The 72089-nt window shown below is 42.7% G+C and overlaps 1 protein-coding gene and 1 pseudogene across 1 annotated transcript; both read left to right on the top strand.

Moving 5' to 3' along the window:
• Positions 1–3917: 3917 nt before the first annotated feature.
• On the top strand, positions 3918–4074 carry LOC148516820 (U2 spliceosomal RNA; annotated as a pseudogene).
• A 21332-nt stretch (positions 4075–25406) lies between these two features.
• ALLC (allantoicase) lies at positions 25407–69014 on the top strand. Its single transcript, XM_088479522.1, has 12 exons — positions 25407–25425; positions 35209–35325; positions 44292–44342; positions 49117–49204; positions 50756–50878; positions 51887–51963; positions 54574–54706; positions 59879–60034; positions 61223–61296; positions 63017–63125; positions 63639–63766; positions 68765–69014. Exons 2-12 carry the CDS (start codon positions 35236–35238, stop codon positions 68912–68914), a joined length of 1179 nt encoding a protein of 392 aa, XP_088335648.1. The 5' UTR covers positions 25407–25425; positions 35209–35235; the 3' UTR covers positions 68915–69014.
• The last annotated feature ends 3075 nt before the right edge of the window (positions 69015–72089 follow it).

Here is a 72089-nt window from a genome sequence, read left to right as displayed (position 1 = left end):
TGAATTTCTCACTCGCTCCGGGGCTCGCGCACGCGCGGGGTGCACTGCCCAGCCATCGACCCACTTGCGAGCGCTATGGGCTTTTTCGAGTGGGTCTGAATCAGTCCCTTTGACCGTTTAACCATCTCACAGTACATCTCACAGTACATCCCAGGTGACTCGCGTTCAACATAATAACATAATAGGTGGTTACCTCATACTTGCCTACCGTCCCAATTCGGACGGCAGCCTCCCAAAAATCGGGTGCCACTCCAGGCCCCCCGGCCCCTTGTGCCCCACCCACAATTACAAAAGAAACCCCAGCAGCAAGGGCGCCGGTGATGCGATTCGCGCTGAATTGCGTAATTGTGGTCCCACTCCCTGCTTCACAACGCTGAATATATCGGCATTGCGAAGAGGGGCGGGGCCATGATGACCCATGCACTGCCCCAATGATGAGTCATTGCCACGGCACGCCTCCTTTTGCCACGGCATGCCCCCCCCGCCATGAAAGCCCGACAGTTCCCTCCCAGAATGAGGGAGCTAAAAGTCGATACGTATGGGTTACCTTATAAAGATATATGTGTAGCTCAGTATACGTAACTGGCTGGGTAGATACCACGGTCACAAGGTTTTTATCCACATTGCACTCCAGTTTTCCTTTCAGATACGGGAAACTCGACTGCGCAAACACGGTGGTGTTTTTTTCTACAAGTGGATTTATAACATCCATTCTCCCAGCAATAGGGTTTTTTGCCTTCTCCCACACATTAGCATATGTCTGGACTGTAGCTTACTGTACGTCTGGGCTATATATACAACTATATATATATAAATGATCCCAAACGGCGAGGCACTCCATATGAGCAGACAAAAGGCAGTGTCTTGCATCAACGTTTCAGTATTACAGTATGTAAACTGTCTTCAAGATGTAATAAAACAGAACAAAACTTACCAAGATATAGCCCATCACCAACACCACGTGCAAATCACCGACACCCAGGGGCGGGCTGGGCCGGGGGGCAGGGTGCCATGTGCCCCCCAGGCTGGCACAATTTAAGTGATTCAGGGCCGCTCTTTGCTATTATGTGTAAAGTGAAGCTGCAGTGGCTAACCAAAAATGGCTTCCCCTACAGCAGGCTTCAAAAACATGGCCTCCGCCAACCAATAGAGAGCTAGGTTTTCTTTCCCAGGAACCCAAAGGACTGGAGAGTCAAAAAAGGGGGCTGGGGTTGTCGATGGAGTTTATCAGGACTCCTGCTGCTCATACCTTCCCCAGATTAACCATTGCTGCTGCTGCTGCTGCCTGTAAAGGGAGAGGAATGTTCATCATGCTGGGTCCACACTGACAGCAGGTAAGTTTCAGCACTGGGCACACCATAGTACAGGGCAGCATTGGCAGTGGACACACCGCACACCATAGTACTGGGCAGCAGTGTGCACACCATAGTACTGGGCAGCACTGGCGCACCATAGTACTGGGCAGCACTGGTGCACCATAGTACTAGGCAGTACTGGCACACCACAGTACTGGGCAAGTGGGCAGCACTGGGCACACCATAGTACTGGGCAGCACTGGGAACACCATAGTACTGGGAAGCACTGGCACACCATAGTAATGTGCAGCACTGAGCACACCATAATACTGGGCAGCACTGGCACACCATAGTAATGTGCAGCATGGGCACACCATAGTACTGGGCACACCATAGTACTAGGCAGCACTGGGCATACCATAGTACTGGGCAGCACTGGGCACACCATAGTAATGTGCAGCACTGGGCACACCATACTACTGGGCAGCACTGGCACACCATAGTACTGGGCAGCACTGGCACACCATAGTACTGGGCAGCACTGGGCACACCATAGTACTGGGCAGCACTGGCACACCATAGTAATGTGCAGCCCTGGGCACACCAGAGTATTGGGCAGCACTGGGCACATCATAGTACTGCGCAGACCTGAGCACATCACCATACCCTGGCTTTGGTAGGCTGTGACTCCTAGCAACAGTGTACTAAGTTACAGACATATCCCTATGGACCATTATCTAGGCTACTTTTCCAAATGCCACAATCACAGCAACTTATGTCGGGTACACACTACGCCAACGGCCCAATTAAGTGACAAACCCACAGACCGAGTGGTCAATTTTGGTAAGCATCCACACTTACCAATGGGATGCTCAGTCTGTCTGGCAGACATCACAACTGGGTGTGCATTTAAATTTACACGCCCAGTTGTGATGTCAGTGTCAGCGTTTCCTGCCGGCCAGTGTATGAGTCGGTCGGTGGGTCATCCGTCCATACCAGCAGATGTGTACAATGTATCTGCAAGATAAAGTGCATCTGTCATGCTGCACAGCAGACACGATATATCTTGTGTGTACACTCGAGAAAACAAACATAATATATAGTTTGTCAGCTGTACTATCAATACCGTATATTGCATAGTGTGTACCCAGCATTACTGTGGTTCTGCCTTTGTGCACTGAGAGTAATCGGGGACGGGGCAGTATGTGATGATGTGAGATGGACCTTGGAAGGGTTGTCAGGTACGTATATTGCTTCCTATATTTGATATCGATCACTAGAATAGTCTGGTAATCAGGGCTGGTAGGTGATGTATTTGACTATAACTCTTAAGGCACACATCCACTAGACCAGAGGCTCCCAAAGTCTGCTGTTACAGTCCAGGTCTTAAGGATATCCATGCTTGAGTCCAGATGGTTATATCAAATTGACTGAGGTACTAATTAAGTCACCTGTGCTAAAGCATGGATATCCTTAAAATGTGGACTGTAATGGCAGCTTTGGGAACCTCTGCACTAGACGATTTATCTGAATGATTGAACGATAATGATATCGTTCAATCGTTTGCAAATCGTTTGCAAAAATGTCCCGCTGGTTGTTTAGACATCTATCATCAGGCAAAAAAGCTGAACAACCTGACAATATTGTCAGATTCAGCATGCTTGCAGACGATTGAAGGCACATCACAGACTGACAAACGACTGCATGATTACAATGTCGTAATCATGCAGTCGTTTTCATATCTTTAAGTGGATGTGTGCCTTTAGACAAAATGATTTTTCATATATTTCATTACACATTTAAATCACTTCCCCACAACTATTTTGCAATTGCAGTGCGCTGGTAGAAAAGCCGGGGCACCTGGATTGCATTTGCCCCCCAGGCTAAAAGTTTCCAGCCAGCCCCTGCCGACGCCCATGTCGGGGGGCTTTTAGATGATGTCATCATTCCTCGTCCCGGCAATCAGGATCTACCAGCGTCATAGAGTGGTGCACTCCACGTGACAAAACAAAAAACATCACCAGGCAACCACTCTAGTACAAAGCGAGGACATCAATATATAAAGAGAAGAGCAACTTTGACTCCCTTTCACAAAATCAAACAGTGCGGCTAGCCAAAAGCAAGCTTGATTGGAAGTAGAAACATTGAGATGTACTAAAACGGTACAAAATAATAATACACTATAACAGTAAAAATAATGATGCAATTATTGCTGTATAAAATCTCATGTGACAGCAAGGAACACTTCTAGATCTTAGCCTTCTAGTCCCAATCCAGGTCCCAATATCATGTATCCATCTACAGAATGCATGATTAATAAAAATAATAATCAGCGTATATAGAAAAGTTCAATGAATGACATTAAGCCAGTACTGGATCAGCTAATGCATAAGTCCCACCTATAAAGCACCTCCATCAAGGTCCAATAAGTCCCACCTATAAAGCACTTCCATCAAGGTCCCATATATATTTATATATTTTACTTCAGCTCTGCTTTTAGTGCTGATGCTGTACACTCTTATGTTGCACTGTACTGCTGGGCCTCTCTCAAAACATGAGGCTGTAGACTGCCTTGTGTATCTGGCTCAGGTTCTCTATTCTTTTTTATACATAGGTATGATGATCGCTTCTCGGCTCCAATCATGTGTAGTATCTGTTCTTATCAGTTTAATATCTGATTCGCCCCAATCTGGGGACCATATACTAAACTAATTTTACAACAGGGTGATGGAACATGAGCTTGCTCTGTCCACTCCATGCATTAATTAGAGTATATCTTCGTCTCTGTCCCTCATTCGGGGAGGGTCTCCATTATCCAGTGTGGAATATGTGTTTATATACATCCCAATACTATGCTGTAAGGTCTGGTCTCTCCCCTGAACCAATTCCTTTAGGCTAGGAGTTCTTATTCGCCTCCCATGTGAGCACATGAAGAATTCTAGTTTCTTCTTCACACTTCCATAGGGGACAAATGCTTAGACCATGGGTATAGGGTGAGCATCCAGCAGCCCCAGCTCCTCCCCCCTATACCCCACCCCCAGCCCCAGACAGGCCAGTTCAGTTTGGTGCCCTGCAGGAGCAAGGCACACGAGGAGACTGCTCTGCAGTCTAATTTTTTTAAATTTAATTTGTATTTATTTTATATAGTTTTTTCTAAAGCGGGCAGCGCTAGCCATCCTATAGGATGCCCACACTGCTGCTCCACCAACCCCTGGGGCCTGCAGCACTGGTCAGCGGGTCAGTCACCTCGGCTGGTCCCACAGCACACGCCGAGGATCCGCAGTCGCAGCGGACGCCATCGAAGAGAGCACGGACAGTGCTCTAAGGTAAGATACGGCTCTCTGTACAGATCGCAGGGTACGCTGCAGCGGCTGTTACCGTCGGTGGGGAATACCCCCAGCAGTGCTAATAGCAGTCGCCCAGGCCACCTGGCTTCTTTGCTGGACCACCTGGGCACAGGCAATGGGGTGCTTCATTAGAAGCAGCCATTGCCCTGGGGGATCTAGTATCGACAAGGGTAAGGTTGGCTGTCCCCATTCAGCCCCTCCCCTGCTCCCTTGGTGGCCATTTTACCCTGTGCCTGCTTCAGTGAGCGTGTGGAAAGAGTAAGGGCTCCTGACTCCTTATATACTTATCCATCTGTGGTCAGGTTATACATTAAGCTCCTTCCTACCGACTGTGGTATGGTTTGTTGAGCATTAACTGCTCATTGATATACAACATTGAATGTTTCTGTGTGCAGGTATTTGTGTTCAGGAGTCCATTTTTTATTTCTAAATTTCCTTCTGACACTTTATTAAACCCCTCGCCTGTAAAGTCCTGCTTATTGTAGGGTGAGGTCACCTTCATTGCACTCCCCAGTCTTTTGTGCAGAGTGTGAACCTTCTGCGGAGGGCTCACCCTAATAGGCACATCCAGAGTTCTAAGCTTCTTGCCCCCTTCAATTCAATTGCTGCAGACCGGGCATAATGAGCCTCCTACTCAGGGAATGCTCACTTGGCCCGCCTAGTCAAGAACACTCCCCTTCCAAGTCCAAATACAGTGTCCCTTGGGATCCGTCAGACAGGACAATAGAACTTCCTCATCTTGTATTCTGCAGATGCTTTTGCGCACATATATTTTCATCACTTGGATGTATTCCACCTGGACTCCGTCGCAGGAGATGTACTATATGAAGGATTCACAAGGTTTTTAGTCATCAATGAGTGTCAATACACTCTTTCATTTAAATCCTTGGATCATTTGTCTTCAGGACAGAGTATGCCCAGTTTCTCTCCCTGCCTCTTCAGATGAAAGATGGGCCCTGTGGAACAGTTCCCACCAATAGCTCACACCTTCCTGGGAGGTTAGGCTCTTCCTCAGGTGGTCCAGGCATCCCACTTACACTGAGGCCGCCCCCTTTGGGATTCCTCATCACCACTGATGTCAACAACCTTCCAGGATCAGTGAACACCCTTCATGAGCCGGGAGCCAATCAACTTTGAGGATCTCTGAACAATCCTGGCTTAGCTGCTCTTACAGCCTGGTCCGATCTAGGTTCAATCCGATTACGTGACTGACATCACCTACATAAGCCAGTGGAATTCGCAGTCTTGGCACATTGAAGAAGGTGAGTCTAATTTACATCTGGACGGTGTGCCAACTTCTGACTCTGTCTGTAGTTTTCCTCCCCAGAGTCTGGGTTTGAGAAGAGAGCCTCCTCTGTCACTTGGACACTTGCCCAAGTGAATGGGGACTTTGCCCATATGCCTTTTGGATCCTAGTTCTTTGCTGGACATGGGCAGACATCGCCTTGGTGCCATCTTGGCATGAACACAGGCTATTGAGGTACCGCTACGTATGCTGTGGCTCCAAGGGCTAAGCCACAGCATATAGTATACCAAGTACCTGGGTCCGAATCGGGTTGAGATAATTTATCCTACCCGTATCTGGGTTCCAGGAGCCCTTTGGGTGGATGTCTTGCCGGTCCTGCAGGAGTTCCTTCTCTCCTATGCCTTCCCTCTGATTTTTTTGCTACATGAGTCCTCCGCAAGCTGCAGTGGGAGGGAGGCATGGCAATCCTGGTTGTCTCCTATGGGTCTTGGTAAGCTTGGCACACACATCTGCTATCAACGCTCTGCTGTATCTTCCTGGTGGCCCATCTTCTGTCTCAGGGCCCATGCTTCTATCACAAATCTGGCCTGTCTCGTTGCTCTTGACTCTGTCTTAAGCACTTCTGGATTCTCCAGGTTGGTCATTCGTACTATGCTCTATGCCCGTAAATTCTGCTCTGCAGGACTTTGTCACTGCTATGGCGGATTCACTTTGCTTTGGGTTCTGCCTGGAATTTTACTTCCAGCGGGTTTCCTTCTCTTGGGTCATCTCCCTTCCACTGGTGGGTCTGGATTTGTCCCTCAGCCTCTCTTCTTGGAAGTTGCAGGTTCCTATACTTTCTGTCCTCTTCAGAAGCAGTTTCCTCAAAGGCCTGACATACGATCTTATTTCCTCAGACGGTGTTGTTCCTCTGCTCCTTGGACTTCATCTTTGATGCTTTGAGCTCTTCAGTTGTTGCCTTTGAGCCCTTGGGCTCTGCTGACATTTCTTGGCTCTGCTGACTGCTTTCCTGCTCCTGGAGAGTTTCTCTGGGGCACATTGTCCTGTCCCTCCCCAAGGGCTTGTTTCACTGGGACTGGGCTGTCCTTTGAATTTGCTTAGGCTGCCTTCCTTTGGTGGTCCCTTGGTTGCTCATCACCAGTACTGTTTGGTTCCTGTGCTCAGGCACCTATTTTTCTATGAAGGAGGCCTCTTTGGATTGTTCTGGTTCTTTGGGGTTCAGACTCGAGTTCCCAGCGGTACGGCCCCACTTTAGTCCCATACAAATTTTGTAGATGGGACTGGTTGGATTCCACAAGGAACTTAGCCAGTTGGCTATGTTGGATGTTCCATTATGCTTTTGCTATGGCAGTGCTTTCTTTCCCATCTTAACTGTCAGATTTTTTCACCTGATTGTGCTTCTTGGGTATCAGGACCTGATTCAGAGCCGGACGCTATTTGCAGACAGTCGTTCCAAAAAAGGGTCCGGCTATTTAAATTGAGCGCTCGCTCATTGCGGTTTGTTGACGCCTCTATGTCTGAGCGAGCGAACGAAAAATGCGCTCGCTATTTTGTAAAGACGCCCCTTTGCCGTTCGCATCACACGTCATCTCCGGTATTTTTTAGATTAATCAGGTACATCGAAAGGCATCTGAACTGCTCGCAGTGCTTGTGGTAGCTTTTTCTTACCGCTATCACTGTGAGCAGTTCAGGCTAAAAGACAACCAAGTGACGTGGTCGATGACGCTCCTTTACTAATTATGCACTCCCATTAAACGCCCTTTTGACCGTTAGGCACGCCTGCGTTCGGATCTCCACTTCCCCGTTTTCAAGCACCTTCCCCTGTTACCACCCACAAACGGTACATTCTGTCAATCAAATTAGCAGCCCCTTGCTGTTTTGCGAGCGCACGATTTCCGACCACAATGACTGGTTTGCGCATGTGCATTATGACCCATATGCATGCGCAGTTGTGCGAACAATGCTTAGAGCGAATGAGCGGCCGCTTACGAGCGGCTCTGAATCAGGCCCACAGGCTGCCCACCCTGATACACCAGGCTGCAGGGGTTTTTACTCTGCTTCCAGTCCTCCTTTGGCATTTCTGGGTGTTTGGACCTCGCTCCTGCCTTGGGCTTGATAACTATACCTGGGAGTGGGGTATAGGGGGGGAAGGAGATGGGCCCCCCTATTCCTGGGAGTGGGGTATAGGGGGGTAAGGAGATGGGTTGCTGGGAGAATAAGAAGTTTAACTATTTGGTGCCTGGACTCCTCCTGCTCACCCTATACCCATGGTCTTTGACAGGATCAAACTCAGGGGGGGAATCAAGGTACCTGGATGTGGAGAGAACACTATTTTAGTCTTCCTCATCAGCTAGATCTGGATGTTGGCGAGACCTGACCAAAGGCGCGGAGTCTAACTTACAGGGAGGTCTTCACCAGGGACCCCTCCAATTGGTATATGGGCTTCTGCTGCACCCAGTAAGCAGGTCGCAGCCCCTTGGTCAGGTACCTGGAATTAGCAAGAAGACTGAAGTATCCAGACACAGGGTAAGTACTGTAGTGTAGTACTGGAGACTGGCAAATGGACTATGTGCTGAGGTATAGCTGAAGTATCCAGACGTAAGTACTGGAGTGTAGTCTTAGAGATCAGCTCATGGACTAAGCACTGAGGACTAGCTGGAGTATACACTGATGAACTAGATGCAGGATAGTATCGGAGTAGAACACTAGGAATCAACACGTGGAGGATGTACTAAAGTATACACTGAAGAGTCAGGTGCAGGATAGCGCCAGAATAACAATAGGGAAACTACTAGGAAATGACATGAGAGTAAACACTAGTGAATATCACTGGGAACAGTCACTGGTAGATACAGCATTGAGCCTGGAATGATGCCATAGCAAACCATCACTGGAAGTGGCAAAGTTGTTCAGGTAACTTACTGTTCCTGGAGTCAGGCTATATACCTTTATGGAGCTGTCCATTGGAGGAGCGAGTTAGCTGAGCTGCCAAGGCTACCATTGGATGAGAGATTCTCAGGTGTTTCAAATAAACATGGCTGTGACCATGACCACCGCCACAGGAACTCCAATAAGGAGGATTGCGTGTAAGTCATCTGGGCCCCAGAGACTCAGTGTGTCACCCGCCGCCACACCAGGTGTCAAGTCGTGCTGCTCTGGTGAGTAACAGCCGATCCCTGGCTGAACCCTGACAGTCTAAGCCTGTGTCCCCTATGGAGTTTGAAGAAAAGGATTTAACAGATAAGACATAAGTCTCCTTTTTACGCTGTTATCATTCTTTGAGTCATAGACTGCGGTATCTTAGTGTGACCACTAATGTCTCCACTAACAACTCTCCTAATTTTTAACACAGGGTGAGGCTTTTACTGATGCTACTCCAGTCTACAGACCAGGTTGTAAAGCATACAGTCTTAGTCAACCTACAGAACCTATTGGTACTCTACCTGCACGAGGATATTGGCAACGTTGAACACAGGTCAGTTAAGTCCACAAAGTGACCAGGTGGTCCCTGGTCACTTGCAGGTAAGGGTTTGCTCCACCTTTCTAAGCAGGTGCTCTTGTCTCAGATCCATTTAGAAGAGTAACAGTCTCACTGTGCAACAGCACTCTCTTGACATAACACAGCTATACTGGGAGACATCTGTCCCAGTAGGAGACCTCCTTTCTTATCAGTTTGGCTCTTAACCCTAGAAGCTTTGTTCTATATTCAATACTTCCTTCTATATGAAAGATGAGCCAGAACGAGAGCATTAACTTTTCTTTGCACTGACCTAATGTACATAACCTACTACATTCGTTATTTTATGTTAGTTTATTTTTTGGTTCCTGCTGGTTCTCTACCCTTCTATTGGCCATATTCAATTTCCTGGTGAATTCAGTACTTTTCGACCACTTCACTGGTTTTCAACGTGGAAAAGTATTGCGCGTGGGCACTTTCCACCGTATTCAATAAGAGATTGGTGAAAATGGAAGCTGACAAAGCTATAATATGTGAAAAGTACTGTCAGATTTGGGGAAACGAGCCTGACACTCCCCCAAAAGATGGTCTGACATTGGGGATCATTGTAGATACCCCCAAATAGCCCTGCTGAAGGTATTTGGGGTACTTATATGCTCTCAATAGCTTCTATTTCGCGTCTTTGCAGAAGTGGTGAAGAATAGCATTTACAAGGTTTTTTGTTCAAAATAAGTAGTCCCAGCAAAATTAGGGTACAAGAAAATGGGTGCTAGCATATTTTTAAATTGCTAAAGTGAACTTTTAAAAATCATAAAAAATCCACCTGCCATAAGCAATACTTTTTTTTTTTTACACAGATTACCTTTGGGGTGCAGGGTGGTTCCCGCAGCTTTGCACCCCAAAACTCCAATTCTGCACTTTTTTCCAACTGCTATTCATAGGCGAATCTTTTTTGCAGGTTACAATGCATTGACTTTCCGCACTGGCGAAAAGCCTTTGGAATTGCATGCGGGGATACGTTTTTGCTGGCGAAATTATGTCATCTGCGATATTTTTCAGCGGATTCGGACTTATCGCAGCTAATTGAATACGGCCCTATGTCGGATAGACCTGGTCTGCCAATCCTTTAGTGTGCTTATATCTCCTTCTGGAATTTTATCCTTCTGAGGTACATAGGTGTTCATAGTTTTCACTTTGCCTCCTTGCTAGAGTGATATGCTAGCATGCTCTAGGTGTTTAATGATTGTTCTGGACAATCACTTCCAAGGTCAATGGTCACTTCACATGGCGTTGCTCCAGATCAATGTGCTGGAAATCTGTGTAATCTTCAGGCTCTTCTGGAAGCTACCTCCCTCTTCGAAGGTTGGCTTGTTCAGATCCTGTCAGACAACGCCACGCCATGGCCATAGACTTCTCATCCTTCCTAGAAGGACATGCCATCACAGGACCACATTCTACAGTGGACAGAACACCATGTTTTAACGATCTCAAGGGTGTTCTTCCAGTAAGTGGAAAACTGGAAGGCCGAAATTCTCAGTGGTCAGGACTCTCATCCTGAAGAATGGGACCTTCAGCCGGGGGATTTTCGCAGCTGCTAGTCAGTAGGTGGGGCAGGCCAGACATCTCATGGCCTCCAGGCACAGTCAGCTGGTGCCTCGGTACTGCTCCAGTACTTGGGAATACAGAGGTGGTAGGCACTCTGATGGTGTTTGGAGGTACAATCTTGTGTACCCCTTTCTTCCGCTAGTCCTCAAGCATGTCAAGCAAGAGGTGGACACGGTTTTTCTTCCAACTCCGACCTGGCTGTTGGGCCTGGTTCTCAAATCTCCGAATGCTCCTCGTCAAGGATCCCTGGCTACTACCGTTTTGCTCGGACCTCCTGCCTCTAGGTCAGTTCGTATTCCCTGACTTACATCTCCTGCATGTCATGGTGTGGCTTTTGAGGCCAATATTTAGAAGTAGTGAGGTTCTTAACTCTGTGGTCCCACTGTGTTCAGGACACGCAAGTCGGTTACGTCTGCTCATTTTCATCATATCTGAAGTTCTTATGTGATCTGGTGTAAAGAGCCTGGTTTTTCCCATCACTGCTTTCTGTTGTCTCGTCCTCTTCCTTTCTTCATGGGGACCTGGAGGTTGGGTTAGACCTTGGTTCTCTGAAGAGTTCAGGTATCAGCATTGTCGATATTTCAGCACCACCTGTTTTTTTTTCCCTTTGATTCAATATTTTCTCCAGGGGGTTCTCCTAGGACAGCATCTGTTGTCCCGTCTACACCTTTACATGGTTCTGCTGTTCCTCCAGTCTGTTCGAGACTTGGTGGATGTGGAACTGAAACTTCGTTCTTGGACGATCTTCCTCCTATGGGCCTTGGCTTCAGACAGGTGGTCTCAGAGTTGGGAGCTCTCTCTTGTCAGCTTATCTTACTTACGGAACTCTTTTCCAAACCGTCTTACTATTTCAGGTGCTTTTGGCCTTCCACAACAACCAAACATTTGTGGTTCCACTGTCTTGTGGCTCTCAGTCTTCCCTCACCGTGGATTTGTGTGGGTTCTTTGGATGTAAATTACCCATATTGCAGCATTGTGGCAGTTGGATTCCTTTTCTGTCTTTATTGTGCTGCTAATAGTGCTTGGCCTGCTTCTATGTAGCTGTTAGCCACATGGATCCATTTGGCCATCCGACAGGCATATGTTGCTAGTGCCCGGCTTTCGTGGGTTTTCTATTCTGCGCATTTCACTTGTGTGGTGGGTTCTTCATGGCACCTCAGCAACTTGGGTCTTCCGTGTGGGCCCGTGGTCAAGGATTCTCAGTTTTGTTTGTTACTCAGGGCTCTCCCACCTGGGGAGGAAAACTTTGGGACATCCCCAGTGTCTTGATCTCCAGTGTCCCCTGGTGGATGAAGCAAAAAATAGGATTTTGGTACTTACCAGTAAAATCCCTTTCTCCGATTCCACAGAGTACACTGGACACCCTCCCAGATCCTGCCATTGTGTTCTGTTTTTGTACATGTTATAATATATTCTGTGGTTATGTATGTTTCTATCGGCTTTTGCCGTCCTTGTTGTTGGATTCCTTCTCCTCAGTTATGTCTTCTGATTCTGTTCCTTCTTCCAATTCTCTAACTGGGGCTTCTGGGGGATAGAGGGGGAGGAGTCACTCACACTTAAAGATTTAAAGTACCAGCTCCACTCATCAACCCGTCTATACCCCAGTGTATTGATCTTCAGTGTCCCCTGTGGAATCGGAGAAAGGGATTTTAATGGTAAGTACCAAAATCCTAATTTCTCCTTGAATACCATAAATCCTTATGGATTGAATGAGACCAACCATTTAGGTTGTTTTTTTTTATAATAGTGTGTTTGTTTACCAGAATATAGATCTGTTCTTGGATTTATTTATAGCATATGATTATGGCTGACAATTGCATGCTATATTGTGCAATATTCATTATAGCACCTTTCTTTCTATATTATCTATAAGAAAATGTTTTCTATGCTATCTTAATATATTTATTATCTGTGGTGCTTACTATATAAATCTCTACATATAATAACTTTTAGGACCATTCCTTGTTATTTAAATGCTTGGTAACTGACCTGTAATGTATGCCTATGTTGTTCCATGTCTATTGCCATCTTGTGGCTGTGGTACTAAACTGCACTAGGTGTTTCCTCCATCATTATGCATAGGTAACGCCTGGGGGCATGTGTACTCAACGATGGTAGCCGCAGAATAAATCTTAGTAACCCTGCAGTTCCCATCTTTGAGTTCAATAGAGGGAGCCGTTCATTTGCTGAGAGGTGGGGGCTGACCTCTCTCAGCCAATGAACGCTCAGACACGGATCTTCAAAGGAGGAAGCCACGTCTGAGCGCTTCTTTTGGGAAGTAATAACCATCCTGGTTATTACTTAGTTTGTGGTTCGCGTAGATCATATTTTTATTTTAAGAAGACCATGGATGACTACTTTGGACCGAAGAGGACCGAACCACGCATAGGAGACGGTGAGTATGTTTTTTTTCCACAGGTACCCTATGGAATTTCTACTGGAGAAGGGGACCGATGCTACAGGGACACATAGGTGAGTATGTGTACATGTGTGTGTACATGTGTGAGTGCATGTATGTTTATAAAAATTATACTGTGTATGGTGTGTGTGTCTTATGTTTTTTTCAACATTTCTTTACAGGTGATCTGCAGGTACCAGTGGGCCCTTAATGCCCCGCATGCTGGTACTTGTGGTTCTCCAAGTACCAGCATGCAGGGGAGGCTTGCTGGGACCTGCAGTTCTACTGTAAAGACAATGTTTTTATTCTATTTTTACACTACATTTACACAATCAACCCACCACCCACCGCCCAAGGGTGGCGGGGATAGCCCTGGGCTATCAACCTAGGCTAGGGGTGCCCTGGAGAGGGGGTCCCCTTTATTGGGGGTTCCCCATCTCCCCTGGGATCCCTGGCCTGGGCTGACTAGCGGTCAGGGCTGATGATGTGGCTGTGGTGCCCGGTGAAAGAGCTCCCCTAGCTGTGGCATCAGCCCACAATATAAAATTAAAATTAAACACAGAACCAAAATTTAATATGTGAAACAAAAAATACAAGACAATAAATAATATAATAATTATTAATAATTAATAGACCTAAGACAATAAATAATGAATGTAAAAAATGGACAATGCTTGTTATAGATTTAAATGTATAAAATCTGCACTGAGCAGGAAAACGGATCTGTAGGATAACATATGAGTAATGTAGCAATACACACAAGGTACATATGCTAACATATACACAGTAACAAATATCCTTAGATTATATCATTAGTGAGTGACTCTTGAATGGTCCATAAAGCGTAAATGTAAATCAATCACTCTCACACACCTCAGCCTATGGAAGAGTGTTAATTAGAACACCAATATTAAGCATAGTTCAACCTATATGGCACAGTGTGAATATGGAAAAGGACTAGCAATGTCCAGTAGTATTCTAAAAAAAGTTAAAATATATAATGTAGATTTAGCCCTTAACGTTGGGCTTAATTAATAGTTCAGCTTGGAGCATGTGGCTGTTCCTTATTTATATATACAGAGCCGCTCCTATTCCATGTAGACCACACAGCCGCAAATACTCTATTTGAGGTATCGGGGAGTGAAGATGAAAAAATTTTTTTTTTTTTAAAATGTGCACATTTGCGATCGCTGTGGAATTAGGCTCTTGGTCACTACATCGTTGGTAGAGGAATAAACAACTAACTGGCCATGACCAGGGGCTTGCTGATTATACAGTAGTTCTATTAATAAACTCTCTGGCAGGACCAAGAACTTCAGAGCAGCACAGTGATCTACATCTGCAATGGTTGCTGGTTGCTTCCCTGGCTTAGAAGTGGCCTGAGAGACCTGGGGGGATAGAACAATTATTTATTAGAATGCACTTCAGAGTGAAGCTTAATAAAATTGACTACAATATAATAACCACTTGACTTTGAAACAAAATATTTAGACTAGGCTTCACTTAGGTAAATATAACAAATTTAATACATAATCAAAATTAGCAATTTTGACACCCTTGAGATATAACAAATCTACCACATAAAAAAACATACATGTATAAAATAGTGTCCCTTGGACTTAAATCGGTCCTTGTATAAAACGATGTTCAATATGAAACCAGGTAACTTGTTGAGCATACATCCTCACTAATGAAATGCAATTAGTCACAGTCTCCTGTATAGTTTAGTTGTGTACATATACAGACCCTCCAACATGACCCATTCCATTAGGTACTAAATGCTCTGCTCCTGGACTTTCCTCTTGATTTATGATTGCAGACACCTGTGCTGAAACACCTGTCTTATCAATTACCTAGTTCAACACAGGTGACTGCAATCATACATTATGTGGGAAGTCCAGGAGCAGAGTGTTGTGTACCTCATGGAACGGGCATGTTGGCGGGTAGGCATATAGTGTGCAATGCTCACCGGTAGGTTGGAAAGCACAAACTGGTATTCCTTTAGCTTAAATGTACGGGATCCAGAGGAAATGCTTTCACTCAATATTAGTGTCTGCCTCCCCGTAAAACTCAGGATCCGGTAGAAGTGGGAGGGGTGAGAGTGGGAAACTCAATGTCAATGTACCCTAGAAGGATGCAAGAGGAAAAAAGGTAGCCGGAGGGTGTGTTCATCCAGACTCTGGCATACAGTAGAAGATGTGTTCCTTCCTTCCTTTCCTATGTTGAGAGCAGCAGGGGTTTGATCCTGTTTATGCACAAATACAGAGTTCCTGTTTTATTATACTTTCTGCTGCTCCTATATACTGTAGTGCATCTGCTAATAAACACCTGGATGCGAGTTTAAAGGGTCTATTTACTAAGCAGTGTTAGGAGACAAAGTGAAATGAGATAAGTTACCAGCCAATCAGCTCCTAATTGCCATGTCACTGGCTGTGTTTGAAAAATAACAGTTGGGCACTGATTGGCAGGTACCTTATCTCCTTTCACTTTGTCTCCTAACACTGCTTAGTAAAGAGACCCCTAAATCTTGAGAGTTTTTTGAGTTTGTAAAACATGCAAGTTTGCATGTTCTGTGACTTTATTACATTGGCTGAGTTTAAAAATGTGAGAGTTTTCACACCCTATTACATTTGGCCCGATGTGCCTATTGTTGTCATGTAACCACAGCATCCAAATTGATGACAGCGGAAAATAAATGTTGCTGCAGTCAAAACATCCGAATTAGAAGTGCTGGAGCTTCAAATTGTCTATTGTCTATTGTTGTAAAGAAACCATACCGACTTGATAACGTCTCATTGGAATCAAAACATCCAGTAAGCAGGTACTGGATCTTCCATGTAATTTTTCCCATGCAGGAAACACCATTTTTAGTACTGGCATGGTATTCACAATATAGTATGATGCCATCTTATCAAAGGGTATAAAAAAATCATCAATACAACTTACAAACAATCATTTAACCTCAAACTAACTATTGAGTCCAGTAGTTATTAAAGTTTTTAATTGGTAAATAAGTTTTATTTCTGTTTTTGCTAAAAGTTTTGTAGTGTTTTTACATTCCAGTTGCCTTTCACCAATTTAAGAGCTTCAAAACTGTTTATAGGTTCTCCCCAAATAAAATATATGGCAATACATATATAATATACAATATTTTTGGAGACGCATGTATTTAATTATTTGATTGCAAGATTAGCTGCATTTATACCGACATTTGGTTACTCTTCACAGTTCTGCAACTGGTACATGTTTCACATCGGTGGAAACCTGTTGTTAGTACTCTAGTGATGTTTTGGAACAGATTAAGTGCACTTGGTTCTGATTAATTTTTATGTTTATTATTTCTAGTGCCTATGTAGGGAATATGTTTTCATTTTCTTTCATATTAAACATTGGGCCTCATTTACTAATGAGTTTTATCACCAAAACGAGTGATACATTTCACTGTGTGATAAATGGTACTCCAGCCAATCAGCTCCCAACTGTCAACTGTTAGAAAAATTACAGTTAGGAGCTGATTGGCTGGAACATGATTTATCATACAGTGAAATGATTCACTCATTTTGGTGATAAAACTCATTAGTAAATGGGGGCCATTGTGTGGTGTTAAGTGACACGTAGGGTATCCCATTTGTTGCATAGTATAAGTTTTATACTGTCCCATATCTATTTCATATTTAACCAGGGGCATGGCGATGGAGACCAGGTTCGCCCCAAGTTTTGCCAACCTCTATATGGGTCTCCTGGAAGAGAGACTCATTTGGAGTAGCGAATTTGGGGCGAACCTGGTCCTATACGGTTGTTTCATTGATGACCTCTTCTTTGTGTAGGACAGAGATGAAGAGTCGACAAACAATTTTGTTTAGTATTTGAATCAAAATTATTTTCAATTAATGTTCACTAGTAAATACAGCAGGACATCCATAGATTTTTTGGACATCACAGTTTCGATCCAAAATGGCCATATCTCAAAAAGAAACAGATAGCTATAACTTTATCCCATTCAATAGCAACCAGTATAAAAAGTGGTTGCAGAACATACCACCAGGACAATTACGTAGAATCCATAGAAACTGTTCTGACATTAAGGAATTTAAAGATCATTTAAAGTTATTGGATGCTTTCCAGAACAGACAATATCCGGAATCATTATTACAAGATTCCTTCAATAAAATAGCCAGAATGGAAAGAGAAACATATTTTACTATGAAAGCATCAAAAATAGGTACACAACACTCAAATTTTACTGGAGCCTCAAAATTTATAACCAAATACAACTCCGAAGCCGAGAGTATTAGAAAAATCATTAATACCAACCAAAAAATATTATATACGGACCCGATATTGTGAAATGGGGGTTGAGACGAGATTTATTTTTAAGAGAGCCCAAAACTTGGGAAATTTACTAGCACCAACACTATTTAAATCTTTAAGTGAGACAAACCATCAACGTAATAGCAAACATAATTGGTTACCCACAGATATGATGGGTTGTTATAGATGTGGCTCCACAAAGTGTATAACATGTGACTATATACAACATAAAACTGTGTCCTTTACATCCTACAAAATTAAAGAACAATTTCACATTAAATCATATACAACTGTAATTCTACTTATATTATATATCCTGTTAATTGCTCATGTGGGATCCAGTACGTGAGTCGTACCACACGTCGACTTAAAGATAGATTCCTTGAACACCATAGGAACATCCTCAAGAAATCATTAGATTCTCTTTCAAAACACTGTATGGAAGAACATCAAGGAAACCCTAAGTGTATTAAAATGACAGGGATAGAAATCATCATCCCCACCATTGGGGGAGGGGGGGGGGGCTGATAGATATTCTGGACTGTGCCTACATGAAACATATTGTATCCACAAATTGAGCACTCTGCAACCTGTTGGCCTGAATGGGATAACAGATACAGACTTCGACATATAGTCTATTTAGCACTAGAAATCCCTCGGGCCTTAATTGTACTATTGTGTTATACAGTCCGTAACCTTATTACAGCTATAATTAGATATGAGACTGATAGAAACCATAAGGGGAATCCCTTAATCGGTACTATTATAGTTTGGTGCACATCTAGATATGTGTGTGTGTGTTTAGATGCTTTTGTATGTATACACATGTGTATATGTATATATTTATATATGTGTGACACTAATGTTGCGCATAATATGCTTAATATGTCAATACTACTATCTTGTGATGTTTAGGGAGTACATATGACCAGCCCACATACTTTGTTTACAGATAGAGGGGAATTAATTTCTCTTATATACTGTATATAGAATAACTTGTTGCGTGAGCATAGTCCTAGGGTCTCTAATAAATTGATACTGAATCTATTGAAAATATATACTGGTGTACAGGTCTATGAGTCAGCTCTATAAACTGGAAAGAACATTAAGATCTAGGATAAAAGGAAACGATATGCATATATATGTACTATTTTTTGTACATTTTATTCATAACACATTGGGCACTTCACTGTGTGATTCATCCATATTTCTCTCCACAGAATCCGAGTTTATTTATATAATGATGCTTTAACTCTATATTACAATTTCTGTCTTTTCTATATCTCTTGGGCATATGTGTGAATAGTAGCGGTTTAAGTACTCACAAATATGCACGTTAAGAGCTATAAATGTAAACTCAATATGCTAGTGTTTACTGAGCCTCACACACATGCCAGATTCATGATTATTCATGTCATTTAATTCAAGAGCTATTGTGAAACATATAGAATGTTATATACAGGTGAGATTGTTCTAACATGTCTCACATTTAGTTTGCCAATCCCTATTTGTATGTATACACAGCAGGAAGACACACCTGTTTACTGTTGTTTTTAACTAGTGAACTATCACAAATGCTGACAATTAAACACACCTGTGGATTGCTAAATGCTTTAAAAGGCTCCCGCAATAGAAGTCATTTCATACTCCAGACGAAGGTGCTTATGAGCACGGAAGCGCGTCGAGTTCTTTTAATCCGTTGGAATATAATATTCACCACCCCAATGCTGGATATACTCCTAAAACCTACACTAGGCTGCGGCTGCTGAACAGGATTGTGTGCCAGCGCCACCACACCTGACATCTCAGCATATGTTGGAGTTTACATTACCATCTTTTACAGTGTACCAGTTTTTAACATGGCTCCCCACAAACTCCAGCAGGAGAGCCTTGCTATTACATCACCTGGTATCCAGAATACCAAGGCTGCCACATCCTGACTATAGTACACCGTACGGAGTATACCGGAGACAGAGTACCAGTTCCCAGCATGGCTCTCCGCAAACTCTAGCAGCCGATTCCTGTTATTATATCACTCGGTACCGACATACCACGGCTGCTACATTCTGACTGAGTATACCGGAGACAAGTGGGACGCAAGCAAAAGGGACACTGAAAACGGATACTTGCCTTACTGTGTGGCCTGCTTACATTGCGGATACTCTTTGAAGTACTTTCTCAATTGGAAGATAAGGTTGTGTATAAAAAATTGAGAAGAGATCCAACCCTGTACTTTCAACATGAGCTGGAGATGATTCTTATTAGGGCCAGAGACTCTCATTTAATCCATCAAAAACTGTTTGATGCCCTATATATCAAACTTCCTAGGGTGCCAGTGTTATATACACTCCCTAAACTTCATAAACATCCAATTAAGCCCCCGGATGCCCTATTGTATCGGCTAGAGACTCTTTTCTGCAGTCTGTCTCCCAATTACTAGATTGCATCTTACAACCTCTGAATCAGAGTAAACATACTTTTCTCAAAGATACTACTAGTTTCTTGCAGAAATTAGCCACTTTTCGGGATATTCCAGAAGGTACCCTTATGGTGTGCTTGGACGTGTGCAGTCTGTACATGTCCATACCACACCAAGAGGGTTTACAAGCCATGAAGGAGTTTCTAGATATTAATTTGTTAAGTACAGTGTTTGATCATGATCTGTTCCTTCAACTTTTGGAATTAACGTTGTGTAGAAATTATTTTCTTTTTGATGGGGAATTCTTCTTGCAGCTAAGGGGGTGTGCTATGGGTTCGCCCGTAGCCCCCTCGTACGCTAATGTGCACATGTTTAAAAGAGAGGATGACATGTTCTTCAGTAATGAGGAGGTGGGCAGACACATTTTGTGGTACTCCCGGTACATAGACAACATTTTTCTTCTGTGGACCGGGAGTGCCACATGTCTGCAGCAATTAGTTGATGGCATCAATGAGTCAACTTCACCCATTAAATTTACATGTAACTTTAGTTCTTCAGAAATTAATTTTCTGGATGTTAGAGTTAAGTTGGTTGATCATTGCTTTAAAACAGAGGTGTTTAGGAAAGATACAGATAGAAACACTTTTTTGGCAGCATCTAGCCATCACCCTAAGCCACTAATAAGGGGGCTTCCCCTGTCGCAGATGATGCGGGTTGCACGCATTACTAGCGACCAGGAGAAAATACCTGAGGAGTTAGATCTTCTTATTAATAAGTTTCTCGCTAGAGGATATGAGTATAGTGTTCTTCAGGAACAAAAATCTAAAGTTCTGGAAATCCCTAGAGTCCAGCTTTTGGCTCCATCTGTGCGGGATTCTAAAAATTTGATTCCTTGGATCAATGACTTCACTATGTCCAGCCCCATCATTAGACGAGCCACGCAAGCTCTTTGGCCTATTGTATCGTCAGATAGGGATCTCCCCTTTGCCAGAAGTAGAACCGATAGCTGCATTTAAACGTGGTAGAAACCTTAGAGATAGGTTGGTTAGGGTTGACATTACCTGTATTGACAAGAAAGTTGCCCCCAATGTTTATGTTAAACCACCAGGATGCTATAGGTGCAATGGTTGTACCACATGTACCTGTCTTAGAGTCTGTAAGAACTTTAAGCATCCCCACGTGAACAAGATATATGATATAAGATCTGTTCTTACTTGTTCAACTGATCATGTGATGTACGTGATCGTGTATCCTTGCGGTTTACACTATGTGGGCCAAACCATTCGGAAGTTTTCCGAAAGAATGGCGGCCCACCGTTCAACAATTAAACTCGCATTAAGTGGGAGGCCTATTGACCAACCGGTCACCAAGCATTTCACGGCGGCTGGTCATAGTTTGGCATCCTTGTGTTATTTCATGATCAATAACGTTCCACTGACTTTGAGACGTGGTGATCGTGCTAAACTATTATTGATTATAGAATCCAGATGGATCATGAGATTAAATACTATTTCTCCTTTTGGTCTGAATGAAAAATTAAACTGGAACAGTTTAGTCTAAATTCATCTCTTATATATGAGTTTAGTGTTTATATAATGTGTTTTTTGTCATTTATGTAATGTATATTATTATGTATTGCTCTTGTGTTTTTCACGATATGTACTCATGGAACGCATGCTTATGCGTTACCATGGAGACGCGTCCTGTGGCACCCGGAAATTGGGCGGAGAGCGGCCGCGCGGCGAGGAGGGTGGACCAAATGCTGCACTTATGGTATTTAGAAGAGGTAAGTTTTATGTTTTGTCTTGTACATATGTTGCCCTATGTGATGATGCGGTCCTGATGACGGGGCTTCGGCCTTGAAACGTAGACCAATACACGCTGTTATTGCATAATACCTCTGAGTGCCAGTTCTTCTTTGGATACTATATATATATTTATATATATATATATATATATATATATATATATAATATATATATATAATTTTAACCTGTACCTTGGCTCTGCCCCAAGCTCTAATCCAAGGCTAACCAAAGTCTGGCTTTCATTCTAATATCTTCAAAAGGTCTCTGCTCTTTCTTCCCAAATGCTAAAAATGTAAATACCCCTCACACAGACTCATTTGTGCTACTGGAAATATTTATGTCTGTGAGAATACTTGCTACATCCTACTTTGGGGTTACAGGGCCTGATTCAGTGATGGACGTAATTACACAGTGGCACAGAAGCGGCTGTACAGTTCCGTCCATCTGAAATGCTAATGCTCCTGGAGGCATCTGGAGAGAAGACACGCCTCCTGTAAGCATCTGCGATCACAACGATGTGACCGAGGATCACCACTGAGATGCAGATCCTGGGCGCAGCACTCCTAGAAAACAGGGCTCTACATCCCTGTTTCTGAGAATGCAGGCCATCCCCGCACCAGCCCCCAAACGCTTCTGTCTGCCAATCAGGCAGAGGCTTGGGGGACCTCCATGCAATCTCACAGGCAGAGGCGTAGCAATGAGCCATGGTGCCCGGAGCATGCCTATGCTAGCACCCCCCACCCCGCCCCCTTTCCCCTGAGCACGTAATTTTGGTAAAGTCGACATGGTCAACATGAGTCTTATTTAAAATTGAAAAAACCTAAATGATCTACAGATAGTCTTTTCCTAAATGCACCCTGTGCCACTAACATCTCGCCCCTATCCTCTCTGAGTCACACTCCTCACTGTGACTTTCTTTACCTCGCCCCTTTCCACCCAGGGCACACTGCTGTGAGTCACTCGTGGCCCGATTCCACTCACTTATTTCTGTCCAGGGGAGAGGGCACAATGACCGACGTCAGTAGCTACCCTGCACGAGTGGGCTACTGCATACTGTGACGAGCTGTGCTGGTAAGCCCCGCCTCCAGCAGTTACCCACAGTACTCAGGCCCTCATTCAGAGGCAGTCGGAGGATGCAAGCGGTCGCTCAGAAACTGGGCGGCCGCTTGCATCCTGACCGGCCGCCTCTGTTTCCTTCGTTAGGCTGTGGGTTACACCCACAGCTCTAACGACCGCTAGGGTGATGGTCGTCATAGCCCATCGCGACCATCGGGGCTTACAACGAGACTCTAGGGTAGGGTCTCACTTGTCGTAAGCCCCGGAGAGCTTCTGGCTCTGTCAGAGCTGGAAGCTCTCCACTGACATCACTAGTGAGGCCCCACTGACATCACTAGTGATGTCAGTGGGGCCTCCCCCAAACGGCAGGCGTTCCCATGGGAACGCCTCCGTTTGGGCCGCCACCCCCCCCCGGCCCGCCTTCCAAACGGGGCGAGCTGTCAATCAACATCGACAGCTCGCCCCCTTTGGAAAGAGACCCACTACGACCGGCGCTGTCGGTCGTAGCGGGTCTCACGCATGCGTACGATGGAGCCGGCTCCCTCGTGCGCATGCACACTGGACAAACAGCGAGGCGGCCGTGTGGTCGTAGACCGTACGGCCGCCTCTGAATGAAGCCCTCAGTCTCTGCCATCTAGTCTGTCTCATTGTCACACACACAGAGCCCATTTGATCCGCCCCTGCATTGTCAGTATAGCCCAGCCTCTGAGTCCAGGCCCGCATGCCTCTACACCATTTTTTATTTATAACAAAAAGGTCAAGTGACTTTTGTACAAAATAAATTAATTTATTGTGTTACCTAAATCAACCAATTGCATATTTCCTTCTCTGTACTCTATCTTGTGTCTATCTCTGCTTCTATCTGTACCTCCTTCTGCCTCTCTGTGCCTCTATATATACATCCTACTGATTCTATACCCCATATGTATCTCTGTGCCTCCTTCTGCCCCTCTGTTCCTCTATCTGTACCCCCTATTCTTACTGTGCCCCTAACTGGACCCTCTTCAGCCTGCCTGTACCCCTATTCCTCTCTGTGCCTTCATCTGTACCTCTTTCCCTTTGCTAAATTCCCCGCTGCCTTTTGAATGCAACTTCCTCTGCTTACTTGCACCAGTAGTGCAGCAACAGCAGCTGGTCGGTCACTGATTTGCAGTTGCCCCTGCCCCTCTGCACCGCTCAGGTAAGCATGCATCTCAGACACCACACCATTGGCATCCGGCAGCCAGCTCCCATCCCACCCCCTGACACATGCTATTGGCCAATGAACTACAAATCCACCCACACACACTTACACTAGCCCTGCTCCAAGAATAGCGTGCCGCCTGCGCTCAACTTCCCCTATTCCCCACTGTCATCCCGGCACAGTCTACTTAGCTCTGCTAGACTGCGCCCTCCACTCGGTGCGTCCCTGTGCAGTCTTCACTTATCTGACGTCATATGCAAGTGACGTCACATACACAACTCGGGAGTGCTGGGTAGGGCTCAGCTGAAGTTGTCACTGATTAGACAGCTGCGAGCTGTGGGCAGCAAGGCGGTAGGTGTCTGAGTTGGGCTGCGGCGCACCCTCTAACCATTTCGGCGCCTGGAGCTTGTGCTCCCCCGGAGCTACCCTCCCTACACCCCTGCTCACAGGACCCGTACAGCACATGCGAAGGCCACTAAACATCGGAGATGTGCGCTAACCAACGAGATACTGGGGGTCATTCAGAACCGCTCGCGAGCACAGGACGCTCGCAAGCGGGTCAATGTTACCCCAATGCGCATGCGCACGACGGAGGGAGTTCCGTCGTGCACATGCGCGAGACCCGGACAGGTCCCGCACCAAAGGGGGCGTGCTGTCGATGGTGACTGACAGCATGCCCCCTTTGGTGGGCGTGCTGGGGGCGTGGCTGCCAGACGGAGGCGTTCCCATGGGAACGCCTACCGTCTGGGTCCGGCCCCACTGACATCACTAGTGATGTCAGTGGGAGTGATTTTGGCTCTGATAGAGCCAAAATCACTACAGGGATTGCGGTCACCGAGACCCTACCGCAGGGTCTCGTCGCAAGCCCGATGATCGCGATGGTCTTGACCATCGCGACCATCTTTTTGGCCGCTCGCATATGCTGTGGGTGGTCACCCACAGCTATGCAAGCAGACAGGAGGCCGCTCCATTTTTAGGTAGGAGGGCACTGATTCAGAGTGAGCGCTCTGGTCAGAGCGTCCGGCTCTGAATCAGGCCTACTGTACATCTCTGAATCAGGTCCACAGTCAAATGTTTCATCTCTTCTGCTAAAGGTATTGGAGCCTCTCTGATGCGATCTTTGCCCTGCTCTCACCTAGCAATACTACAGTCGTGTTAATGTTTACAATTTAATGAAAATCTATTAGAGAAGTAACTGATTGACAGGGTGGTTAAGGATTGTCTGTCACTGTATTTACTTAACCATAAGCTTTAACTGATAGTCATGAGATAACAGTACATGTGGGATCTTGTTTATAAGGTAAGACTCAATTAATTCTAGCACCGCTGATTGAAGTTTTGCTACCTACTGTATATTCAGTATGTTAATACTCATTGTGTGTTCTGATAATTATGGTAATAAATCATTGTCCTTTGCTCTATGTATCGGTACCATTTTAGGTAGACCGCCTTTATTCATTCGAAAAAATTCTGTTCTACCCATGGAAGTGTTTACTCTAACTAATGTAGAAATAATACACAGCTACAATATTACCAATACATTAATTATAAGATATACAATAAGTTATCCATGACAAACATTAACTTGAAGGACATATTTTTAAAATGTGTCTGTAATTTCATGAGCAGCAACCGCTGTGTTTGGGTGCGCAATAATCAGTATCGTATTATGACAGTGTCACGACACCGTGCCAAGCCTACGCTCAGATACGCCAACCTGACTTACTTAGGTGGTTGTGTCGTAGGATTTACCTAAGTTGCCACCACGAAGAGTATTAAAATAGCGCTCTTACGTTCGCCAGACACTTGAATCTCACTTAAACTCATAGTTATACACAAATATAGCATGGGCCTCTCCAGGCACGTGAATTCATTAAAGCACAGAGATAACGCTGATAAAGTTTAGTAATTATTGAGAAATATCTCCAGGGTTAAATTACAGGAAAAATAGGTAAATAAACTAGACATACAAATATAAGTAAATGCACAAAATTATTACAGATAAAAGAAAAGGATAGAGTATCAGAATCCTAAGGTATCTTACGCTGAGATCTTAGAGAATCTGTGCGGAGGGAGACCACCATAGACCGACATGGGGAGCACTCCTTAGCTCTCAGCTACTCCCTAGAAGTGAACACGTAGCAGTGTGGACTGTTGAGCATTATAGTTCCATGACTTGCTCATCCCCCAGCAGCCCCCACCCTTTTCAGGCTCAGAAATACTGGTCTTTGTTCTCCCAGGGTCTGTGTAGATGCAAATTAGCACACTACAAGACCTGACACTAATATACCTCCCTGGACCTTTAGGGTATTTTATGATAGGAAGACTGCTAGCATAAGGTGTTATAAATGACTCTTCTAGCAGCCAGTGTGACTGTGTACTGGACATGCATCACATGGCCCCCTAGTGTGGGAGCAAATGTTACATTCAGGAAGCATTGTCTTCAAAGGCCAGGTGTCACTTGACCATCTGCCATGATCAGCTTATGCAATCCAGTTTACGCAAACAGCCATTTCTGAAATATATACTTTAGGGAATTATGATAATACATACACTTTATACAGAGCACACAAAATACGTACAGTCATGACATGGGCTTTTGATGAATCACCGTAACCCATGGCGATGGTCACAGGTACCTTGGAGTTTTTTGGCAGTAGTAGGAGAAGGGATCATATCAGAAGAGGTACATATTTGTTTTGCTTTCATGAGACACTGCAGCCACAACTAGATTAGCTTGAAAAAAATTCAATGTATAATAATAATAATAATAATAATAATAATAATAATAATAATAAACTATTTGTATAATCAGGGCCGGCTTCAGGGGTCGGAACAGATCACAGCACACCCTAACATCGCGCGTGGCAAAGCTGCGTGCAAACAAAAATGGGGGTGTGGCCTAATTGCCAAAGGCCACACCCCCTACGCTGTGTTATTTGGCGGCGTGCCCTCACGGCACGCCTCCAATAATGTCAGGCTGGGGGGAGCCTCACTAACTTGGCTTCCCCCAGCCTCTCCCGTCACTGAATGGATGCCACGCACATGCGCGCAGCATCCATTCAGACTCCGGGGTCCAGTACTGCTGCACAGCTACAGCGGTGGGGATCCCCAACCTCCTGATTTGACCACCCGCGGACCACTTCGGGTCAGCGGGTGGAACAGCGGGACAGTACTGAGATGTTGGGGAGGGTGCGTCCTCTATGGGTGGAGCCCCTGTTCGACCACACTGGTCAAACACCCCTAGAGCCGGCCCTGTGTATAATCATGATATAATAAGAGGTGGCCACCATGATGCAGAATGGGCAATACCTACAATAATTTAGTTTAAATAATAAAAAGATCTGATGTAAGCGTTTGCAGAGAGTGTGAGTGGGAGCCTGGAGGAAGAAATAAACCAAACTTAGGTTTACATCTTTGAGCTTTGGGCTAGGGATAAATTTACTAAGCAGCACTTTTCAAAGATGACTTGTCTTCATTGACTTTGGATGCTTATTTTAATGTGTTAATAATATTAAATACAATATACACCTGGTTTTGTATTTATTAATACTGCCCCTTTAAATGCAGCGGTGAAAACCGCAGAAGACGAGGCAGCTTTGAAAAGAGCTGCGCAGTATATGTACCCTCTAGTCTTCTCTTACCTGTTTGAGTAATTCAGGGTAAATTCTAAAAGTTCCAATATGGAGGCTGTGGAGGGCGGAGAGAGAAGCCAATATATCTGCAGAGAGTCGGGCATGCCAGCCTGAGAGTATCCTGAGAGCAAAATCTGCTAAAATTACATCCTTATAAATTTGGAAGTAGCAATACTGGTTGTCACCATGGAGATCTGTGTGTGGCGCCATGATGCCATGTAAGTTGATGTCTGTAGTATTGTCACACTGGAGCCAGGGGTCTATTTGGTGGTTGTAGAGGAGGAGTGGAATCGTTAGGAGGCATGAGAATTAAGGGGAGAGTTATCAAATCTTGGATAGAGAAAAGTGGAGAGAGAAAAAGTACAGTACCACACAGCTTGACAAAATGACATAAACTGTTTGGTTGGTACAGTATTTTGTATCTCTCCAAGATTTGATAAATCTCCACCATATTGTTGAAATGGCTGTATGAAACCAATAATAATAATAATAATATAAAAATATACCGTTGTTATCTAGTCAGCCAATCATGGGACAGCAACTCAATAAACAAAGCATAGACATATAATGAAGAGATTCAGGTGTTGCTCAAATTAAACACCAGAGTGGCAAAGAAATGTGATCTCAGGCTGACTTTGACCACTGAATGATTGGTGTCAAACGGGTTAGTGTAAGCAACTCAGAAACTGATGACCTCCTGGGATTTTCAGAGTCAGCAGTCTAAACTAGAGTTTACAGAAAATGGTGCTTACAACTCACCTACAGTTAGTGGCCATTTTATGAGTGAGAAGAGACCAGGGCCGTAGCTAGGGTAGTGCGGCCGGTGCCATCGCACAGAGCACCACAGGTTAGGGGGCGCTGTTTGGGCCTGTCAAATTTCTGTTTATTATCATTCTTGCTTGTGGCTTCCTCTTATTTCATAACCTCAAAACAATAGATAGATGGCGCTGATCCAACATAGCAGATAGGCAATACACTAATAATTAAAATAATTAATAATTGTTTATTAATAAACACATGTATTGGATAAATGATCCCTAAATAGGATCATATGACAAACATAAAAGGACATAAACTATACACAAATTACAAAAAGAAATTAATGATAAATAAATAAATAAACAACCGGTATAAATTGATCTCCAATTCCCTTAATGCAGGGTGCCAAAGTTCCTTTGCAGATTTAGATGGTGAACTGTGCACAGTGTAGACTCCCCATCCAGTGCACTGAACTTCAATTCACCGGCAGACACAGCCGCTAGGATAATGGACGTCACAGTGCACTGACCGCCGGAGCGGTATATGGAGACAGAGATCCTGTTGGACACTTAATACTTTACTTAACATCAAGGTATTAATCACGGAGACTGCTCTCTACATATTATTGTCGGATTAACTTGTCCATTGGAGGATAGTGAGTACTGTTGATCCCCCCTATACTCATATCCATTGCATTTAATACCGATTAATTATTGTTTTACCATCAACATATACCCCCCTTTGAAGTTCAGCGCATCGTCATTGCGCCTTGATACAATTGTTGCCACAATTATCAGTTTGAGGCCTGTTGTTACACAGTGTCACTATCACTGTGCATATTCTTTTTACCACTGGATGGGGAGTCTACACTGTGCACAGTTCACCATCTAAATCTGCAAAGGAACTTTGGCACCCTGCATTAAGGGAATTGGAGATCAATTTATACCGGTTGTTTATTTATTTATTTATCATTAATTTCTTTTTGTAATTTGTGTATAGTTTATGTCCTTTTATGTTTGTCATATGATCCTATTTAGGGATCATTTATCCAATACATGTGTTTATTAATAAACAATTATTAATTATTTTAATTATTAGTGTATTGCCTATCTGCTATGTTGGATTAGCGCCGTCTATCTATTGTTTTGAGGTTTTGATTGTTGGGAGTTTGGCAGACCCCCGATAGGTGTGCGGCTTTTCTGATTTAGCAGTATAGCACACAGTGCACTTTCACTGGCGCCCTTGCTATTTTTTAGTCTGTGGTTCCTCTTATTTCATCCCCAGCATCTCCTGGCCTCTCCTATCTCTTCCCTGGCCCTTCCCCATGAAGCCATGTCCCTTTTTTGGGTGCATTATGTCCCTTTGATAAATGAGGGGGCGCCAATACTCTTTCTGGTACAGGGCACCAAAAAGTCTAGTTACGGCACAGGAAGAGACTAGTTCTACACAAATCACAAATGTGGTAAAAAGTGAAAGTTTATTAACCTCGCCATGTTGGAAATGTATTCAAGAACTAAAAGATCTTCTTCATTTAGGGGATCCTTGGCGTTTATTGAATATGACAAACAGATCTTATACTCATCATGCTAGAGCACATAATTCTCTCTCACAAATAGATTATTTCATAATAACCACCTCACTTTTAACTCAGATTAAATCAACCAACATAAGAGATAATATAATATCCGCTCATGCCCCAATACGATTATGCCTGTATTTATGGACTACTTGTTCACGGGATCGTTTTTGGTGTTTCCCACACTATCTCTCTCAATCGGAGGACTTTAAAAAATGTCTGACCTACTCTTGGAATAACTCCCTAAACGATAATGTAGAACATTGAGATAACCTGATACTTTTCTGGGAGACGTTAAAGGCTGTGATGAGAGGACACATAATGGGTTACGTACCTAGGAAAAAAAAGGAGAGCGCTAAAAAAAATCAGGTGTTGCAGGAGCCAGTATCCCGTAGCTTCCAAGATTATATCTGTACTCCTTCTGATCTAACCATAGAGCAATACTTATAAAATAAAAAGCTACTAGAGTCGTAGTAATTGGTGTTAAAGGCCTTGCCTTTGCATAAATCTCCCGGCCCTGATGGCTATACTGGGGCCTATTTTAAGCTCCTTCAAAACGAAATCACACAAAGCCTGCTTGAGCTGTTTGGTAATTTTTTTTGTGATAACCTCCCTCACCCCTCTTTTGCTAATGCTTATACCACTCTAATTCCCACCCGGGTAAGGACTCAACTTCAGTAGATGCTTATAGACCAATTTCTTTATTAAATACTGATTTTAAGATCTTTTCCAAAATAATGGCTAATAGGCTTCAGGATATCCTTCTTGGTCTGTTGTCTCCCCATCAGGTGGCTTTTGTCAGATGTCATCAATCGGTAAGGGCAATTAGTACTGCCCTTGCGGAAGTGATTGCGGTATCCCAATCTTCGGCTCCTGATTGCATGTTATTGAGCATAGATACACTCAAGGCTTTCAATACTGTGGCATGGCCTCACCTGTTTCAGGTTCTTGAGAAGCAAGACTTTGACCCAGAGCCGCAACTAGACTTTTTGGTGCCCTGTGCCAGAAAGATCATTGGCACCCCCTTCATTTTTCAAAGGGACATAATGCACCCAAAAAAGGGCCATGGCTTCATGGGGAAGGGCCAGGGAAGAGATAGGAGAGGACAGGAAATGCTGGGGATGAAATAAGAGGAAGCTACAAGCAAGAATGATAATAAACAGAAATTTGACAGGTCCAAACAGCGCCCCCTAACCTGTGGTGCCCTGTGCGATGGCACCGGCCGCACTACCCTAGCTACGGCCCTGCTTTGACCCCTCATTTATATGCCTTGTCCAATATTTTTACACTTCTCCTACAACTTCTTTAATTGTTAAGGGATAACGTGGCCCTCCAATAACAATGAACAGAGGAACAAGACAAGGTTGTCCCCTCTCACCCTTATTGTTCAACCTGGCGATTGACCCCCTCTTTAGAATCCTACAATCTTCCCCTATTTTTACATGAATACTGATAGGTTATACTGAAGTCAGGCTCACGGCTTTTGCTGACGATGTCCTATTATACATATCCAGTCCTAGAGATTCCCTATCTGCAGTTTTAAATATTTTGAAAGGCTTTGGAAGCAATTCAGGTTTGAGATAAATATGTCCAAATCTGTGGGTATGTACTTAAAACCAAGAATAGTTCAACCATCGTGGAGTAGACAATTTCCTTTGTCTTGGGCTAAATCTCACATCACATACTTAGGTATTCAACTGCCAAAGTTGCCATCTGCTTTATATCGATTGAATTCTACCAAGGCAATCTCATCGATTGTGGTGGAGCTCGAGGGGTGGAGCCATCTCCAGTTATCTTACCTGGGTAGAGCAAGTTTAATAAAAATGGTGACCTTCCCACGCCTGCTTTATATAATGCAATCTACATAATGCAATCCTTTCCACTCCTACTTACACATAAAGACACCTTAAAGATGAACGCTTTGTTTAGAATGTTCATTTGGAAAGGAAAACACCCTAGAGTAGCCCTCTTAAAACTACAACAGATAAGAAACAATGGAGGAATTAATTTTCCACACATAACCCATTATAACCACACATTTATTTTGCGCTTCTTGTGAGATTGGCTGCCTGATAGCTATATCTACACTTATTCCGCTATTGATAAGCAGTTTTTACCAGACGGAAATTGAATTATTTTTTTATATCAGCATGATGCAGAGGTTGGCCAGGAGATACGAGAAAACTCCTTTTTATGGTCAACGAAGAGAATGTGGCATATTTTACACCATCAAAACAATTTGGACTCTCATAAATCTTTATTTCTTCCCTTTTTGGGCAATTCTGAATTTCAGAATGGACTTGCAGCTTTTCCTATCACTATATGGAGGAAGGCGGGAGTAAAGGATGTGAGTAATGTGGTGGATAACCCTAAAATTCCCATTAATTCAGCAATTCCCATTACCATTTTTTCAGGTGCAACATTAGGCAATTTCGATAATATAGGATATTTCATAGATCTCACTTTACACCTCACAGACAATATATGGCAGGAATGACCGCCTCACATAATTGTTTACTTTGCCAAACTCCTTAAGTGGGCTTCCTCCATTGTTTCTGGTCCTGCCCATTGCTGCGTCAATTTTGGCTAGCGGTCAGAAAATTTTCTTGGATAATCTGGTAAATTATATTCCATTTACTGCAGAGTGGGCTATATTTGGGGTAGTGCCTGCCACACAGAAAGTTGCAAGGGGATGTAACAAGCTGCTTTTAGCTATTAGTGCTGCTGCTCGAAAAGTCATCTTGCAAAACTGGTTTGTAAGCACTCCTCCCTCAATACAGATGTTTCAAAACAAAATACCTTATGGTATGAGCAGCAGCAACTTCTGGGACCCCTGCCATTTAGCACGTACTGAGTGTGGGTAAGTTTGCTTCTCATCTAGGATTAGTTCTGTAGGTTGGGTCTTGTTGCTCCATGCGGCTTCCCCCTTCCCCCCATGATTCCTTGTTTTGATCGTCTTATAGAATTATATTCAGTTTGTTGTGGCTATTGTTGGATAGTAATTACTGTTCGTGTATACATTTGTAAGCTCTGCTATCCTTTTGTTATGAGACTCTTATTCATTTGAATGTTTATTCATTGCCATATATTGCATATTGAACCATGTATATTTACATTGTTGGTGCTTTATAGAATAAAAAAAGAATACTGAAAAAAAAAGTGAAAATGATGAAATATAAAAATGATTGCTTTAGATATGTGTAAATTTAAAAAATACTGCATGTTGTGGAAAGACTGCAAATAGTAAGAAATATATACACATAATAAATATATGATGAATAAATAAATTACAGATGAAAAATAGAATGGTAAGGGAGTTGAGGTATGAGGGAAACGAGGAGAGACTTGAAACAGAAGAATTGAAATTATATATATAATATACTGTATATAAGTAAAAATTCAATTAGATTTATGTAAATTATAGGAGGCATAGGAGATTATGCATTTATTTCCACTGTATATAATTAATGGCATGGGATATGTGACTCTAAGGGGACAAATAATACTGTTTCAATTAGGGATGACCTTAAGCATCAAATAGTGGCGATGTTGCTGCCTTCACAACTTGCTTTGAGCCATTACATGGAAACCACTCAATGCTTTAACCATCAATGGTTTAACTAGTGCACATGCACAGAGGACACAGACATTTGTGCATGTGCAAAGGAACTCTGCTGGGTCCACTCCTTCCTGGTGTCAGCAGCAGAATGGAAGCCTGCAGCCACTGTATAAGCATCGGAAAGAAGCATCTGATAGTTAGTAACCAGTGCAATTTTTTCATAGATGGAAAAGGCATTTCCATAGGATCGGAATCATCAATGGCAGCCAACCATTGATTTCAGCAGGCCATCCCTAGTATCAATGTGTTGGATGATATGTATGAAATGCTAAATCCAGGTGTGATACAATAGTGTGATTTTATATGAGCAAAATGGTGTGTGTCTACAAGTGTACAATAAGTAGAGATGAGAGAGGAATCAAATGAGTAGATGATTTTATCTACATTACATATACTGTAATGTAGATTAAAGCAGGATAGGGAGGTAAGTAGAAAACAACAGATGGGATAAACGTGAAACGTAAGTGAATGTGAATGAAGGATATACAATAAATGAAATGTTTAATATAAAAATAAAATACAGGTTGAGTCTCCCATATCCAAAATGCTTGGGACCAGGGGTATTTTGTATATCGGAATATTCCGTAGTTTGGAATATTTGCATACCATATTGAAATGTCTTAGGAATAGGTCCCAAATCTAAACACAGAATGCATTTATGTTCTATATACACCTTATACACACAGCATGAAGGTAATTTTATACAATATTTTCAATAAGTTTGTGGCTCAAACAAAGTTTGTGTACATACATGAAATTCATTTATGCGTCATATACACTTTATACACAGCCTATAGGTCATTTTATACTTTATTTTTAATAATTTTGTGCCTTAAACAAAGTTTGTACCATCAAAAGTCTAAGATTTCACTATCTCAGTCATGCTAAAAATATTCCGTATTTCGGAATATTTGGATATGGGAGACTCAACCTGTATGTACTTTAAAGTAATTGAAAATGTGTTGTGTATTAATAATTGATATACTGTATATGTAACAATAATGTGATAGTAGTACATAATAATTAATGGTATTTAAAAATGTATTAAACTTTATTTGGAGTAGAATGTGTGTAGATATTCCAATGCATTCCACCACCAATTTGGGGCTTCCACAGTGTTTTTTTCTGTACTTAAATGTAACAATAATGTGATAGTAGTACACAAATAATTAATGGTATAAAATATAAAACTTTGTCTGGCATAGTCTTTGGAGTGTGGCGATACAGCCAAATGCATTTCACCACCAAGTTGGGGCTACCTCAGTGGTGTTTTTTGTATGAAGCAATGCAGTGTGTGTTCTATCTGAGAGACAAGAAACCTGTGAGGTCAGAGATTTCACTTCCTAATGTCCTGAGTGTAGCACAGGATGGAATGGGTCTTCTATCAATGCTTGTCAGTGGAGAAGAAGCTCTATACAGGCATATTTAGAGTTAGGGTGTAAGCACAATGCAAATTAGTAAATAAATAAATCACTCTTTGTTTTACATTCAAAGCATAGCGAGTTCTAATACATTTCCAAAATGGCTTCTACAAGAGAAAATGGAGTTCAAGAATCTGCTCCAGAATTTGTGCAGATGAATAACCTGGCTTGCAAGACTGTTGGAGGAAAGGTAATCATTGTACATTGTACATTTTAGCTGTAACAACTTTATGGTGAGGCATCCAAATAAAATAATAGAACGTAACAAACAAAATGTCCGTACTAGTCATCACTAAAACAAATGTAGGGGTATGTTTACTAATGTGAGTTTTTAGAAATGGAGATGTTGCCCATAGCAACCAATCAGATTCTAGCTATTATCTTCTAGAATGTGCTAATTAAATGTTAAGTAGAAACTGATTGGTTGCTATGGGCAACATCCCCACTTCTAAAAGCTCTCACTTTATTAAACATACCCCTTAGACAGTAGATCTTATAGTGCTATATGGTAATGCTGGCCATACACGTACAGTAGCTGTATTCCAATTACTGTCATGTAGAACTAGTTGGAGACTATGCAAATGGATGGATCTGTCCAATCTGGTAAACCACTATGTAGCTAAACTGAAAATGTATCCTGGTCCCCGAGTACTTCGATGACAAGATAAATCAGTACAAGATTTAAGGCTCATGATTTAATTAGAGATAAGCAGAATCAATTTTTTTTTGCATATTCAGTTTTGTGGCAAACAGGCAATTTTAGAGAGGTATGACGTCATGGCAATACAATCTTTGATATCTGAAATTGATATATCTTTCCAATCTGTATTAGTACATGCGTATTTTGCAGCATATTTATAGTGTATGAATATAGCTGAGATGACAAAAAAAGATTCATAGACTCTCAGTTTTTACCCCTATTTACCGATTCTCCATTACACCAATGTATGCCCATTGCAGATAATTTTCGCCAAAGAACGGATCTTGCAATCATGAAAGGCATCATTTTACTATTAACAATCTGCAAAACATCTGATCGGTACCATACACTAGCAATCTACAGCCCAACTGGTCGGTGAAATCCAACATGTTGGACAACCTGATTTACCTATTCCGATCACTATTTGGTCAGAATCGGCAATCTGCGAACCCCATACATAGCCTATTTTTTACACAATCATCTGTGAAATGCAGAATTGCCTCAAATGATTGCTTAAGTATGAGCCCCAATAGACTGGGAACACATAACCAAATCCTGCTTGCCAAACATGCAACATTTTTAAGACATATGTGGAACAGTTTTGAACAGGTTTAGGGTTCCCGGGGGGGACTTAGGGTTAGGCACCCCTCCAGGAGTTTAGGGTTAGGCTAGGGGAAGGGAAAGTTAGTGTTAGGCACACCCGGGGGGAGGTTAGTGTTAGGCATCCCACTGGGGGACTTAGGTTTAGGCGGTGGGGAAGGGGGGGTTAGGTTTAGGCACTTAGAGGGGGGATTAGGGTTAGGCACTTGGGACGGAGGTTAGGGTTAGGCACTTGGGGGGGAGGTTAGGGTTAGGCACCCCTAAGGGAGGGTTAGGGGGTAAAATAGATTAGGAAATACTTACCTTGGAACGATCGAGATTTTCACTGCTGCCGGGATGCCGCTGTTGGGATTTGAACCGCCGGCCAAGCTACTTTACAGTGGGCTGTATGATGTAACAGACCTATGTCAACCTAAACACATTTCTGTTGCAGCAAGTCTTGCCTCGTCCCTTATTATTACTAAACACTTTCCTTCTCATTCGGTTGCATCCATGTGACTGAGCCTGTATTGATCCAGTGCCAGCATATTTTCCACTACAGTTTATCCTTCCAGCTTCCAATGAGCTCATTACTATGCTTAGAACCTGTGGAGATGCACAATGATTGATCTCTGCCTCATCCTGCACCAGTGTATTTAGCAGTGCACAATTATACATATAGCAACTGCCATAATAAAACATATGGACAAACATGTTAAATCCCATATAAATATTCTGAAATGATAGATTGATTTTGTAACAACTCCACATATCTATACTTATAATAAAGTTGTAGTGGTTGTGTTTGTACATAGAATTTTTTTGAGAAATGTAATCCTTGGGACTGTGGAGCTGATTCAGACCCGCTCGCTAGATGCGTTCTCACGCAGCCGCTCAGGTGCTAATATATGCATGGGCTGCGATCACACGTTAAGACATTAGTATGCCCGCTATGTCTTAGCGTGCGACAACAGTGCGATCACAAGCCAGTCTAATGACAGACATGCGCAGACAGGTGACAATCGGCCAGCTGCGTGTGGATGCAGTTTAGCGAGTGGGTATGAATCGGGCCCTGTCTACGAACTATGGAGACAAAACATTTTTCTGAATTTTTGTTTGTCTGTTTGGTCCGGCATCATGCAAGAACAACGGGATGAATTTAGATTGTCATATTATATAGCTGTTATGATTCCTGGAGAGAATCGACGGTATTAATGTAGAGCCAACTGATGACAGCCTTGAGGGCTGGATTGCATTGTACTAGTCGTGGCCAAGGGTTAAGGATTTGGTTGCAGCCGTTGGGCTGTCGATGCTGCCTTGCGGCTGGTTTGTTTTGACTAGTTGTGCCAAGGGCAAGAGGTGTGATGCAACCTGTGGGCTGTAGGAGCAGCCTTGAGGGCTTTATAGGCGTAGCCATGGGACTGGTGATGTGAAGCAGCCTTGGGGCTGTTGGAGCAGGCTTGGAGGCTGATTGTGGTTTTTATAGTCGTTGCCAAGGGACTGATGGTGTGAAGCAGCCTTTGGGCTGTTGGAGCAGCCTTGAGGGCAGATTGTGGCCTTTATAGTCGTGGTCAAGGAACTGATGGTGTGAAGCAGCCTTTGGGCTGTTGGAGCAGCCTTGGGGGTGGATTGTGGCCTTTATAGTCATGGCCAAGGGACTAATGGTGTGAAGCAGCCTTTGGGTTGTTGCAGCAGCCTTGAAGGCTGATAGTGACCTGGGGCCCCAGGACCGTTGCAGCCTTTGGGCTGATGAGACTCAGGTGAGGTATGCAACAAGAACGTGGGGCTGCTACCAGTGCCACCGAGATGACACTGGTGACGGTGTGCTTAATAGCGCACCTGGAATGCAGCATTACTACCAGTGCCGCTGGGATGACACTGGCGATGGCATGCTAATTTGCACACCTGGAATGCAGAGTGGCTACCAGTGTCGCCGGGATGACACTGGTGATGGTGTGCTAGATTGTGCACCTGGAATGCAGAGTTGCTACCAATGCCTCTAGGATGACACTGGCGACAGTGTGCTAAATTGCGCACCTGGAACGCAGAGCTGCTACCAGTGCCACCAGGATGACACTGGCGATGGTCTACTAGGTTGCGCACCTGGAACGCAAAGTAGCTACCAGTGCCAATGGGATGACACTGGTGACGGTGTTCTATATTGCGCATCTGGAACGCTAAACTGTGTCTGGTGTCATAGGGTTGACACAAGCCACCGGATGGTGACAGAGGCTTCTGGGGTAGGAAGTGCTCCATGCTGCCCAGATGGTACAAGTAGCACGTGTGGACGAGATGCAGGTGGAGCCGCCTGGATCGAATAAACGGCACACATGAAACACAGCTAGACTGGCACAGGAACTTGACCGACAAGCAGGAGACTGGAAAACCGGAAGAAAAAAAAACTCTATCACCGGCATGGAGTGAAGGGCTGGCTGTAATTTAACAGAAACAAGGCCCAACCAGAGCAAGTCTCCCTTAATGATAGACCAGTGTGCAGCTGTGCTGTGCACAGACAGGAGAATCAATTAGCATGCACCTGACACTGCACACAGACACGCAGTAATTAATACAGTGCCTCAGGTTGGAAGCTGCAGATCCTGACAATAGCTTAGTTACCTAGAAAGAAACTGAGGTATGTATTATCTTAATGTGACCTCAGGGAGAGGAGCAATAAAGCATAAAGCATGCTTGAGTTCTGATCCAGATCGTCATGCAGATGTTCGCGCTTTTGGAGTATTCCCCTTATCCCCAACAATTTTCCTTTTCATTTCAAGCATCTGCAGTGTCCTCCTCTGATGAAATTACCTGGTGTAAAGAAACATGTTAGGAAGACTGCTATTGCACAGCCTGGTTTCGTTTACTATTATCCATTTTTAATTACTCATTGCTAATACCACGGATATCACCCACAGTAACCTTTACAAACTGCTCCACATGGGGACCCTTCAAGGAAGCCCGCTTCTACTATCCATTGTCGTTATAACCACTGGTATCTAAACCTTAATTGCTATATGAATTGGTTCCGTTCATCTGCAGCACCACCGGACCAGTGACTACAACATTCAGCATCCCCTGTGTCCTCCAGGGTAGAGACGCCAGTGTCATCTAGGAGGCTAGCAAGGACGTGAGTCTGTCATAAAAACTCCGGCTTATGGTGTATACGGACCAGCGGAGGATTTATCTTAAACCAACAGAGTGGTAAGATATTTTGCCATGGGGGCACAGATATTGACATCCAATCTTGGGAATATTTCAGTATTTCACCTTATTGCGGAGTGAACAGTGTGGATACTGGACCTGATTCAGACCCGGTCGCTAAATGCGTGTTCTCGCAAGCAGCCCGTTGGTCTGCGTATGCGCACGCATCGCAATGCGAGTGCGCGAATTACTCATTGCGATCGCATACTGTCCACTCGCCCAGCAAAGACAGCCCAGCAGAGTGAGTGACAGAAGAGGCCATTTGTGGGTGGTAACATGTGCAGGCCAGTAAAAACGGGGAAGTGGAGGTGCAAACGCAGGCGTGCCTGAGTGTTTCAACGCCGTTTTTAAGGCGTGCATAATTAACAGGCAGCGTCATTGTACACGTCACATGCCTGTTTTTTACACTGAAGTCCTCGCAGTGACTGCGGTAGGGTAAGGCAACCGCAAGTGCTGCATTAGCTTCCGATGGTGCTCGATGTACCAATGTTTAAAGACACTTCCTGGAGATGACGTGCGCTAGTGGGCGTCTCTGCATACTGTAATCGGCATCTGCAAACGCAGAGTGATCGCTCGCACAGCCAAAGGGGGTGTGCTTATGCCTTGGTGAGCGATCGCATCCCATGACGTCAATTTCAAAAATTTGTATACGCTGGATGCGAGCGTCCGCAAGAAGCGAGTGGGTCTGAATCAGGCCCTCTCTCTATTACAGCTGGGACTGTGTTTATCTATTGCTCTTTGGGACATTGTATCCAAGGATTCCATGAAAGAAATACCTTTGAATAAGGGTTACAATATAACTGTTATGAGTTGATTATTATGAAAGATTGCTGCTTATTTGTGGATTTTTTGCTCTTAAACAAGAACAAGTTTTTATGTGTGTTCTGAATTTTTTTTTACAATAAATACCGTTATATAATTGTGTTTGCAGTTTGTGTGTGATATCGTCACCAAAGCGCAGTTTAAGTCAATATCTTAGTTGTTTTTTCTTAGTTTCCTGTAAGTGTCTGCTTCGCGGTGGCGATCCACAAGTCGCAGGGAACAAACGCTCAGGGCTGCAGGCGTAGATCTCAGAATCAGCTGCTTCTCCCATGGGCAGCTTTACGTGGCTTGCTAATGAGTTAGTAGTCCCAAGAATAATTTTTGTGTTAAGCTGGGTACTCACTAAACGACGTGTGTACCCAGCGATGCAACACACCGATGGGCCGACATACTGTATAGGGCGGTCCATACACACTGAACGATCCGGTGGCCGACCGCCCAATATGCCGCCCCCTCTGCATAGGGCTGCATGAGGTCGCCAGCCGTATCACCTGATTGGACTGCATGTACATAAGATCAGACGATGCGACTGACGACTGCAGTACATACACACTGCACGATGTACTCACTGCACGATTTGTCGTTCCGATGCGTCAGAATAGGCCAAATCATTAACAATATCATGTAGTGTGTAGGTGACTTTAATCCCTAAAGAAAAAATACAAATATTGTTTACAAAGACATTTTGTGATCAACGGGCCTGATTCACCACGGATTGCTATTGCGGTCGCAGCTGTGATTACACACGCAGATCCGCTGCGAAAATATGCTATTGAATGTTATCATAATGCCTCGGCACAGCCAGCAGAGAGACGCCCTCTGCCGCTATCTCACATCAATAATACTTTGCAGTCCTGCGTATACATTGGTTTCATCGAGTAACATCGGCCCCCCCATGCAGAATTACAGGTGGTCTGACCTTACTCAGAAATTGCTAACCTCGTTGTACACAGTGAGTACACAAGCTGCGTATGCCGTCACAGTGGCTAATTTATGCACGCCCATGCAACGGCGTTCAAACGGACAGACACGCCTGTGTTTCACCGACCACCCCTCCGTCACCACCCCCAATCACTGCCTGTCATTATTCTGTGATGGCTCTCCGAGGTCTGAGTGATCGCAGTGATGCTTTCGTGCTCTGCGATGCTTGCGCAGTACGCAACAATTGGCTTTAGCAGTTGCGATCCATTTTGAATCAGGCCCAATGTCTACAATATAAAATATACATCACAATATCAGATGCCACTACGGTCTTTGTAAAATTAGGTCCGCTGAGCAATAACAGACATCAACGCGAGCGAAGCTGCGGGCAAACGCTTGTCTGAAATAATTGCCATATAGTAACTTCAATAGAATAGGTCACACATGGCATTCACTTCATTTGTTGAACCATTTCCTATCCTGCTGTTAGAAAAGCAGCATCGGCTACTGCCAATGTGGACTCTGTAATCTACCCAATACGGCACGGTGTCAGCAAGGGCACCAGCAGGTAGATACTATATGGTGCACCCCTATGAATGTAGCTACCATTACTAAGGTTACACAAGTGTGGGCTGGGGTGCTTTGCATGCCAGGACTGTTTTTCAACCCAAACCTAAAGAAAAGATTACATTTGAATGAGTTAACAACAGATTTTTATTTTGTCAAAAGTATTTATTGAAAATTTTCAAATAATACAAAAAACAATCCAAAATCAACATAAAAGTGATCATGCAAATCGCAGAGGGACAATGAAAATCAAAACTTCAGGGGGTTCAGTATCATTAATAAGGAATATACGATAACCAATTGGCAATATGTTTCACTAGTAAATGAAGGAGAGTATGTGTGTTAAACCACATATTTTCCATCAGTTTGTAGATAATGTCTCACTGTAACTTAACCATCGATCACAAAGTAAAATAATGTAAAAGTAAAGATAGAGAGGGGGGAGGAAACTACTATCCAACATACACATAAACTTTCTAAGTAAATCTGAGTCTTGCAGTTATACTTAGTAGAATACATAGCATTTCGAGTCCTGGATTTTTGCACTTTAAATTAAAAGGTCTCTCAAAAATGTTTCAAGTTTTTGATACGGGGGGAACAATACTCCCATTTTCAGTTTTACAATCTACGTATGGGCTCTCCAATGCAAGATTTTCCCCTATTTACAACTATGACACTATGCTTTATCTATCCCACCCCAAAAACACCATGATCTCACCTCAGACGTGCTATCATCTATAATTAATAAATTCATTAATCACAAATATAAACTAAAACTTGCATATTTAGCGCTTTTAAAATTATCTAAAGAGAAAATACAAAACCAAACCACAGACTTATGGAAGAAAGACATTTCTTTATTAACACAGGACAACTCATTAGTCCAACATTACCATTCAACCCTGAAAATACTGCGCTCTTCTAATATTACAAGAGGTTCATGTCAAAACCCTATACAGGGCATATATATGTCTCAGGGTCAGCGTAGCCATCTTGTCTCTGATGAAGATGGGCGGTGCCCCAAATGTAAATCTACCTCGGCGACATTCTTTCATAACGTCTGGGCCTGTGGAGGTATCCAAAAGTTTTGGTTTAAGGTGGTATACTTCATTAATAACACATTCTCCCTGAACGTACACCTACATCCTATACCGTTATTGTTTGCAACTTTTGAAGCCTGGCATCTTAACACACAGGAAAAATTCCTATTACCCATTTTAACCATGACAGTAACAGTAGCAAAGAAATTGATCCTTAACAATTGGATCAGCTCCAAATCCCCTTCACTAAGAGAAGTGGAAACACTACTGCTGAGATATACTGTATGTGCTTTGATAATTATGACATCTTTTCAACTGTTGAGTCGAGCCCCCACACTTTTATACGCAAGTAGGGCCCCTACTTGACATCAACAAATTTAGACTTACAAACCAGTCTAAGATATCTTTTGGAAATTAAGGATGGCAAATCTATTATATTCCAGAAGTACGTTCTAATCAATAATTTAGACGTTACCTCATCCTGATGCAGCAACACCTTCGACATATTCCTGAATCCCTTTCATAGATAGCAAAAACCCTATGTATTCTACTAAGAGTTAACAACAGATTAAAGCATAGTTACCTTAACCGCCATTGATATGGATTAGGTGTTTATTGTATTGGGGTGAGGGCTGACCCCATTCCACCTGCCTGAAATGAGACAGCTGTTAACAGGAGAAGAGTGTGGTATGGGGCTAGTAGACTCCTTATGGAATCCACTATCCTTTTATTTTATTATATTAATACCTTAATTCCACCCATAATAAAGTATGTTTAGATTTGTGTGGATTTCTTCTTTGATGCACTCTGTAATAATGTTGGAATGAATCCTCTCTTTGTGGACTCCCTGGGAACACTTTCTCAATTATGTTTTTATTACCGTAAATAAGGTTTAAATGGGTTAGTAAATTTTTTCTATTTCTATTGCATTAGCTGAGCAATCACACTTCTCTTCTGCAACATCTGTAAACATGTTATTACAGCCCAAACATTCTTGTCCAACGAACTGAAAACAGCAAACTCAGGAAAGGTCAGTTAAACATTAATGTGCCGCACTCTTAAATATTACCTATGTATCCTACAGTCTTACAGGAACATTCATCCAGTCCACACAATTTAGATTTTGAATGTAGTTTATTAACGATTAAAGAGCAAATAGTACAGTTATAGTACCTCAAATTTCAAGAGCAAAGTTCAACTAATACAATAGTGTAGACAATTTAATTCAGGTACATTCTCAATAGACAAATACAAAATCAATATGTCTTTGTTAATTTTCCAAACCATAATTCCAGGACGCAGGACAATTGTAACTTTGTTTTTTTGCAGGTGCTGTTTGCAACAGATGACTGGTTTGCTGCTGCAGAAAATCTTTTAAGTGTAAGTTTATAATACTTCGGATTTCTTACATGTTAATAAAGATGCAACTATTGGAGTAGGAGGGGGACCAAGAGAAGCAGCTGCTCCGGGACATGATAGCTTGGGGGTTCCCATGTTTGTAGCTGCCACCTGTGCTGCTCCGGACTCAGCCCTGCTCTCTCTAACATCTCTTCTGAGTGCAGCTCTCATAGGAAGATAGTGCATTATAAAAGCCAAAATTGAGCTCCGTGCTGTGTGGTTGTAGACACTGCAAGGGAAATGGCAACCTAGCGGAGCTGAACTCCAGTATTAGAATTTGTTTATATAGAAAGTGAGTTCCGCCAAGTTTACACAAAGCGCGTGGATCTGCCAAAACTTACAGTATATTCGCCAATAGCAGGAGTTTGGCAGCTTAAGGGATCTATTTACTAAGCAGTGTTAGGAGACAGAGTGAAAGGTGATAAGGGGCCAGCCAATCATCTCCTAACTGCCATCTCACAGGCTGTGTTTGAAAAATGACAGTTGGGAGCTGATTGGCTGGCACCTTATCACTTTTCACTCTGTCTCCTAACACTGCTTAGTAAATAGACCCTTAAGAGTCTTCTCCGCTAAGTATGGAGTAGGTGCACCTGTACACCCAGATTTGCACGAAAGTGCAAAAATGAGATTTCATTTTTTGGGATGGAATTATTAAACTGAGATAAGAGTTGGGAAGACACACTTACATGGGTAATGTCAACTTTGGAGAAAGCACATACCCATATTCTATCCATGGGCTCCATTTAAATATTATGCAAATTGCCAGCAGCATATTTGGTTTAATATCACAGTGATGCAAATATGTCACCGGTATGTAACATGACTTACCTGTCCGGTAAGGTCTAGCGGTATTCTCCTCTTTGGTGGCATCCTCTGGTGTATTGCCAAAAGCCTAATGCTGCTGGCGACAAGGGGGGCTGCAGCCCCTTGGTAACATCCACCACTGGTTAGGACTTGTTCAGAAAAAGGAGCCCCATAAAAGGGGCCAAATTGCGTCCAACTGAGAATAGGAAAGGAATACACAAAAATCGCTTCTGTACGTGCGCTACAAGCAGAAACTTACTGTTTGCGTCTGTAAAGAGAGAGCCATGCAAATCAGAATCAGCGGGAATCAGCATGAACAACAAAAGCTAGCGGCATGGTGTAGAAGGCTGATTATGGCCGTAAGCAATGTATTGTAGGCAATTGTATGGTGTCACATGGTGTATTTTGCAACAATTAAATGATGGAAAAATTATAGCCAGCAAGTGTATTTCAGCAACTAATAGTATTTTGGGGTGCAATAAAGTATCTCTATAGTGATATAGTGTAGAGTGCATATAAAAAACACTTGCAATACCCATCACCTCACCATACAGAAAATAACATGTAATATATAAAACCTCTAAATATAGTATTATTTATTGGGAGTGGTATCCCAGGGGTACTGCATTGTGTCCCAACATTTTTACCTTAAAATATGGATTTCTCTGCTTTTTACCTAGTCTTTACCTAGTCTTTACCTAGTCTTGAGCTGTGAACTAAAATCCATGTTGAAAAGAAATGTAAGGAAAGAATTTAGGCGCCTTAACTCACTTATTAACAACCATCTCTCAATGTTGTTGCCTCTGATAAGGAAATAGCCAGCACAAAAAATAAACACAAGGGAAAAAATAAAAACAAGTAGAGAGAGGATAAAAAGACAGTGAATTCTTAAAAAATAAGAATTTTACTTAGATTAAAATATATATAATATATAAATATACATGAACAGATATCACAGTAGAAACACGTAGCACACAATTGCAAATAAAATACCCCTGGTACTACTATAAAATTACCACATATGTGCATATGAAACTTCAAACTAATAAAGAATTATGTATAGAGATTATAAAATGTCTCAGTTCCAGTCAGAAAAGATAGTATAGGGGCTGCTGGGTGAGCATTGGGTGTAAAGCAATGCTAGGAGGGTTTGGAAGCGGAAGTAGAGGCAGGCTGGGCAACTTCCAGCCAAACCTCCACATCTTTACACCCAAAATCAATGATGGAGAATCCTGACTGTTCACTTTGAAACTCCTCATCATAAGTACGCCACATTGACACCTTAGTGGACACGAACATCCCGTGAACCATGTGGAAGTACTTAAATAAATTCATATGTTCATTGTGTTGATTATCAAGATAACAACCGTAAAAACACACATGTGGACCAACCAATTATGGTACAACCAGAAAGTGTCCTCACAGTTACCACCCTGATGCTTAGCTGCCTCAAACTCTTTCTTAGCACAAGATGTAAGTATAAAGACATCAACATACTTCCTCTTCCTAATGTGGTCGTACAGTCGAGGACACACCCCTTGCAAGATAGCGGTGTTGTCACAATGGACAACACCACCCCTGGGTAAGTCAGTTCACACTGAGATACTGGCACTACAAAGCAGCTTTCCTACACACTTGATGCCAAGGCTCACTCTGAGACCACTGCTACTAGACCTGCATGGCTCGCCTGGCATGCCACGCACTGCGCCTAGAGCATTTCATGCATTTCACACCTACCTCACTAGGGATCTATTTACTAAGCCTTGGGAGGAGAAAAAGTGAACAAAGATAAGGTGCCAGCCAACCAGCTCCTAACTGCCATTTTTCAAACACAGCATGTGACATGGCAGTTAGGAGCTGATTGGTTGGTACCTTATCTCCGTTCACTTTATCTCCATCCAAAGCTTAGTAAATAGACCCCTAGAAACGCTACTAGAAAATAAAGAGGAAGAATAATCCTCCCATTCCGCTAACAGCATAAACTCAGTGGATGGACCCCGACAGATGTCCTCAACCACATGGTCTTGAGCCCAAGAAGAACCCGTAGTAACTTGAATGCCCATGTCAGAGGAAGGATCTGCATCTAACGACAAAGAAACAACTTGTGCTCCCCCAACAGACTGGGGGCTACAAACTGGCAGGTGAGAGAACTGGTAACGGTAGAGGAAAAGGCGAGGAAACAGACGGAAGTGAAAGTGAAGGGATAACACCTATAAAAGCTGACCTGCAAGAGGTGCTATAGGCGCCTGCACTATGGCAGGTTCCACTGCAGCTGTATGTTGTGAACTGGCTGCCGCTGCTGCAGAAACATTTGTCTTAGCAGTGAGCAGCAGCGCTAATATGCCAGCTAAAACTACTAGAGCATTCAATGCCACCACCAGATCAGCCACTGGTGGGTCACCATAGGCAGTGCTTGCTCTGATGCAACCGCAATACTAATCAAAGGAGGTACCAAATGTTATGTTACAACCCAATTGCACAATAAGCGGACATGATGCACATGCTGTGAAATAGAAAAATCCCATGTTGGGCCAGTGAAACCATCTCTGCAGTAGACTCTTGCAGGATGTCATGTAAGGGCTGCACGACATTACATGCAACAACGTCACTATAAAGGGTGCAGGCCATAACGTCCTCCAATGCAATATGCGGGGTGAAGAAAATGATATTCAGGTTGGCAGAGGGATGGACGGTCTTTCTCACCACCCAGATGTTCCAGTGCAGGTATCCATTGCAGCATCATGGCCACCAATACCCCCATTTTAGCTTTTGACAGAGCAGGTGGGGCAAACAACATTGTGGGCATGGCCAGCCATAGGTACAGAAATAGCACTTGCAGTGAGCGTTGACCGGGATTCAGTGCTGGCTTCATCACTATGGGCACAGATGGAAGCTGCAAGAGAGGTCAGTGCAGCACCAGCAGGGGTTGCAGCCATATCCCCGCTGGATGTTACTGGGCACCATTTTGAAGGCAGGAGCTGAACCAGAAGCCCCAGCCACTGACCTCTGTGATGAGTGACAGCGCTAGCTTGTGGTGCTCTCACTGCCGAAGGGCTCATCAGCCAGCAGCTCCGGGTGGGCAGGCTGAGGTCACCACGTCCATTGGCGGGAGCCACCAGACCAGGCTGCAGAGACTGATAATTCACACTCATGTAGCGTAGCCGGGCTTGCAAGGTAGCGGAGCACTGAGCAGGTAGCATCTTTAATCATAATAATAAATAAAGAAAATGTAAAATAAGCAAAACCGAAAAGGAGCAAAGCTGGGAAAATGGAGGAAGGATTTGAATAAAAAACTAAGGGAGAATAAAAAGAGTGAAAGATGAGGAAAATCTATAACAAAAGGCAAACATAACAAAGGGAACCAAACAATAAAAACTTGCAAAGGCATAAAAAACTTCCCTGTGTCCTGGGCTTTTCCACAAAAGGCAAGAGACCTAAAATAGCTGCCCGACACTACTATAAGTCACATCACCACACCAAAACTAAATTTGATAGGCAGCCATAAAACAACTCATCAGTTAATTACCAGGTAAAACACTAAACATCTTAAAGGGGCCACACACTAACATCCTCATAGTTTAATTATGCTCTGACCTAATCGGTCCTATGCATTCATTAAAAACAGAAACTTTTTCATGATTTGGTACAGTAGTTCTATATTTATCTTTATTGTTCACAGATGGACCAAGCAATTGTACAAATTGACCTTAACTTTAAGAGTTACAGCTGACAATACTATAAACATTTACACACTCAGATTTTATATAATTTTAATGACCTTTAATGTTAGGTTTACAATTGCAATTAATTGAGAAAAATTTGACAGCTAACTGATATGGGACCTCCTACTCATGTTGCAATCTCCCCTGATTGTCTTTAAGCAGGATGACCAATAGGGAGATATGTAGGTGGTCCCAGTACTTGTCTTATGTATAATACTTTTATTTGACAGAAACATGATCCAGAATTCAAAACCGGTCTCTTTACAGAGTATGGGAAATGGATGGATGGATGGGAGACTAGGAGAAAGAGAATTCCGGGTGAGAACAAATGAGCCAATTTATCAATATTTTCCAGAGAAGAATGTTATGCAATAGGTCATAACTACAGTGACAAAATACTGGAAAGGTTGTCAAGGGGAGATATATATATAATTCCCAGGTTTTTAGCTTCAGTCTGGTAGAATCAAGGCTGATTAGCAGCCTTGACTGCCAGAGGATGATAAAGGATGTGCCAGTCTCTCACTACCTGGGGAACAGGTCAGAGGCCTGTTGAGAGACAATGTGATTACTGAATGTTAGTGCTGTACTAAAGGCTTCTGATTGGGACAGGGACGTTAGATCCTTCCACTCTGAGAGAAGGAATAATTTTGTTTAGCTAGAGCGGGACAGGCCAGGATTTTTTATTTTTTTTTATTTTTGTGCTGCTAATAAAACTAGCTTTGGATACTTGTACCAACACCCTGGACTGATGTACTACTACTTGGCTATTGCATGACAAGTGTAACCGTTTAATCCAGGAGATGGCAACCTTACCCTGATTTTGCCACTCTACCAATAAAATACAGATGTGTTCTCATTCACTTATACTTTTTGTGCAATATGGCAGGAGACATACAGTATGGTGCAACTTAGACACTCCACCATGAGTATCAATTTTTGGATTTTCATACTTATTTCTGAATTTAGGGTCTGCATCACATCTTAGTCGCTTATAGTGTCATGAGTGCTTAGAATTAGTATGTTTCTTGCAATAGAGTTGGTATAAAGTTGCGGATGCACAATGCATAGAGTGGCTCACTTGTATCGATCTTCAGCATCTTCACTTTTTACCCAGGTTAGCACCTGAATTCACAGCAGCTGCATGCAATGCAAGTGCCCATGTTTAGGGTACTCATGCATTGTAATTTTGTCCCATTAATCATGCAAATAAGATGCAAATTCGCTACAAAACTGTGTGGCGGGATGTGTGATGCTGCTTAGTCGTAAAAGTTCTGGAGTGTTGAATAGGGCTATTTGGTGTGATGTGAGGTTAGGTGTATATGGACACATCTGTATCAGTCTAATACATTAGGCTTGATTGTTGCTCTTGGTTACAGAATATGTTGTACAGTACTTGTAATATTTTATTGAACATTCACACAATCTCCTAATCATTATATCACATTGACTTCTTTCAGCTGATGAGTAAACTTGCTGTAAAATTCTTTATAAAACAAGAAGTTTGTTTTGTTTTCACAGAATTGGTCCATCGATCGGACTCTTGTCGTTTCAAATAAATTAATTTCTGACAGCCGCATGTAATTATAGCATGCTAATTTAAGATGGTTACAAGCGGATCCCTCAAATAATGCATCTTGTAATTTATCATTGGATTTCCATATATATCTTCAGTAAATAAGTACATAGGCTGCACAGATTTATACACACAACACTGTTTATTACATCAACTGATATGTTTTGACAAATTGCCATATAAATTCCTTAACTCTTTGAATAAGCATGAAACCTGTAGAACACAATAGAAAACGGCACTCCTATACAGTATATTTCACTGAGGAAAGTGTAACAAAACAATGTATTTTCCCCTAGGTCATGATTGGTGTATAATTGAGCTGGGAATACCAGGGATAATTCTTGGATTTCACGTGGACACGCATTTCTTCACTGGAAACTATGCTCCACGCATTTCAGTCCAGGCGGCAAGCTTACAAGGTATCCATTACTTTCAAAATATTTACATAAAATGTATTTGCAATAAGTTTTTATGGCAATGAAATCTGCAGTAGTGGAAAGCCATACTGAAGATGTCTCGGAAGTATAACTGACACAATGCACATTGCTTTAACAAGCTGTGCATCTATTAGTTATTTAAATAAACTATTTATAAAAAGAAACCTTACTACTACCTCTGCTTTTACCTTGCAACCTTTTCCGTGAAGCTGCCAGTGGGTGGTTGTAAGTGAATGTTACATTCAAGGGAATACTGGAGGTCATAGAAGGACCTGTTACCAATACCACATGGCTGTTGGATGAATGGTGAAACATACAGGAGTTTAATGTTTAAGTTGAGTAAAAAAAAATATGCATCATAAAAGAGTTTTCAGGAATCAGAAACTAAAAAATGTGAACATTATAAACATTATCTGGGATATGAGCCTCAGGAGACACATTTGGGAGTCAATTAGGAGCATACAAAATGTCTCATTTCGGTGAGATGTGCAGTGCACACAAGCCCGTACATACAGTAGGCTCAGAACCGGTTCAACCATTAGGCAGTTTTAGGCGGCTGCCTAGGGTGTCGGGATCTGGGGGGCACGTCTGAGTCTGCCTATCATGAAATGAAAGACTGGTGGTGGCTGAGGGTCTGGAACGTAGGTATTGGTCTGGGGAAGGGGGGGCGAGTAGGCTGAAGTTTTGCCTAGAGTGCCCAGAAACCTTGCACCGGCCTTGAGTAGGCTTATTCATGCAATTTCACATGTATCCCTATGGGGCTGCAAACTAAAATACATGATGTAGAGGGTGATGTGGGGAGCTTTAGTGGCGATGTAGGGTGCCATTGCCAACTTTTAAACAATTTCAGAATGGCACTATGTCAACATTGCCCCTAAATCACTCCTAATTGAATTGACCCCTTAGAATTGATGGTTCGGTATAGTAAATGTGGTCTTCATCGAAGATGTTTTGTGTGTGACTTGTCTCAATTCTATCACCTCTCCTAAGAGAAGACAGCATTTCCTCCACGGGAAGACAGACTGGGATCTGCTGCATCAGAGAAAGATTTTAAAGCTGTGGAACAGGTATAGACAATAGGAGATATGAATAAAAGTGGTATAATAAAATCTTTAGATGTATACCTTGCTTTTGTGTAAAAATTGTGAATTTCAACAACACATGTATTAATGTAATTGTGACTTACACAAAGGGGTAAATTTACTAAGAATTGAGTCTGGGAGAGTTTGCTTTTTTTTCAACTCGATTAGCTTCACCAAAACTCGGGTGATTTGAGGCTCTTGAGACTCTCAAATATACCAAGAAGTGAGTTTAGCTGAGAGTGAGTTGGCCGATGGTGAAGCAGAACGAGATTTCTCCCCCGAGCAGCAGGTTTTGCAGGAGATTACTCACCTGAGATTGCAGTGTCTTCTCTCTGCAAAACTCTCCCAAGCAAGCAGCCTGCACATATCAGTGAGATATGTGTAAGCTGCTTGTGATGTACCTGTAAAAAACTGGCTAATTTAAAAAAAAAAATTATGTGAGGCCCCCCCCCAAAAAAAAGACTAACCAGCCCCGGACTTGCCAGCTAGTCCTGGTTCTTAAAATTACAGGGAAAAAAATGTGTAGGGTTCCACTGTAATTTAAGAACCAGCACCATGCAGCAAGGATAGAGCTTGTTTTAAATATAGGGAGAAAAAAAATGGCATAACGTTACCCTTATATTTAAAACCAGCTCCAGACCCTTTCTAGCGGGGGACTGATGCCACAGCCAGGGGTGCCCTTTCACCGGGCTCCCCAACCGCAGCATCAGCCCTGACCACTAGTCTTCCCAGGACAGGGATCCCTGGGGAGTTGGGGACCCCTCCAATAAAGGGGTTCCCCTCTCCAGGGCACTCCTGGCCTAGGCTGATAGCCTGGGGCTTTCCCCGGCACCCTAGGGTGGTGGGTGCCAGGTTGATAGTGTTAGTGTGTAGTGTAAAATAAATGGTTAAATATTGTCTTTACTTGTGGAACTACATGCACCAGCAAGCCTCCCCCACATGCTGGTATTTGGAGAACCACAAATACCAGCATGCTGGGCATTATGGGCCCGCTGGTACTTGTAGTTCCACAACCAAAGCAATACGAAAAAAAAACAACATACACTGTGAAAGTAAAATTTTATTATAACATACATGCACACTCACACTCACTATCACACATACTCACTTAGTATCGAAGTAATACATAGGGTTACCTATAAAAAAATCCATACTCACCTCACCTATGCGTAGTTTACATCCTCTTCTCCAAGTAGGCATCCATGGGGTTAAAACAAATAAACGGGTGCTCCCGAATCCAAGCCGGACTGAGTAAAGGTATGTGTTTCCACATAGCTTTACTCCGCGCGAATGACCGGGGCACACGTGTGCCCCATCACTGAAGGAGCCGCGAGCCAATCAGCGGGCATCTCCGTCGGAGCAGCTTGCTGATTGGCTCTGTGCGATCACCCTGTTTCCCCCATAGACTTCAATGGAGAGAAATCGCCATTGAAGTCTATGGTGGGAACCACTACATTGTATCATTGATGTAACCTCAAGTAACCGTGCACAGCGGCATGCATCGCGGCATAGCGCAGCTCTCGTCAGGCAGCTACTAGGAGCAGCCAGCGTTCTCCCCATTGCAGTCTATGACACCATAGACATGGGCACACTAGTCGTGCCATCCATGTGCATGGTAGCAACGATGATGGCAGCTACATCTGTAAATCTTCAATGTTTAAATGGTATAAATGTATAAAAGTTCACATACTGTATAGATGATACTCTAATGCTTATGCCAGCCTCATCCATTCGCAACACAGTATTAAGATTGGCAGGAACATGTGATGGATCATGAGACTAAAGCAAAACATTGAGTTTGTTTTAACTTGTGATATCCAGCAACGATACTGTAGTTTCCTTTACAAGCCTATGACATACTTGATCCTCATTCATGATCTTGCACTTACTTGTACATAGAGCCTGATTCAAAGATAGATGCAATGCCGATGTTTTCGCAAATGGTCGATGTTTCTCTACTGCGCATGCATCAGAGTTGCACTACTCAAGTGCTGCGATGGTCTTGCGCCAAAGGTGGCAGGGAGGATTTATTCGCAAAGTGATAGTCAGGGGCTGTTTGTGGCAGGTAACAGGGGGTGGCCACTCCAATGCAGACGTGTCGCGGCTGATTAGGGCACATGTCACAGTCTGCATCTGCAATCCTGTATGTAGTTATTAAGGCTCCGGCGTCTTAGTTCCGTCAGGAATTCTGTGTGACCAAAGGGTTACTCAAAATTCCGATGATTGACCGATATGCGTCTGATGGTTGCGTTCTTGTACTCATGTGGCGGATCGGCAATGCCGCTGGTGAGCGTCTCAATACAGGTTGCAGCAGCTGCGACATTTGCCTATTTTCGCACAGCAGTTGTGTACTGGATCACAGCAGCATCGGAATTGCATCCATCTCTGAATCACGCCCATAGAGCACTAAGCTTCAGCACACAGTACCACCTAAAGAACAAGTGTAAATATTAACCTGGTCAAGTGAGCGTTTATGTCTTGTCCCTTGGTTGAATGAGGGAAGGACTTAAAAGAGTCAGCCTGGGGATTTTGTTTAAAGAACATATTTCTCAGAATGTAATACTTTCATATCACTTTCTACTTCCTGTAATGTAGCTACATTCAGAAAAGTGGGACTACCTTCTAGAAATGACAGAGCTAAAGGCGGGATACCCTGATTGCTGCCACAATTACTTCCAAGTCAGTTCAAGAAAAAGATGGACACACATACGACTTAATATCTACCCAGGTACCAGTAATAGGATATACAAAGAGCAAGAAAATTGCCCTCAGAATCAGACCACATCACTATCAGTTCCAATGTCAGAAATGAAGGCTACAATGAATATTGGTGTTTATTTACAGTACATATTAACACGTGTGATTTGGCCATTCTGATTGTGTTACAAACTTGCTACAATTACCCTAGCAAAAAATGTATCTTTATTAGCAAATTATAATTCTAAATACTGTAATGGTACAGCTTTTCTGCAAACTGCAGTCCCGCCATGATGGACTGTGCCATGCAATGGGGATCAAATCCACCTTCAAGCACGTGTCGGCAGCAGGCTGCTCATGTGCGAAGTGATATTGGGGGTCATTCAGACCCACTCGCGAGCGGCAGTATGCTCGCAAGTGGATCGATGGTCCCCACTGCGCATGCGCATGACTGAGGGAGCTCCGTCGTGCGCATGCTCGAGACCCGGCGAGCGAAGGACTTTCCATCGCTCCGGGTCTCGCACCAAAGGGGGCGTGCTGTCGATGTTGATTGACAGCACGCCCCCTTTGGTGGGCGTTCCGGGGGCGTGCCTGCCAGACGGAGGCGTTCCTATGGGAACGCCTACCGTATGAAGCCGGCCCCACTGACATCACTAGTGATGTCAGTGGGAGTGATTTTGGCTCTGATAGAGCCAAAATCACTCCTGGCCTTGTGGTTGAGAAACCCGACCACAGGGTTTCACTCGCAAGTCCGATGGTCGCGATGGTCAAGACCATCGCGACCATCTTGTTGGACGCTCGTATATGCTGTGGGTGGTGACCCACAGCTATACGAGCGTCCAGGAGGACGCTCCATTTTAATGGAGGTGGGCCCTAATTCAGAGCGAGCGCTCTGGTCAGAGCGTCCGGCTCTGAATCAGGGCCATAGATAGTTGTGATGGGTATTAGGCAGCGGTCCAGCTCACCCAGGAGGAATCAGAAGATCCCTCTACTGCCAAGCTTCCTTCATAGAGAATAGCATGCTAATGCCATCTGAGGGAAGAACTGCAATACCACTTATACCATGGGCACAATTACCCTACTCAATAAAGCACAAAGAAGAATGAAAATTATTTGTGTTTTTCCACTAATTAAAACTTGTCAATTGTATTAACGTATTGTAAATAAATATAAAAAGGTAGCATAAAATGTATTCAGTGTTTTGTAAAACCATACAATGTCAATATAATATCAAATCATTTGTCAGAATATATAAAATAAACAAACATGAATTGATAAACAACACTGATTGACTTAAATGGGATCTGTAGAGCTTGTAGGCATGTTAGGGCATTGTAGAGAGGAAAATATCTTCCATTAATAACAATTTAACTTTTGCCCAATTGATTACTGTATATATATATATATAAAAACTGGTTTTGTTAATGTAAGGTAATTGAGGTTAGGGATTCTGAATGTCTGAAGATCCCATGGAAGGTTTTTCATTTGCATATAAATCACACACTTAGGAACCAGAAGGGTTCTAGTGTATTTACATTAAAGTGTACATTCAATTATAGAAACCTGTCAGCAGAAAACTGCACTTACCTGGACAGGACATTGGTAAACAAAGCCTTTAATTTAGGGCTGCATATAAATTACGCGAGGATGCCTACCTGTCTCCTAAAACAGTGGGGAGATAAACACACAGCCGTCTGACTAACAGGGGACTCAAACTTCAAACAGGATCAAATACCAAAGCCATGTTACCTATTTTGACATAAAATTTATATTTCTATGACAGTTAGGAGATTCTGTAAATCATAGACATACCTGAGGTCTGTACTAGGGATGGCCATCGGTATGGTAACCATCGATGGCAAAATAGCAAGTGGCCATTGATGGTAACCAACTATGCAATGGATGACCATCGATGGTTTCACCAAATGATGATCATCCCTGTTCTATAACTGAGTGGCCTATGGGCCAATCAGAATTGAGGGCATGGCTTCGCGGGTGTCGGGGGGCAGAGCTATGCTCCATGTCTTTGCACCATGTAAAAAAAAACAAAACTATTTGGTTATGCTTTTCCATCGATGGAGGGAAACCATCTTGTTCTCCCCCATCGATGGGAAAAGCATTTTACATTGGCCATAAACAATCGATAATTATGAATCATCGATGGTCAATGGCCATCCCTAGTCTGTACACAGGTCGTGTGTGATTTAAGAATACTTGGGACTAATGGTTTGGAAGAAATTGGGTCTCTAACCATTCACACCTCACAGCGATGTTGCATTTACATTAATTTGATAGCTTAAATACACTATTTGTTGTAGCTATTACACAGGGGAAATTATGTGCAGTTATTTGTACTTAAGTTAAACATTATGACAGCAGTCTTGGTATAGACCCTGACATGGTCAGCCAATCATCAGAGACTTAGGCATGACATCATCTGTGGAGGTGGGGCAGGTGATAAAGGTATTAAAGGTAAGGGAGTCTTTTGATCCATATTAGACTTTAGGGATTAATCTAATGGAGAGACTGCACCATCACTTTCCAGCTGTGCCAGAATAGGCTTCGTGTTATATTCTGTAGGTCTTTTTCCTTTTTATTTCAAATTGAAACACATTTGTCTGTGTAATCTGTAACCCTTTTTCTTTATATCATTCCTGTAACTAAGCATTGTACTTCTTTTGTAAATAACTTGTTTCTTGATTAGCCTATTTCATTTATGCTCCAGAACCCAGTCTTTGAGGATGCTATTAGATCACTAAGGTTACTATATAACTATTATTTATTGCTAGAAGCAGGGGGTGACCAACTAACTGCATGGTACAACAGTTTGTGTCGCCAAGCCTACACAATTGTGATAGAGTGCTCGTGGACCTGTGGCCCTTTGTAATTACCATGGGTGGTGGCAGAATATAGGGTATTGTATAATGGGCAGAGAGGTAGAATAATAATCATGAGTAGTACTATATTCGGCTCTACACTCACTACATGAGGACTTGGGGAACTGCACAGTCACAGAACTGATGCTAGTGTAATACCAGTCATGGTGAATCAATTACTGGCTCTGACCCTAGTCAGAGAGCAAACTCTGGGATACCTACTGGTGTCCCTGACAGGTTCTATTAATAAACTGTTGTTAACTATAAAATTACTCTTCAAACAGACTCAATAAAGGTCTTAAACGAATGTAAGGTGTAACAGTACATTGCTACAAGGATGCTCAGCATATATAGAGACAATCTTATGGGATTTTATGGCTTTGAGAATGATGGTAACTCTCAATTCCTGGATACATCTTTCTGGTAACTTGACTTATCTGGCTTTGCTGTCCTGTATAAGCTCCTCCAAGTGAGAGTGATAAACAGCTACTTTGTGACCTCTAAGATAAAAGTGCCTATACAATGTGTGAGTGGTGTAGCAGAACACAGTCCCTTCTCTGACGCGTTTCAATGATATTGGATTTTCATCAGAAGGTTTGATTTTACTGTTTAGTTGATCTAATTGAAACTTTTTATTTACTGGAGAAGCACTGGGGTTTTCTTTCTGTTTTTTTTTAAAACCATCTGAAGTTAGTTTATGGAGACAAGCTCCAAAAAGCATTGCTTTGCAGAGCTTGTTAAACAGCCTATAGCACCATTCCCATAGTAATCTATGGTGATGGCTGTGACAAGTGCTGGTGATTTGAAAGTAGGAGATATCTCCTGCTTTCTAGCCTTGGTAAAAATGCATGTGGAAACAGCCATTTCTGTTTGTTTTAAGGACAAGTTTAGTTTTATAATTAGGCCCCATAATAGTTGCTTAACTTACTGGCATGAGCGGCAACCCCAATAGTTTGTAACGCCCCCATCTCCATTATGATAGATTAATGTGGTTAAAACATGCAGACTATTGTGTTTGAATACAGTTATATTTAACTGGTGGTTTAAACAAAAACTATCTCAGCTACACCACAACCAAAATTATGTGCAGTATATAAAAAGAGAAGATAATATTCCTGCATCAAACAGTAAAGACTAAACATCTATTAAACAAGGTTTATAAACAGTCATCCAGAAGTACAGTAACCATGTAAAACACAGATGATTTATTTTACATAGGACAATAATCTCTTAAGTGACTTTCAATATATTTAACCATATACTGTATGTTATTTTATTAATTGCATAAAGACATAATGACTCAGGTCATATGATGAATTACCTAATCACATGTCACTGTTTGTTGGTAAAAATGCTTCTGTGTATACTATCATTGTATTGGGAACTGGTGGATAGTTGCAACCAGGGCAGTAGAGAGCTGGCTCAGGCCCCTTAAAAAAACTCCCAAACACTATTTGCAGTGGCGCAAGGCAATGCCATGCGTTGAAGAGGGGGACGCTGTGAGCCCCTCAGTCTGGCGCAAATGAAGGGGGGGGAGTGTCGTGATCGTCCCTCCCACAGGCTAAGGGGGGAGACCGCTGCTGCTGCTCAGCCGCAGCAATCCCACTGGTCCCATTAAGCCCAGCACACATCATTGTGTGCTGGGCTGCTGACAGGTAAGAGGGTGAGGGGGGGGTGTTGGACCCGGGCCCTACTGGGCCCCTCCAACAAGCCCAGGCCTGGGTAATTATTACCCAATCCCCCCCTCTCGGCGCCTCTGGTTGCAGCTCTGTGGTGTTCCCTACCCACACTAATAGTTTATATGTTTTGGGGTTTTATATGTTTTTACCTTTAAACAGTAATTAGTGCTATCAGACTAGAGAATGTTCCTCATATGTTAGTCTAAGTAACAACTTACAGTTTTAATAGTGTAGGAGTTGCTATTGTACGTGGTATCAATGGTCCATCAATGTTGTCCCATTATGCTTTAGATTTAGAAGTTCTGTAGGTTCAGCTTCTCAAACCTTATGTTCAGAGATTAAGGTCTGAGACAAAATCCTGTTTGCCTGGTAGAGGTGTTCTGGGAGCAGAGTTGAGCTCTGAGTTGTTTTAGTTCTGTCAATTCTTCTGCTATGATTATTCTACTATGATTACACAAGTACTTTATTTAGGCAGCATGTGAAGAGACAATTCACAGGGTAGTACTAATTGTTAGTGGTTGCCTGTGGTTTCGATGCATTTCATCTGTAAAACACAGACTTCTTCAGAGAAAGAAAAAAACCACCTGTGGCTTTACTAATAGTAATGGCATTAAACACATCTAACACTTGTGTGCTGTATTTACACAGATGGAGGAATAGCCCGCTTTAAAGTCTATGGCATTGGACAAAGAGACTGGTCTACGTGTGGCCCAAATGATTTGGAAGACCTTCTGTCAATGGGTAATGGAAGTGTGTGCCTTGGATTCAGTGATGCACATTATGGACATCCACGAAATCTCATAGGTATCTAAAGAACCATTAAATAATTCATCTAATTTTTTTTATTGAAATGAGTAGTGATTATAAAGTGGAATACAATTTTTACTAGCAAAGTTATCAGGGTAGGACATTGAATAAAGAGCACCCCTGGCACACAAGTCACACCAGTTCACATTTCTGAAACAACAAGAGCCCAAACAGTTTCTCACCTTCACAGATGGCACCTTCATTCACTGGGTGCCTCATTGTCTACTGGAGCCACCACCGAATGAGTACAGTGTAATTGAGGGATTCAGTGTGTGTAGTGGCTTCTGTACTGCAGCTATTTTATTAAAAGCAGAACTGCAATGTAAACATTTGAGAGACAGAACTAGACATAATAATCTCATATGCACACATCCAGGGGTGTTTCTAGAGAGGAGGGGGCCCGTGTGCAGTATCCGACAGGGGCCCCCTCCTCTCCGCCCAGCAGCCGGCAGCGCACTGAGCTGTGCGCGGCCAGCACCCTAGTTATAGACTCTGGGCACTAGAGTGTGCCCAGAGTCTATAGTGTATGCACAGATCACCGGGAAAATGGCCATGGCGGCCATTTTCCCTGTACTGCGCATGCGCAAACAACGGGAAAATGTCCGCAGAGGACATTTTCCAGTCATTTTACAGCGCCGGACCCCCGCGCCGACGTGGGACTCCGGAGAGGTAAGTAACATTATGGGTGCAGGGTGTGCGGTGCGGGGCCCTCCTGGACCCACGGGCCCGTGTTCCCTGCACCCATTATAGATACGCCCCTGCACACATCCCACAAACTCCGAAATTGTTAGCTATCTAGTCCGACATTCCAACACTACAAAAGCATTTTTAAACTTTAGGTTATTTTTGTGAGATAAATAATAAATGTTTTTGTGCACATTTATCAAACTAGTTATTTAATTTAGTGATTTTATTATTCATTCAAGAACCAGCAGTTACAGGCTATCATCAAACTGGATGAATTAGCTACGCAGGTAAAGCACAAGCAGAAAGGTTCAACTGTTGGTAAAATACAGATGCTAATTATGTTGCCCCCATAAAATACATACGTAAGGTGACAATACACCCTCAAACAATTGACCCATTGCAGTTAGATTAATGAAATGTCATTATTTTGATTAATGTCACTTTAAAATAATTTTGTGATGATACGTGTTAAATCATAATGTTGTCATTTAAATCCAGGTTTAGGAAGAGCCGCTGACATGGGCGATGGGTGGGAGACTGCGAGAAGACTAGATAGGCCTCCTATCTTAAAGGTAAACAACATGTTTTGCATAACTAGAAAAGATGAGGATCTTCAAATAACCACTTCAAAAATAATAGGGCAGCTCTGAAAAAAATATAATGATAGATTTTAGATCAGACGTTATAACCTTAACTTAGTCTTTATTCAGCTTTTCTAACTATCATTTAGTTTTAATTAATAATGTGCTCTATTTAATTTACATAGGGCCTGATTCAGTACGGATCGCAACTGCAATCGCAATAGCGATCACGCACACAGTCTCACTGCGATGATATGCTAATCCACTGTGATCGCTATGCCGTCGCAGCACAGCATGAGGACGCCCACCTTACCTTACACACACATCTGTAATACATTGCAAGTCTGCAAAAACATCGGTAACATCGAATACCATCGGAGACTCACGCACACTTGCACAAGGTGACCTTACTCAGAAATTGCTAACCTTATCACACGCAGTATAAGCCCAAGCAGCATATACCATCGCAGTGAATAATTTATGCACGCCCCTGCAACGGCGTTCAAATGCACTGGCACGCCTGCGTTTCGCTTACCACCCCCATCACCTAACCCAAATGGTACCTCCTGTCAATCACTCTGTGATGGGCCTGCGTAGTCACTGTAATCGCAGTTTCGAACGAAGTGGAGCATTCGCGCATGCGAACTAGGATGCATACGCATGCACAGAATGCAACAATCGGCCGATTGCGTGTGTAAATACAGTTGCTATGGCTGCTGAATCAGGCCCTTAATCTATAAATGATGTGCTTGATTACTAAAATTATATCCAATTGGAAATTGAGGACTTGTATAAAATAATATTGAAGTATAAGGTTAGTGAAGAGGCTTTTAATGAACCCACTCTCACACAGTGCTCGCAAGCGGGTCGATGGTCCCCAACTGCGCATGCGCCGACCTCTGGCATGCGCATGCGCGAGACCCGTACTATGGCGGCAGCTCCATCACAACAGTTCTCGCTACAAGATGGAGGGGCTGTCGATGTTGATTGACAGCTCGCCCCGTTTTGTAGGCGAGGAGGGGGGTGGCTGCACAAACGCAGGCGTTCCCTTAGCAACGCCTGGCGTTTGTGGGCGGCCCTACTGACATCACTCAGGCTTGCGAGAGCTGAGACCCTACCACAGGGTCTTCTCGCAAGCCCGATGGTCGCGATAATCTCGACCATCGCCAGGCCGCTCGCAAAAGCTGTGGGTGGTCACCCACAGCTTAAAAAAATAATAAATAATCCCCGCCCTGATTCAGAGCGAGCGCTCGCAAACAGCGAGCGGCTCTGAATCAGGCCCAGAGACCCATGTTTTTTATCTCGATCCATTAGCTACAGTAAGAATGTCCCTCAAGCCAAATGGATAATCTTTTCGGAAATGTTTTGATGTAACTCTAATTAGTTCATCTTGTAATTCTGAAATTTGTGCACTGTATTAGTCAAAAGACTTTAGAAGATGATTGAGGGAAAATGGTTAAAGGTAACGTACAGAAGGTAGTGAATGATTTCTATATCAACCCCCAAGAAGTTGTGGAGACAGACCCATGCCTTCCATGAGGCAAAAGAGTTTCAGGTGACACTGTTCAGTGCAGCTGTGATATGTCTGGTTTCTGGAAGAAAAAATTGTACCTGCAGAATATTTGAATATAAAGATTTTGGACCTGGCTATACAACAGTCTGGGAATTTATGTTCTGTTCAGCAGTCATACTTTAGGCCTTTATCTCATAGGCTGATAGAAACGGAATCCTCCAGATCCCAGGAAATGAATGGGCAGTGTTCCGGCTCGGCCACCCAGGCTTAATTACGCATGTAGAAATAGACACTAACCACTTTAAAGGTACGGTATGTTTCTTTCAAATCATCCTACTAATTATTTTGAAGAATATTTTTTGTTAATGTTTCTGAGCAGTTATTAACAATTCTAACCTAAGAATAACAACTTGTTAGGGTATCTATAGGAATGGCCTACTAGTGCTTAATCCCAATACAAAACACTACTCCATGGGGCTTTATAGTATTAAATGCCGTGTGCAGTAGCATTGAACATGAAGCCAGGAATCCTAAGTGGCAGTCCAATGCCAGCCCAGCTCCACGTGAGGGCCACATTCTGGACTATGCAGACTTCACATTGCCAACCGTCCTATGTTAAAACCATAGCCAGCTTCCTTGATTGCCTTGCAAGAAGCCGGGAGTGTTATCAGTGTTAGATGTGGATTATGAGGTACACAAGCATGAAGATGGTCTTCAATATTCTGTGCTCCCTTTTGTCTTTGTGTTTCTATAATATAGAACCAGATTATGGGCATTTACGTAGATTGTGGAGAATTAAACAGTGTAATGTTTATGACAGGTAATGCACCAAATTCATGCACAATTGATTGTTGTGTCCTGACATCTAAAGAGGAAGAGGAGGTAATCAGAGAGATACCGGATGTGAATCTGAATAACAAATGGAAAACACTTCTCCCTGTCACACAGGTACAGTATTTATAAATATCAGGTATATTATGGAAGCTAATAAGGACAGTTGGAATCAGAGTTTTAGAGGTCAAAAATTAAAATAAAATCTTGAAGACTTGTGATGTAACCATTTATACACTGCTTGCAGTGATACAAATTATATTTATTATTATCTGTTATATATAAAGCACTATTAAAGAGACAAAAGACCCGCACAGAGATGTCAAATGCATAAGTCCTCCCTGATCCTTCCTAATATAATGTCTATCGTATATCAATCACAGGAGGTGCACCCTGGAATAAACCGTATGAGCCTTAAACAAAAGAAAAAATAAATTCCTTGAATAGGGCACTCACAGATCAGAATTATTCTAAGTAACTAGAGATATCTCAATTGCATAGGGGAACCATCTAATACAAAAATAAACTAATACAGGAATAAAATATAACTTTTAATATGTTTTAATAAAATATTGTGAAAATATGAAAAAAAACGTATGTAAATAAAATGGTGTGACCACAGTTGATTGTGTAATTTTATATTACGTTATAAATTCGTCGTCATATAGCTTATAGGCTTATTTTGATTTTAACATAATGGGGTGTCTGTAACATGTGGGACAAATGCCTTCACTTATTGCCAGTTACAAGGATGTATTATCTCAATCGTAGATGTTAACTGCCGGATGCATGTAAGCAATTATGTTCACTCACCCCTTGGTGTAATGAAAATGTTAGTTTCCAAAATAGACTTGCTTACATCAATGTTATAGTAGAATCTATGTATCTATTTTAATCATCACAGTGAATGGAAAATACACCTCTAAATTTTATGTTCACAGGGGTCCATAATGAAATATAGACACAAGATAACTTCTCAATTTATTGGTACTGGACAATAACAATGATATTATATGAGGTTATAAGAGATAACAAAAAATAAATATTGTTCCCCCTATTATATCCTAGGGTGAGAACAAAACTGCATAGGCAGTTCGTAAGGTCAGATTAGATCGCATAACATAATGTGTCTCTAGGCATCCCTGACACACTAATGTAGACACATAGTATTCCCTATTAAGCTAACTGAGGTAGGTCACATGCGCCTGCCGGCAAGTCCCTGTCGGGAACAAAGAAACACTTATTGCCTGTATATTGGTTAATACCCCCGTTGTAAGGATATGTGAAGTTATTAAATATGTTCCCCCCCTTATTATATCCAAAGGTGAGAACGATTTGTATAAAGCAGTTTATTAGGTCAAATCAGATAGATGAAACAATGTGTCTAGTGAGATTCCTGACATATTACTGCTGTCACATAGTGTCCCCTCTGTTCCTAACTACGGCAGGTCACATGCACCTGCTGGCAAGTCCCTATGTCTAACAGACACCCTCATTATGTATCATGGACAATCAAACAGAAATTGTTGTTTCAACACATGATTAATAAAAACATAACACACGCTAGCAAGCGAGTGCCGCGTGTCTCCTGACGCGCGTTTCGCATCAAATGCTTAATCATAGGATCATAGCATTTGTCCCCCATGTTAAATTCAAAATAAGGCTATAAGCTATATGATGACGAATTTATTATATAATATTACGCAATCAACTGTAGTCACACCATTTTATTTACATAAATGTTTTTCATATTTTCGCAATATTTTATTAAAACATATTAAACGTTATATTTTATTCCTGTATTAGTTTACTTTTGTATTAGATGGTTCCCCTATGCAATTGAGATATCTCTATTTATGTATAATAATGCTGATCTGTGAGTGCCCTATTCATGGAATTTCTTTTTTCTTTTGTTCAATGCATATATAAAGCACTGACATGTAATGTAACCCTCTATATTAAGGGGATCATGCTACAAATGGGATGTAGTCAGGATCCAGATGGTCAGGATGCTGACACATTCCAGTGGTAAGGGTTAGGGGGAGGGTTAGGCAATAGGGGAAGGGTTAGACTGCGGGAGGGTTGGGTTTGATAGGTCCCTGAGCATGACATGGCAGCACTTGGAAGAGGAGGACCAAAGTTCTGATTCACATAGCATATGCCTTCCCAGGAGTAAGGCGCCACAGGACCTGGTACCTGGGGTTTGTAGAGCCCTCCTCTATAGTTCCTATAGTGCCTCTCTGTAGGCATTAGCAAGGTACTGTAATATTAAGCATGTCCTTGTCCTTTGAAGTTCAAGCTCTCAGTCATTTGTCAGAGCTACAGACTATAAGACTAATGACAGGTAGTAAGAAAATAATGGGAACATACAAGTACTGTACAGTACATGCACTTCACTATTTGATCTCTTGCATTGGGCATTTTTTCATATTTCTTCCAATAAGGAGTTGTGTCTATGGGGCCTATTCATCATTGGAGGCCGTATGGCCCCCGATGATTATGTTATCATCTCGCTGCGGGGGAAACTTGACACCGGAGCAATTCCGAAAAGCAGCTGTCCCCTCGGTTAGTATCGTAGCTACAGATGCTGCGTTACTTACAGTATCTCTTCCCTGTCATCCCGGCTACGAGTGCATGACCAGAGGTCATACATGTGCAAAGCCGACCGGGGAAAATAGTGAGAAGGCGGTGGAGAGATCCGCTCAGATCCCTCCTTTCATCCCTGGAACTCCTTCCCATAGGAAAGAGCGGGGATCCAAGAATGAGCGCCGTCTGAAGATGTAGCTTGTTCTCGCAAGCAAACTCCGAAAACTGAAAGTTTGCTGATGATGAATGGCCCGGTAACTAAGACATGCGAAAACTAGCATTTTGGCATTGTTATCGGGCCATTTAGTGTTGATGAATAGGTCCCTATGTGAGTACACAGACTTTCCGGCTCACACATGCTTATTTCTTCAAGTACACACTGGGAAAATGCACTTACTTAGAATGATGTTTGTATAGCATCATATCCACATGTTTGTCAGGTTTTTCAATGTATTCTCTCTTCTTGTGGGTATCATCTAATACCAGGAATTCTCTTGTACTCAAAGAAAAGAATAGATTTCCATGTTTACAATGTATGTATAAAATAGCATCTCTTTCCCTATGAATTGCAGTTACAGTACAGATCTAGCTGTATTCAAAGCTTCAAAAGACTCAAGATGACGAGTATGGATTATCCTCAGAAAGATAAATATAGGCGACTTTGTAAAAAGATGTATCATCGAAATGTGTTATAACATATTGGTGACCATCCTTGTGTATTAGAGGTGACAAGGAATCCCAGATTTAGGACTGAAGCCTTAAGGTGTATACACACACAATGATTTTTTGAACGATTATCGATAATGATATCGTTTATCGTTCAATCGTTGAAAAAATCGTTCACTTTCTGAGTTAAAACGATGAACGATTATAGTTCATGCGCGTTCACGTTTGTAGTTTGTAGTTCAGTCAGACTGACCAACTCAACGATTTTCAGTAAGGGAATATGCAAAAATTGTTTGTAGGTCAAAAAAATCGTTCATTACATTTAGTAAATAAACTATTTTTGTAAACGATTTTTGTTCTTTTTTTCCTTGAAAAAAATGAACGAAAATCGCTTACTAAAATCGTTCATTTACTAAATAGTTGTGTGTGTATGCAGCTTTATGCATAGCTTCTAACTGAGAGGACTTGCTTTTAGGATCCACAGTGTAGTAGGGTTTCCTCGCTCCCTCAGATGGGGACAGAATTAGTTTTTAAGATTCTTATCTTTTATGTTATTCATGTTTTTTTACTTCATGAATTGATGAAATAAATAGCAAGATACCATTTTGAACCTGTTTATGTGTCACATCACAACCCATAGATGTGACAACTACTACAGTGTAATCACATTGGGGCTGTTGAGGGTTTGAATTCAGCTGCATCTACAGTATATATACAATTCACGGGGAAAGAAATGATGCTATAAACAAACATTCTACACACTAGTTAGCAGTCCGTCCAAACGACGGGACATTGCCGCGCCTGCCAAAAGTCCCATTTGAGTGTTCAACTTCAAACGGGTCACTTCTCAGTAATTTCTTTTCACCAGCTCACGGGGGCTGCGAGTAGAAATGTCAGTGCCGGCAGCTGTGCGCGCCCGAATGGAGCAACAATTGATTGCTCCGTGTATCGCCAGCTAATGGCCGCAGGCGCGCAAAACACACCTGAATTCCCCACATAGAGGTGAGGGGCAGCGTTAGCCATATATATTTCCACATTATATATATATATATATATATATATATATATATAATGTGGAAATCTATTGTTTTTCTTTGTGTATAACAGGATAACTGTCATTAGAAGAAATAATAAGCTGAAAAGCCTGATTGAGATGTGGAGGTGATGCCATACACATCTCATGGTGTTTACATGTATTTCCACAGTGTGGGGGAAATGTACTAAGCCTTGAATAGAGATAAAAGTGGAGAGATATACCAACAAATCAGCTCCTGTCATTTTTCAAACAAAATTAGTTAGGAACCGATTGGTTTGTACTTTATCTCTCTCCACTTTATTTCACTTCAAGGCTTAGTACATCTCCCCCTGTGTGCTTGAAGCAATAATTACCATATAACTAGACATTGTTATATATACATTAGATGGGGGTGATAATTGTGGAAGCAATGTACTGTTTCCTGAAAGGTATGATGCACCAGTAGAGGCCAGCGGGTGACTACATATATTTTTTTTTAGTTTACTGTAACGTTACTACAGTATAGCTGCTATTTTGTTTTTATTAGATAACTACAGCCTCAATATTTTCTATGGTGAAATATAATAAATATAATAAATGACATGAAATTAAGGGAGTGGATCACTTTTGGACATCTTACTATAACATACCCCCTCCATGTACATAATACAGGATTCCCCCGTTGGATCACCTTCCAGGACCAAAAACAGTGAAGAATAAAAGATGAAGTGGTTGGAAAAATCTTTGGACACAATATAGCTGCCAATACTAATTAGCAATATTAACTTGTAAGCCAACAAAATGTTTACAGTATAAATGTTTCTTTTAAATCTTTTTCTTACTTTTAGCTTCATCCCCACAAGAGGCATTTTGTTGATGGAACTTCTCTATCCCTAAAAGAAGTTATAACTCACGTGAAGGTCACCATCGCTCCAGATGGCGGCATCAGTAGGATACGGCTTTGGGGTTTTCCTCGACAGCTGCCGAGAGACAACTAAATAAAAAAATCCCAGTACCGGAAACATAAGCTATACACGTTCCCATCTTAAACATTTGCATGTAGATGCAATATTTTTGAATCAAATAAACACAATATTACTCAGCCGTTACTGTGCCACTTCTTGCATCATACAACTGATGTTATATTGGGAGTTGTGTATTTACTATTATCCTTTATTTATATGGCACCACAAAGTACATAAACAAATGAGCACACAAGAAAAGAGTTATCAATTGTACAATCAATGCAGAACAAGAACATGGGTTATAATCATTGCTGCATAACACTGAAATAAGCAGCAGGGTGTCAGCAACCAAGTGTTAGGTGCCATTGTGGGGAGTTAGCAGTAAATTATAGTATAAGTAAGGCAAGGAGAAGCACGTGAGGGATGAGGGCCCTGCTCGTGAGAGCTTACATTCTAAAAGGGGAGGGGAAGACAGACAGGAGTGACAAAGATGGGGTAAATAGTGAGGAAGGAGCATGGAGTAGTGGGTTGGATTACTGTTAGAACCAGCAAACCAGCTACATGTGCTGTTTATTTGCAAATATATTACTTATTAATACATTATGTTTCCTGTTTAAGATGCTTAAAAATAGGTTCCATTAGCAGTTCATTAGGAAAATCTAAAACACCTTAATAAAAAGAAGTTAGAACACTTTTTTTTTAAAATCAACTCCTAAATTATACATTCTACATAATAAAGGATATGCTAGCCAAAGTGTATCCAAATACACAAAGACAGAAGAAAGGGGTTACCACAACTTGGTGCACTGACTACAGTATAAGTACCTGATTCAGACCTGCTCGCAAGAACCCGGTTGCTTGTACGTGGCCGATGTTAAGCGACCGCGCATGTGTACGATTCGATCTGCGCGTGCGCAAACCACTCGGAGCGATCAGAATCTGCTCGCTCGCCAAGCAAAGACAGCCCAGTGTAATGAGTGACAGGAGAGGCCGTTTGTGCGTGGTAACAGGGGCAGGACTCTAATAACGGGGGAGTGGAGGTGCGAACGTAGGCGTGCCTGAGTGTTTCAACACGTTTCAGAGGCATGCATGATGAACAGGCAGCATCATAGTACACGTCACATGCCTGTTTTTTACACTGAAGTCCTCGCAGTGCCTGCAGTAGGGTAAGGCAACCACAACCACTGCGATCGCTTCCGATTGTCCTCGATGTACCAATGTTTTAATTAGAGATGAAAGGGTTCGGTTCTCAGAGAACCAAGGCCACCCGAATTTAGCATATCCGAGTCGAATCCAAGCAGGCTCGGAGGTTCCCGTCTTACTCTGTTCTCGAAACCGAGGCAAAACTATAGAGATGGAAATCTCGCGGTTCGCGAGCTTTCATCTCTATGATCAATGCAGTATATAAGGGACCACACGTCAGATGCCATTTCCACTCCGGCTGTGGAGACTGAACAGGGAGGGTGGGTAGTGTAGGGCTGGGAGAGGTACTGGTGCTATCTGCTGTGTCCTGGGCTGGTGAATGCTGATCCATTCTGGTCTCTGGTCACGGTGCTGTCACTGTCACTGTGCTGTCTGGTGATCCATCTGGGCTGTCTGCTGTGTCCTGGGCTTGTGCTGTGTCCATCTCTGGGCCCAAGTTCTGGACTCCAAAAAAAAAAAAGTGTTTTTATATTATTCTGCGTGTGCATGCGTGTTAGGCTTAACCACAGTAGTGCACAAGAGCCAGCCAGCAACGCACGTTGCACTTGCAACCTTGTGCTGCCCGACTCCAGTCATTCTTAAAAAAAAAAACAATAAAAGTGTCACTGTCTTATATATTTTTTTCTTCTGTGTGTGCGTGGGTGTTAGGCTTAACCACATTAGCGCACAAGATCCAGCGATTACAGTCATGTTCAATAAAAAAAAAACAATTAAACTGTCAGATTTTTTTCTTGTTTGTGTGGGTGAGTTTTCGGCTTAACCGCAGTAGTGCACAAGAGCCAGCCAGCAACGCAAGTTGCAACCTTGTGCTGCCCGACTACAGTTGTGATCAATAGTTACTCTGGGGCCAAGTTCTTCTGGAACTGACATAAAATATAAATCATCATTTCTCGTTTTTTCTAATATTTTTGTATGTGCGCACGACTGCATGTGTGTGAATTTTGGAACCGCACCTTGGCTACACTATTGGTGATTGTGACACTGCTTGTAGACTGCAGAAAAAATATGGAGGGCTGTCACATGACAGGAGAGCAAGGCCAAGAACCACATGTTTTAGCTGCCACCAGCAGTGCAAGGCCGTCAACTTCCTCGACCTCTAGGAAGGCCCATGCCCCAGGGCTTAAGTCACACCATTGATATGGTAAAGCAGGTTTTACTGAAATTAAGAAAAAAATATTTAAAGGATATTTGACTTTAGATAAACAAAAAATTGGTAATATGCCATTCACTACACGAAGTGGCAAGAAAAGGATAAGGCCTTGGCTTTCTTACTTTATGAAGAAGACTGCTGATTCTGATAGCCCTTGTGCTTGTAGTAGTAGTGGTGGTGGTCCAATTAAAAATGTGAAAGTTGTTAAGACAGCTCCGGAAAAACCAACTGTGTGCCCTGAGAAATCAAAATCACAAATCCCAGAGGAGAGTGCAAGTGTGTCCGCGGTTGCCATGCGTGAGCCTGACCTAAATACTAGTGTACTGGAGGATCCTCCAAGTTCCAACATTTGTGTGCCCTCTGTAAATGTGGGGAAGGGCAGTCAACATCTTGCATACGTTGTCAATGAGGATGCTTCTGTGGAATTGCACATGGAGGAGGAGGATATTTTGGTGGATGAAGGCACTAAGGATGACGAAGATGTTGATGATGAAGATGCTGGTGTTGGTGATGAGGATGTTGATGCCGAGGATGTCCTTTGTGTAAGTAAGGCAACAGCTGTTGCCTATGGTTTGAAAAATCCAAAGCCCATTGTTGTCATGCCGGAGCAAAAGACAAAAAAAATCTACTTCTCACGTGTGGAATTATTTCCATCCCGATCCGGACAACAGTTGTCAAGCCATATGTGCCCGTTGACATGCAAGAGTGAGTAGAGGGAGGGACCTAAAGCACCTAGGAACCTCCTCCTTGTTACGTCACTTTGAGCGCATTCATCAAATATCAAAGTGTACGTTGCCAAGTTCCAAAACTCAAAACGTAACAAGTCCAGTGTCACCTACCTGCTCCCTCTCTGTG

Source organism: Taudactylus pleione, unplaced genomic scaffold, assembly GCF_031769625.1.
Source record: "Taudactylus pleione unplaced genomic scaffold, aTauple2 ptg000238l, whole genome shotgun sequence".
NCBI lineage: Eukaryota > Metazoa > Chordata > Amphibia > Anura > Myobatrachidae > Taudactylus > Taudactylus pleione.
This window is presented reverse-complemented; position numbering and strand designations above follow the sequence as displayed.

Excerpts from the sequence above, each read along its gene's own strand:
- ALLC (XM_088479522.1), top strand. The coding sequence starts at position 35,236 with ATGGCTTCTACAAGAGAAAATGGAGTTCAAGAATCTGCTCCAGAATTT. Across the intron at positions 54,707-59,878 it reads ACGACTTAATATCTACCCAG|ATGGAGGAATAGCCCGCTTT; the intron begins GTACCAGTAATA and ends GTATTTACACAG. Across the intron at positions 63,126-63,638 it reads AGACACTAACCACTTTAAAG|GTAATGCACCAAATTCATGC; the intron begins GTACGGTATGTT and ends TGTTTATGACAG.